The following is a 72,089-nucleotide window of genomic DNA, read 5'->3' as shown; positions in this document are numbered from 1 at the left end:
CACACTCTCGGGAAAAATACTGAACTTGCAATGTACCGGCGCTCGGGCGGTAAAATCTTACCGCTCGGGCGCCACCTGTTCTGCCTCTACGCACTACTTCGTCAAAGATTGCTCAGGAAACGTCTCTTCCGTTCATAATCTGGAAAAGTGGTAAACTATGAAGTTGTAGCTCTATGTCTTGGCGTGAATCTCCCACTGGTTTCAGGTCATTTGGAGGTCTGAGTAAAAAGTTATGCCCATTCGCCCAACATGTGTCATTGTAGAAGTGACGATACACAGAACTCACTTCGGGGCGCTTTTGGCTTGTCTTCCACAATGATTTGGACAAAACCCAAAACGTGAAAGTTGTAGAATTATATCTTAGCTTTCTAACGGTTAAGGCCTCACACAATTTGGATCAATATTCAAATCATTATGCTAAAACCCGTACGAACTACCATATTTACATCTCATTTCCCACAACTTCCATTACACTATCATCACCAACACATTTTACTCTAACTATTTAGGCATATATTCATTCTGAATACACCATGAACAATATAAAAGTCATGTTCAATCTCAATATTGATACCTCAATCATCACGTGAAATCTAATGAGCTAAATAACTACATAATAAACGACGTAAACGCATTATTATCATTTGTACGAGTAACGGGGCATTACATAAGTAGTACAAGTCTAGTAGGAAAACACTAGAAATCTTCAACGCCCGAGATCTCCACGCTATCATCAATCTCTCATCTAGCTCGAGACCCAGATCCTGCCCCACCTGTTGCCATGCACACATACAGACACGACAACAGCCGGATAACTCCGGTGAGAACAAATCCCAGTATAAAACATGTATGTATGCAATGTAATAATCATGTACAAAAGCATAGCATATATCAATTAACATGAATTAAAATCTAAACATGTAAAGGAATATAAATCTGTATTCAACATCTAATTCTTGACTCGATTCGTTTCTAATCTAGGGATCCCGGTGTGAATAAGACGTCACTGATCTGTCACCTACCCTCCCAATCGGGGTAACGGTACGTCTTATTCCTAGACTTCGGTCAAATCTGTATCGAGGGGCTACACGTGGAGATGGTCTACTCCTACGCGTCGATGCACCGAACGTCTAGTTTGACAAATCTGTCAATGATTCCTATCTCAAAGGCTTGAATATAAATCTATAAATAAAGCATAATCATAATCAAATATAAATAACAATCTAGTATGTGATTTAGGGAAACTCGTATCAAATCTGAATCGAGTTGTGCAATCCCGTGACCACATGAATTATACCTTTCTTGTCGAATAATCGGTCGTAGACGAATTCTCGAATTCAATGTAGCCAATACCAATCTGAAATGGCAATGTGTAGACACATTCTATCAATATACATCTCAATCAACTCAATGTCCAAATCTGTAATTGATCTCAATACAATTCGACGGCGTAACGGCGTGATTTCTCGATACCGACAACTCAATCTCAACAATAGCATACTCAATCATACTCAACCCATAATATCATCAACCATTAATATACATTCTGAAATCTGTATAATCTCATACTCATATAAGCTGAAATTTCAAAATAATAGCATACAGTGTCTGAAAAATGATCCGGTAATGAATATACCATGCTCAAGATATCAAGAACACATATTCTAACTCATATCTGAATTTCTCCAACATGTGTTTTTCGAAACATGCTGAAAATATATGAAAACTATACCCTTTTGTAGCCCTTGAGGAGAGGAACAAGAATCTCTACTTAGATTTAATTTTGGATATGTAAATCTTACCCAACCACAATTCTATGCTTGGAAAACTTGAAGAACACTTGCACATGCTCTCGGTTCTTAGCTCTGGAATGAAGAAAAAATGATTCAGCCCAAAATCTATATATATATATATGCCATGTGTCACAACAAGAAACAAAGGTGGCATTTTCGCATGCAGCACCGCGGGTGCACTGGGTTTTTCACCGCGGGTGCGGTGTCATTTCGGCCTGCATCACTAAATTCTTAATACTGCACCGCGGGTGCGGTATCTCCTAGCACCTCGGGTGCGGGGTGGCTTCGGCCTGTCTTTAAAAATTCTCATTTTCATGTTATGCATTCTCATCTTCAAATCTATCATCAATGACCACTGATAATTCTCGAGCCTTACAATATTACGATGGATTTCGTGACTGGTCTTCCCAGGACGCAGAAAGGTTTTAACTCTATTTGGGTTATTGTCGATCGATTGACCAAGTCAGCGCATTTTCTCCCAGTCAAGATGACGTATTCCATGAATCAATATGTCGAAGAGTACGTAGCAGAGATCGTTAGACTTTATGGTGTTCCTGTGTCGATCGTGTCTGATCGTGACCCTAGATTTACTTCAGAGTTTTGGAAGAGTTTGCACAGAGCTATGGGTTCACGGTTAGCATTCAGTACAGCTTATCATCCCCAGAGTGACGGTCAATCAGAGAGAGTTATTCAGATTCTAGAGGATATGCTCAGAGCTTGTACTATTGATTATCCTGGTAGTTGGGATTCCAAATTGCCTCTTGTTGAGTTCACGTACAACAACAGTTACCAAGCGACGATTGGCATGGCACCGTATGAAGCACTTTATGGCAGGAAGTGTAGATCTCCCTTGTATTGGGATGAGATTGGCGAGAGGAAGATGTTGGGTCCAGAGTTGGTCCAACAGACAGCTGATGTTGATGCAGTTATTCGAGAGAGGATGAAGACAACGCAGTCGATACAGAAGAGCTATGCAGATGTGCGTCGCAGACCATTGCAGTTTGAGGTTGACGATCATGTGTTCTTGAAGAAAGCACCTCTTAAGGGTGTGATGCGGTTTTGCAAGAAGGGAAAGTTGAGTTCGAGATTTATTGGCCCGTTTGAGATCTTGGATAGAGTCGGTGATCGAGCTTACAGGTTAGCCCTACCGCCAGATCTTGACAGAGTTCACAATTTTTTTCATGTTTCGATGCTCAGGAAGTATATTGCGAATCCTTCCCATGTTCTTCGCCACGAGCCATTGGATTTGACGCCGAATTTGACCTATCAAGAGATTCCGGTCCATATTCTGGATCGCAAAGTCAGAGTATTGAGGAACAAAGAGATCGGCATCGTTAAAGTCCTTTGGAGGAATCATTTTATTGAAGAAGCCACGTGGGAACCAGAGGATGAGATGAGAGAGAAGTATCCTGAGTTGTTCGTGCAGTGACGTCAATTTCGAGGACGAAATTCCCTTAAGGATGGGAGATTGTAATAGCCGAGCCTGGTGTACGGTACGGTTTAAGATTTCATTTGTTTATTGACTACTTGGTCAAGTTTAAGTTTAGTTTGGATCTTAAGAGTTTCGATTTAGGATTTATAGTATGGTTGGTTATGGATGATGTGTAGTGCTATTGTAGCGGCGTTACGATTAAATTCATGATAATTCGTATATTGAGCCAATTGGTATGAGGCCAATTGGAGTGATTAGATAAGACATAGAGGTGTAACTTTCTTATTTTGAGTTTTGTTCAAATCATTGTGGAAGGTAAGCCAAAAGAGCCCCGAAGTGTGTCGTGCGTTTCGTCGTTCCTCCAGTGACACATGTTGGGTGATTTAGCATAACGTTTTGCTCAGACCTCCAAATGATCTGAAAATTGGAGGGATTCAAGATAAGACATAGGGCTACAACTTTGAAGTTTTACAACGTTTTCTAATTCGGAAGGGAAGAGGCGTTTCGGAGGCGATCTTTGAAGACGCTGTGCGCAGAGTACGCGGTGGCATGACCGAAGCAGGAGCGCACCCGCGGTCCAATTTCGAGCGCACCCGCAGTCCTTGCCCTGGAATTTTGTTTGTGATGCCGTGAGCTTAGGGCACCCGCGGTAAGGATTGGAGCGCGCCCGCGGTCGTGCACAGAAAAAGCGTAATTTCGGATTTTAACTGATATAAGGCATGATTTGGTTCACTTTACTCATTTCTTTTCTCCCTCTTCTCGTTTCTTCTCTCAAAAGGTGACATAGGGTTCCATTTTCTTTCTTTCCTTTCTTTGATTCAAGCATATTGTTGGATTTTCGAGTTGAGATCAAGGTTCTTCTTGGTTCTAGGAAGCTAAGGTAAGCTTTTGGTGTTGTTATTCTTGGTTTTGGGGTGAGAGATGATTTGAGTTTGCTGATTTTGTTGGTTTTATGGGTTAATTGACATGGGTTTTTGGTTATTGAGTTGTTAATGGTGCAATATATGGTTTATTGTTGTAGGATTTCAACCAAGAGTATAGAATCAATGTTTCAAGTGGTTGTAAGTGGAATTTCATCCTTTGTGCTCACATGATAGCATTTGTATTGTGTTTCAATGATTTTAAAGTGCTATTCCCTTCATTCGATTCATGTTTATGTATTGATACATTTGTTATGTATATTGGAGGCATTTTATGTCTCAATTATTGGAAAGAGAATACAAGAGAAAAGAGTTTGCAAAGTGTTTGTTTAAATGCCAAAGAGAGAATTCAAATTGATTTATGGATTGATAGATACATAGTCAGAGATTGCATGCAATTAGTTGATCAACGACCATAGGCTTATATCCCTCAGAGTTGTCGATTTATATCGATGGGATATAGGTACAGAGACAGAGATACTATATAGATATCAATCCAATACAGAGAAAAGAGAAATACCATCTTATTGTTATGCTATGCTTTATTATCCACATTTCAGAGTTGATGGTATTTACGTTTTTAAAGCTATGATTTTCAGAGTATGCTATGTCTATTGCTATGTAAGAGTTCCACTTGCTGAGTTTTATACTCATTTCAGTTTATTCATGTGATGCAGATCAGAGTGACGGGCCAGGACGTTGATTGTGGGCCGGAGTCATATGCGTATAGAGAAGGAGGAAGACGTTATTTTGTTGGTATTTTTGGACATGATCATAGGAATGATATTTTGTATTTTTGTTGTATCATTTGAATGATCATGTGATTACTTTTGATGGAAAATGTTTTATGGTATTGTAATTGAATCCTTCCTCCCTTCAAGTAAAAATTTTAAATTCCGTTTTATTTTAATTAAATTGGGTTGAGATGTCACAGCTCTGTGGCATGTCGACCTCTACAAGTACTGCAATACACACTTGTCACATCTGTACTCTGGCCAGGACCTCGCGGTCGTGACCCACTGGAGCTCGACGAACTGCTCCCTGCTCTCTTGAACTGCTTACCCTTAACTTTCAACGGATCTTTCCGCCCGCTGCTACTACCGCCGCTATCGAATCTAGGAGGAGGTTGTACTGGAGGTAATGGCGGTCTCGGACTCCGGGCAACATACGGAACACTCTGTTGTCTAAGCAATCCTGCTTCTGCTCCTTTGGCACGGTTCAATGCATCGGCGAAGTTGTTGGGTCTCCCAGTATTTACCAATGTAAAGATATCGGGATTTAAGCCGTTTATAAACTGATCTGCCACGGCCTCATCATTACCTGAAACATGTGGTGCAAATCGATTCAAGGAAGAAAACTTAGCGACGTATTCTTCAATGTTCAATTGCCCTTGCCTCAGGTTTGCAAACTCAGCGCCTCTATCTTTACGGTAGGATACAGGAAAGAATCGCTGATAAAACTCTGTCTTGAACACTTTCCAGGTAATCTCTGTGCCACGCTGTTCTAATGCTCTTTTGATATTCAACCACCAATTCTTAGCCACATCTTGTAGTTGATGGCCAATGAGTTTCACTCGTTTCTCATCACTGTATTCCAGAGACTCGAATAACATCTCAATATCCTCCAACCAGCTTTCACATTCGATTTCGTTTTCTGTACCCTTTAAGGTAGGTGGTCTGAAAGATTGGAATCGTTTTAACAGAGTCTCCATAGGTGTAGCAGTAACATCCATCGGATCCCCGGATGTGCTACCCTGTTCTGGTGCTGTTGGTCGCAAAGGCACGACTGCTCTTCTAGGAGGCATGTATCTGATATTCAACAAATTAGTATATCATCTATAAAAACTGTCTCAGCCCTCCTCTGATCATTTACCTCTGATCCAGAATCGGTTCTGATTCAGTCAATTACATGCTGTAATCACATCAGATAACACACAACATGTAATAAGGAAAACAATAAATCATACTAGCACATCATAAAGCAAGGAAGAAGACTCAATCTACCGCGCTCATTCTATCTTATCTCAATCTAGAGGATCTATCGCTCTGATACCACCTGTTGTGGGGACCCGGGCTCTAACTCATTTCTTTGGGATTAAATGGATCTTTATTATAAAAATTGGGTCAAATTTTTTGCTTTTAACATTATATCAAATGTTAATAAAACTAAACACAACATATACTTCTACTTTATTTCATCAAATGTAAATACAAGTCTTGTTATTATACATTCATACAAACTAGTGTTTAAAACAAACTACTATCTACAAGTAGTACAAAGCTAGTAAAAACCACTAGTCCTCTGCTGCGCCCGAATTCACCACGCTATCACGATCTCTTCTCTGTCTCGACCCTGATCTTGCCCTACCTGTTGTTATGCACACATACAGACATAACAACATCCGAAAACTCCGGTGAGAACAAATCCCAGTATAAACATGTATACATGCATATAACAATCTAAATCATGAAACATGCCATTATGAATGTCATCAATATAAGCATGCAATGCAAATCCAATCATGTCTAGACTCGACTCAACTATAACTCTAGGGATCCCGGTGTGAATAAGACGTCAATGGCTGTCACCTACCCTCCCAATCGGGGTGACTGTACGTCTTATTCCTAGACTTTGGCCTGATCTGTATCAACATCTACAATAGGACAATGATCTTCCCCTAAGCTGCGATATCACCGAACGTCTAGAAGTCTGACTGTTCTGTCAAGACTCTCCTATCTCAAATGCAATGAATAACAATCTGTAAACAAAGCATAATCATCTCAAAAGATTTGAATACAAGTCTATAAACAAATCACAATCATATTACAAGATAAACAATAAATCTAGTATGTGATTTTGGTTGGGAAACTCAAATTGGATCTAATTTGAGTCATGTCTCCCCAAACAAAACATGCATTATACCTTTCTTGTTGTCGTAGTCGAAGTGTCGAAGGTGAATCTGTCAATATCGAATCTGAAATGGAAATGTTGATACACATCCTATTAATCTTTACTCACAATCAACACATATCTAATTCAATGCTTGACCTTGGTATAATTTGACGGCATAACGACGTACTTTCTCAATACCGGTCAATTCAACTCTCACATATATCAATACATCATAATTCTCAATTCACAATTAACATAATCTACTCATTAGTATCTCCAAAACTATAGAACTTCGTACACACATATGCTGGAAATTCGAGACAATCTCATACGGTATCCGAAAATCAATCCGATTGCAATTCTACCATGCTCAACATATAAAGAACACATAATAATCATCATATCCGATTTTCCCCAGTACTTAAACTTTAAATCATGCTGAAATGAGAAGAAACTCACATCCCCTTGTAGCTCTTGATACAAGGAACACAAATCTATGCTTATATTGAAGTTTGGCTGAATATCTCTTGCACAATTTCAAGTCTAGCACAAGAAAACTTGAAGGAATTCCACCCTTGTTCTCGGTTCCCAGCTGCTGAAAATGGGAGAAAATGAATCAGCAATACATCTATATATATACCCTGCCATGTGTCAACTCAAGGAGCAAAGGTGTATTTCTCGCATGCAGCACCGCGGGTGAGGTCATTCCTACAGCACAGGTGCGCCATGCTCTCGGCACCATTTTCATTTTTCAAAAAATAGCGACCGCGGGTGCGGTCACTGTTAGAGTAGGTGCCCGTCGAGCCAAGTGTTGGCCGAGTGTTCACAATGAAACTCTATGTATAAGCAATCTTTATTTTAACAATATTTTAAATTATTGTTTTGGAAAATCATCTGTATACCCATGCTAGTTGCATAGATAAAGCCCTTGAATATACAAATAGTAGAAAGAATATGAGATGCTCATATGATGAGTATCATGAAACTCATATTTGGAATACTGTATATTCTAAACGGTTCCTAGTCGGTTCAGCCGCCACTAAGAAGGATATAGGCCGCTCGAGTTCGAGACTAGTATCTGCGATGTGAGTACCATGTTTCATTGGTAGGGGACATTGTGATGTCCGAACATGCAGATAGGTGCTCCTTGTAGAGTGCACTGAACAACCCTCCATAAAAGGACTTTCCAAGTGGTTCTCACTTATCGAGTGGAAAAGTCATGGTTTATGGTTGTACACCATTAGTCCTTATGACCCGGGACAACATTGAGACTCTATGTGCTAGAATTACACTTTGACTTGTTTACCGACTCTGATGGGGTCATCAGGTGGCAAGGTTGGGTGTTCTGTCGAAACACATGGGAGTCGATGCATTGTAGTCGGGGATTCACCGCTTTCCTACGGGTATGGATATCCTATGTGTTTTCATGTATATGTAGTTTGAAATCTCTGATCAGATTATGGTGGTAATTATGAAAGGGGTTTCATAGATTACACCATCGATGCAACTACAACATGACACATAGTATCGATTCATTGACAACTCTCGATAAACCAATTGTTGTCAAATCGATCGGGATATATGAGTTAAAGGGACCATACTGTACGCTAACCATAATTGAATGGTTCTTGCGGGCACTATCATTTGATACCTAGAGAATCATGTAAGCGATGCTGCTAGGCGTTTAACATGATTGGTTGGGTACTATCAGACTTGAGTTCTGACGTTCTTATTATCAAGGAGTTGATAAATAAGAATGGAGCAATTGGGGTATGCTCATATAAGGACATGTTTAGTCCGAATCACATGGAGATGTGAACCCACGGCTAGTTGTATCAATGAACCATTGAGGGCCACACAAGTACTAGCTTTCTAAATCCCGTTGAGAAGTAAAATAGTTCAATGTGTTGAACGGCTTATAAAGGAGTTTATAAGCGTAAGGAAAATTAGAAGTATGACTTCTATAAAGGAGAAAATAGTTCAATGTGTTGAACGGCTTATAAATGAGTTTATATGCGTAAGAAAAAAAATAAAAGTATGACTTCTATGAGAGAAATGTAATTTTAATTTATGAATGTGTTCCTAAATTAAAAATAGGCCAAGTAAATAATGTATTTGAAAATTGTGATTTTCATAAACATTATTATGGACTAAATTAAATTAATTCAAGTGTTGAATTAATTAAACACTAGTGGGCCTAGTAGAGTCCAAATAATTAAATTAATTCAAGTGTTGAATTAATTAAATAACATTGGGCCTTGTAGAGCCCAATTGGAAATAATTATATAACTAGTGAGCTTGAGTAAAATCAAGTAAAGTCTAATTGGGCTCAAATATGTTTGAGACAATTTAAATAGTCCATGGGCCTTGTAATAGTTACAAGCCCAAGTCACATTGCATGCTTGGGAGGTGAAGAGTTGGGGAATACTTTTGATTAAAATAATGCATGGCATGCTAGCTTTTTAGATCAACTTTTTGCAGTACCAAGACAACTCTTCCCTCCCTCATTCTAACCCTTGTTGGCCGAAATTTCTCAAGTTTTCTCTCCAATTTTGTGTTCATCAATTGTTGAAGAATACACACACTTCTCCATGAAAAATACCCTAATTTTTCTTGTGCAAAATTAGGGTGGTTCTAGCTAGTTGGTGGTGGGCTTGATTTGAAGTAAGGAGTCCAAAAGCTAGGAGGAGCTTGTAGATTGTCAACCATTGAAGAGCTTTGTTGTTTAACAACAAAGTTGGAGCCAACATCAACCTCAAGAGGTTGATAGGTAAAAATTTTCTTACACCCTATGTATGACATTAAGGTGAAAAATGTATTTGTTACACAAACTCGTAAAATTCGATTTTTGAACTTCCGTTGCGCTTCCGGTCACTGTAACCGATCCCCTTTCAGTCACACCACCGCGGGTGCGGTCCTTCTCGCACCGCGGGTGCGGTCTTGCTTCGAATAAAATTTCCTACCCTACTGAACATCGACCGCAGGTGCGGTGTGGCTTCGGCCTGCCTTCCCAAATTCCCATTTTTAAATCATGCACTCTCACATCTTTGAGTATCATATTAATGAAGACTACCAAATCTCAAGTCCTTTATCATGCATACTCATATTTACCGAGTATTTCGTCAATGAAGACTAATAAATCTCGAGCCTTACACATGCTTTCTTTGGTGCTTGATCCACAAAGTTTGCATCAGGAGGGATTCTATTTTTGTTGTTGTGGATAGAATCTCTAAGATGGCACATTTTATAGCTTTTAATAAAATCGATGATGCTTCAAACATTGCGGATTTGTTCTTTAGAGAAGTTGCTAGGTTGCATGGCATGCCTAGGACTATTGTTTCTGGTCGCGATGTTAAATTCTTGAGTTACTATTTGAAGACTTCATGGGCTAAACTTGGCACAAAATTGTTTTTTTCTACTACTTGTCATCCTCAAATGGATGGACAAACTGAAGTTGTCAATAGAACTTTGGGAACACTTTTGCGTGCCATTCTTAAAAAGAACTTGAATTGACATTTCTATTGACTTTATTTTGGGGTTGCCTCGGACTAAGAAGGGGAGGGATTCTATTTTTGTTGTTGTGGATAGATTCTCTAAGATGACACATTTTATAGCTTGTCATAAAACCGATGATGCTTCAAACATTATGGATTTGATCTTTAGAGAAGTCGTTAGGTTGCATGGCATGACTAGGACTATTGCTTCTGGTCGCGATGTTAAATTTTTGAGTTACTTTTGGAATACTTTATGGGCTAAACTTGGCACAAAATTGTTGTTTTCTACTACTTGTCATCCTCAAACAGATGGACAAAATGAAGTTGTCAATAGAACTTTTGGAACACTTTTGCGTGCTATTATTAAAAAAAACTTGGATTGACATTTCTAGGGACTTTATTTTGGGATTGCGTAGGACTAAGAAGGGGAGGGATTCTATTTTTGTTGTTGTGGATAGATTCTCTAAGATGGCACATTTTATAGCTTGTCATAAAACCGATGATGCTTCAAACATTGCGGATTTGTTCTTTAGAGAAGTCGCTAGGTTGCATGGCATGCCTAGGACTATTGTTTCTGGTCCCGATGTTAAATTCTTGAGTTACTATTGGAAGACTTTATGGGCTAAACTTGGCACAAAATTATTGTTTTCTACTACTTCTCATCCTCAAACGGATGGACAAACTGAAGTTGTCAATAGAACTTTAGGAACACTTTTGCGTGCTATTCTTAAAAAAAACTTGGATTGACATTTCTATTGTAATGCCCAAGATTTTATATCATGTTAATCTGAGATTATCGATTAGTAGTGGACACGATTATAACCCGGACCATTTTGAGATTAATTTGAGAAGACTAAATTGTTGGGCGAAGATGGCGCGCCCGGGCGGAAGTTTTTAACCGCCCGAGCGCGAGTTCCTAGTGGAAGAGGGCCGAGAGTTACTCGCCTGGGCGGAAGTTTGTGCTCGCCCGAGCGAGACTGCTTGAATTTTCGAGGGCCGAGAGTTACTCGCCCGGGCGGAAACTTATGTCCGCCCGAGCGAGAGACGTGTTCGGTGAAAGAATAGGCCACGTCGTGTAATGCATGCAAGGTATATATATATATGTATATCTTTGCTTCAGAAACGAGAAAATGAAAGGAAACCGAGAAATCAAAGCCAACCTCGTATTTTGATCTTAAATTGAGATTTTGCGAAAATCCGTCCGTCCAAATTTAAATCCGACTTCGGTACCGAGTTCCTATCGACGTAGGCTACAACTGGACGAAAGTTTTACTACGTTTTGACATGTTTTGAAATTATGATGTTGTTAGAATTGAATACACGTCATATATGTTATTCTTGACATGTTAGACAGCGTAGAATCGAAGTCAGATTAAGAAACAGACTGAATATGGAATTGTTATGGATTTCAGAAGGAAATTGACTAGAATTGATATCAGATTTATCTGGTGGTTGATTTTAAACATTTGGAATTGATATAGACTGATATAGTATTATCAGTATCGCAAGATTGTACTGTTGTACTCTCAGAATTTAATAAAACAGAGATGTCGTGATTTGATTTGAATATTGATACAGAATATTGATATTGTCATTGCCAGATTGAGTATTGACAGACTTTGAATCGAGCCTTCGATTGTATCAGATTTACAGCAAGAAAGGTATAAATAAATGTTGATTCGGGATTGCACAACTCGAGTTAGGTTTGACTTGAGTTTCCCTAAATCACATACTTTATTTTATTGCATAGATATTTGCAGATTATCAGATTGATATGTTAATGAATTGACTTAGAATAGAGTCAGAGTCCGAGTCTAGGGCAGACAGCCTAGCTAAGGCAGAACCGCCGAGTCTTTCTCAGACCCGATAAGACTCTAGACTTACGGTGTATCGACGAGCTTCAGATGTAGATCGACGTCTATCTCAGACACACTCGATACAGCATACCAAAGTCTAAATTAGATTGGGATCCCTAGATTTGAGATAAGATAAGATTAGATCACGAGTCATTAATTCATGTAGTCAGATTAGATACATGTTTTGATGTTTTTTTATGCTTTTATATATGTTTTATATGATTGCATTTAATACATTGTTTATACTGGGATATTTATATCTCACCGGAGTTATCCGGCTGTTGTCTTGTTTGTATGTGTGCATGACAACAGGTGGGACAGGTACGGGGTCACAGAGATGAAGACAGATTGAGATTAGAGTGGTGATTCCGGACTTGGACTAGAGATAGGGTTTAAACACTTGATAGTTAGGTGTTAAACCTGAGTTGTAAATTATTGTAATATGTTTGAGATTTGTACTTTTATGCTGATATGTATAGGAGTTTGATTCCATTACCTTCCGCAGTTAAAAAAAAAATTTAGACCCTGATTATTATAATTGATTTAGTCCCAATGACGATTTAAAAGATGATTAGCGTCCGGGTCCCCACATCTATGGACTTTGTTTTGGGGTTGCCTAGGACTAAGAAGGGGAGGGACTCTATTTTTGTTGTTGTGGATAGATTCTCTAAGATGGCACATTTTATAGCTTGTCATAAAACCGATGATGCTTCAAACATTGCGGATTTGTTCTTTAGAGAAGTCGTTAGGTTGCATGGCATGACTAGAACTATTGCTTCTGATCGCGATATTAAATTCTAGAGTCACTTTTGGAACACTTTATGGGCTAAACTAGGCACGAAATTGTTGTTTTCTACTACTTGCCATCCTCAAAGGGATGGACAAACTGAAGTTTTCAATAGAAGTTTGGGAACACTTTTGCGTGCTATTCTTAAAAAGAACTTGGATTGACATTTTTATGGACTTTATTTTGGGGTTGCCTAGGACTAAGAAGGGGAGGGATTCTATTTTTGTTGTTGTGGATAGATTCTCTAAGATGGCACATTTTATAGCTTGTCATAAAACCGATGATGCTTCAAACATTGCGGATTTGTTCTTTAGAGAAGTCGTTAGGTTGCATGGCAGGCCTAGGACTATTGTTTCTGATCGCGATGTTATATTCTTGAGTTACTTTTGGAATACTTTACGGGCTAAACTTGGCACAAAATTGTTGTTTTCTACTACTTGTCATCCTCAAACGGATGGACAAACTGAAGTTGTCAATAGAACTTTGGGAACACTTTTGCGTGCTATTCTTAAAAAGAACTTGGATTGACATTTCTATGGACTTTATTTTTGGGTTGCCTAGGACTAAGAAAGGGAGGGATTCTATTTTCGTTGTTGTGGATAGATTCTCTAAGATGGCACATTTTATAGTTTGTCATAAAACCGATGATGCTTAAAACATTGCGGATTTGTTCTTTATAGAAGTCGTTAGGTTGCATTTCATGACTAGGACTATTGCTTCTGATCGCGATGTTAAATTCTTGAGTTACTTTTGGAATACTTTATGGGCTAAACTTGGCACAAATTGTTGTTTTCTACTATGTAATAGCCAAGCCTGGTGTACGGTACGATTTAAGTTTTCATAAGTTTATTGACTGCTTGGTCAAGTTTAAGTATAGTTTGGATGTTAAGAGTTTCGATTTAGGATTTATAGTATGGTTGGTTATAGATGATGTGTAGTGCTTTTGTAGCGGCGTTACGATTAAATTCATGATAATTCATATGTTGAACCAATTGGTATGAGGCCAATTGGAATGATTAGATAAGACATAGAGGTGTAACTTTCTTATTTTGAGTTTGGTTCAAATCATTGTGGAAGATAAGCCAAAAGAGCCCCGAAGTGTGTCGTGCGTTTCGTCGTTCCTCCAGTGACACTTGTTGGGAGAATGGGCATAACTTTTTACTCAGACCTCCAAATGATCTGAAATTTTTAGGGATTCAAGATAAGACATAGGGCTACAACGTTGTAGTTTAAAACTTTTTCTAATTCGGAGAGGAAGAGGCGTTTCTGAGGCGATCTTTACCGTGGCAGTGCGCAGAGTAGCACCCGAGCGGTAATATATGGCCGCCCGAGCGCCACTGCTTCTGGAAATTTGGGTTTTGGGCAAAACCATTGGCGCCCGAGCGGTAATTTTCGACCGCCCGAGCGCCGGGCACAGTATAAGCGTGTTTTGGCGATTTTTAGTGCTTAAATAGAAGAATTGGTCTTATTTCTCTCATTTCTTTCTCCCCATTTTCGAAATTCTCTCCTTGGAGCTAGGGTTTCCTCATTTCCTTTCAATTTCTTTCTTTGATTCAAGCCTCTTAGTGGATTATTGTTGAGGGAACTAAGTTATTTTGGGATCAAGGAAGCCAAGGTAAGCTTTTGGTTTGGTTATTTCTTGGTTTGGTGTTGGGAGAGTTCTTGGGTTTGTGGATTGTGTTGGTATATTGGATTTATTGATTTTGTTGTTAGATTATTGGGTTATTGATGGTGTTATTTATGGATTATTGTTGTAGGATTGCTAGCAAAGAGATTAGAATCAAGAGGTTGCAAGTGTAGTAAGTGGAATCTCATTCTTGTGCTCACATGATAGTATATGTATTGTGTTTCAATGGTTTTAACATGTTATTCCCTTCCATTTGATTCATATTATGTATTGATATACTTGTTGGTATATTATAGGCAATTGAATGTCTCAATTGTGTAAAAAGGGAATACAAGAGAATAAAGTCTTCAAAGTGTTTAATGAAAGAGTTCCACTATGTACATTGCTATGTAAGAGTTCCACTTGCTGAGTTTTATACTCATTTCAGTTATTTCATGTGATGCAGATAAGAGCGACGGGCCGGGACGTTGATTGTGGGCCGGAGTCATATGCATACCAAAGATGGAAGGAAGAAGTTATTTTGCTAGCATTTTGACATGATCACAAGAATGATATTTTTTTTTTGTTGTATCATTTTATTGATCATTTGTATACTTTTGAATATATAAGAAATGTATTTTGAATCCTTCCTCCATTTTAAAGGAAAATTTTAAATTCCGCTGTTATTTTATAAAATGGGTCAGAGGTGTCACATTATTGGTATCAGAGCACCGTTCTTCGGACCAATGCCTATGACTTCGTCTACTTTCAATGGTCCGGGTATGTCTTCTTCTACATCTATTCATTGTTATCTATTGATATGTATTGTGTTAGCACATTGTAGGATTAGATGCCTCCTAAGAGAAAAGCCGTAGAGGGTGAGGATAGTTCTTCCTCTAGAGTTGTCGATGAGTTCGACAAGTTGTTGAAAGAGCAAGCCAAGGTCCATAGTGAGCAGATCCAGCAGTTGCTCCGTATGCAAGGTACAGGCCAAGGTAGAGGTCAGGGTAGAGGCCAAGTAGCTCAAGCAGTTGGTACCGATGGGATCTTTACTGCTTTCAAGAGGATGGATCCGCCTGAATTTGCAGGTAGCACTGATCCTTTGGTAGCTGTAGAGTGGATCAAAGCTCTTGAAGCGATTTTTGATCATCTCAACTACGAAGACAAAGACAGAATCAGTTGTGCAGTGTTCATGTTGGTCAAGGCTGAACGCATTTGGTGGAATGCTACCAAGGTGGGTGTTGATGTTCCGACATTGAAGTGGTCAGAGTTCACCGATCTTTTCTATGACAAGTACTTCCCAGATGCACTTCAAGTGTGGGGACCCGGACGCTGATTTTTTCTTAATCATCTTTGGGATTTAATTATCTGTTAAGATAAAACAGAGTCTAAAAATTTTTCTTTTTAAATTGGAAATGCGGAAGGTAATGGAATCTAAATAATGTACATCTCTGTATAACAACTACAGTTCAGTAGAAAAGTACAATACTGTACAATCTCAGTCTAAGGTTTAGTTACTAAGTTCAAGTAATAAAACAAGACTACAGTAAGTCTGGAATCACCACGCTAACTCGTCTTCTCTTATCGTCTTCTTAACCCTGATCCAGCCCCACCTGTTGTCATGCACACATACAAAACAAGACAACAGCCGGATACTCCGGTGAGAATAAATCACAGTATAAAACATGGTAGGCATGTATAGAAACGATCTAAATCATAGAACATGCTATCATGAATATATTCAAAAGTAATAGATTTCATAACCTATGAAATCAATTCAAAATAAGCATGCAACTCAATTCCGATAACATGCAATTTAAATCAAATCATATAAACATGCTATCATAACTGAAAGCAATAAAAATAGGTTTCATAGTCTATGAAACCACATTCATAAACGCATGAAGTTCTAGTCAAATCATGTCTAGACTCGACTCATCTATAACTCTAGGGATCCCGTTGTGAATAAGACGATCTATCACCTACTCTCCAATCGGGGTGACGGTACGTCTTATTCCTAGACTTCGGTCTGATCTATATCCACATCTACAATAGGAGAGTGAATCTTCCCCTAAGCTGTGATACCACCGAACGTCTAGAAGTTTGACTGTTTCTGTCAGACTTTCCTATCTTAAATGCAATGCATATAATCTATAAACATAGCAGGAGCATATCAGCATATAAACCAAACATATTCATATCAGAATATAACAGTAAACTAGTATGTGATTTTGTTGGGAAACTCAAATAGGATCTTATTTGAGTTGTATCTTCCCGAATATCACATGAATTATACCTTTGTCGTCCCGATTTGACGAAGACGTTGACCTGTATTCAAATCTGTCCATATCCAATCTGAAAAGACAATATCGAATACATAGTATCAATGAATAACACAATTCACAATCTATTCTGATCAATACTCAACTCAGTACATAATCTGATCAATATCTGAACAAAATACAATCTGATTTATATCAACGATATTGTAATACAATCAAAATCAAATCCGAATCGGAACAATCTAATTTAACTGATGTTTCAACGGCATAACGATACTGTCTCGATAATCCCGTCAGTCTAAACATCACAGATATAATATCAGACTTCGTAATCAATAAAAATACCAGTCATAATCTCAATACCAATACAATTCTGATATGAAATCTCAGTCAAATCGACTCCAAAAATCATAACAAATACATAAACAATCTGTTCTTCAGTTTGACTTCAATTACACGATATCTACGGTAGTAGAAACACCATATCTGAATCCTATTCAATTCTGACAATATCATAAATTCAAAACATGTCTAAACATAACAAAACTTACGTCCAGTTGTAGCTGTCGTCGCTAGAAACACGATACCGAAGTCGGATTCAAAATCAGACGGATGGATTGTGCGTAACGTTCAAATTCCCGCACGTAAGGACTTAAAGCTTTTCCCCTCCGTTTTTTTCTTTTTCTGAAGGATTTCGCATGTTGATATATATATAAATATATATATATATATATTTATATATATATATATATATATACATACATTGCATGATACAAGGGCAAGTGGCGTTGTGCATGTTCTGCACGTTTCGCGCATATGCGCGCACAAAGTCGCGCATATGCGCTAGTTATAAAAAAACTAGCATTGTCTTCTCGCGCATATGCGGCATTTTAGTCGTGCATATGCGCCAACCATTCTGTCCAGTCCGCGCATGTGCGCCAATTATGTCGCGCATATGCGCCGATCCTTCTGGACTGGTCGCGCATATGCGCGCCTTATCTCGCGCATGTGCGCCGATGCTTCTGTAATTTTCGCGCATGTGCGCCGATACATGTCGCGCATGTGCGCCAATCCTATACTTCACACATAATGTGATTTCTTCTTTCGGCTCTCCCGATCAGATCCGTTTCGTTTATAATCACATCAATTATCATCTATGATTATAATAATCATTTCCAAATCTTTTCAGATTAACCGGATTAATTTCTCGGGCCTTACATTTCTCCCCCTCTTAGATCTGAGTTCGTCCTCGAACTCGCAAGTAATCAACTCCGATATACTAGAAGAAATGTATCATAGAGTTTAAATCAAACTCTCATCTCAATGAATCCATTCGGAAATCCCTTTCTTGTATCAACCTTTGATTTCAATTCTAGAATAAGACTTCATGGAGTATACTATCATAATATGTGACACCCCTGACCCGTAACAATAAAAAAAATACGCAGGGGAAATAAATTTTTGTAATGCCCGAGAATTTAATTAACGTAATCTGAGATGATTTGTTGATTATGACTTGATGTAATTATAGCCGGGCCAGTTCGAGATCAAATTGGAAAAAAATTATGAGGGACACAAGATTTGGGCCGAATGTCATTCGCCCGGGCGGGAGTTTATGACCGCCCGAGCGAGAGGGTTTAATGGTAGAAAGCCGAGAGTCCTTCGCCCGGGCGGCACTTTTTGTCCGCCCGAGCGAGATGTTTAATTTGTGAGGGCCGAGAGTTCTTCGCCCTAGCGAGCAATTTTGACAGCCCGAGCGACTGGAGACGTTCAGCCGAGGATCTCGACCGAAACCAACTCGCCCTAGCGAGCACCTTTCGTCCGCCCTAGCGAGCGGCATGCATTTTGTCAAATCGCCACTTGTCTCTTGGGAATGCAACGTGTATATATATATATGCGATTCCTTCTTCAGAAAGAAGAAAGGAAATCGAGGAAGGAGGAAGCTAAGAAATTCTCACGCCTTTTTACTTTAAGCCACCCGTCTGATTTTGAATCTGAGTATAGTACCGAGTTCCTGGCAACGATAGCTACAATTGGACGTAAGTTTTGTTACGTTTAGACAAGATTTGATTTTATGATGTTGTTAGAATTGCATATGATTCAGATATAGCGTTTCTACTACCGTAGATATTGTAGAATCGAAGTCAGATTTAGAAACAGGGAGAAATGTTATGAATTTTAGAGTTGATTTGATTGAGATTGCTATCAGAATTATGCTGTTATTCATTTTCAAGTGTACAGATACTGAAGTTATAGATTGTACTGAGATTTATTAGGAATTCTGGTAGTGTAATTGTGATGTTAAGACTGACGGGGTTACAAGACTGTAGTGTTATGCCGTCTAAACATCAGTTGGTACAGATTGATCAGATTCAGTATTGGTTTCTGTTATCTCGTGATATTGTTGATGTGATCAGATTTTGTACTGAATTGGGTATTGATCAGAACAGATTGGGTTTTGAGCTACACATTGATACAGTGTATTTATTCTTGTCATTTCAGAGTGAAGATGGACAGATTGGACTTCGAGACTTCGTCTTCCTCAGACAGGGAAGATAAAGGTATAATTCATGTGATACTCGGGACGCATAACTCAAATTAGATTAATTTGAGTTTCCCAATAAAATCACATACTAGATTATTGTTTATATTGTTATCTGATTATGCTTTGATTATAGAATCTGTATTCAAGCAGGTAAGATAATTGTGATATTCAGTTATGAATATGATTATGCTTTGTTTACAGATTGTTATTCATTGCAGTTAAGATAGGAAAGTCTTTGACAGGCATTGTCAAATATCTAGACGTTTCGGTGTATCTCAGCATAGGAGTAGGTATTACTCTTATTGCCGCCGTTGATACAGCTCAGACCGAAGTCTAGGAATGAGACGTTCATTACCCCGATTGGAGGGTAGGTAGTGACGTCTTATTCACACCGGGATCCCTAGAGTTCTAGTCGAGTCAAGTCTAGACGTGATTTGATTAGGACTGCATGCTTATATGGATGTGGTTCCTAGATCATAGGACCCATCATTATTGCTTCCAATTGTGCTAGCATGTTTTTATGATTTAGATTGGTTATATGCATGGTTGGTTGATTTGAAGTGCATGCTTGTTGTGTGATTAGATTTCATAGCTTATGAAATCTAATGTTTCGATTTTATTCGTAACAACATGTTTCATGAATTATTTTATGTATATACATGTTTACCATGTTTTATACTGGGATTTATTCTCACCGGAGTTATCCGGCTGTTGTCTTGTTTTGTATGTGTGCATGACAACAGGTGGGGCTGGATCAGGGTCGAGATGACGATGAGAGAAGACGAGTTAGCGTGGTGATTCCGGACTTACAGTAGATTGGGTTTTATTACTTGAATTTAGTAGTTGAACCTTAGATTAGATTATTGTATGTTAATACTGAAATGTATTTTATACAGATATGTATATTATTTAGATTCCATTACCTTCCGCTATTGTATATTAAAAAGAAAAATTTTTAGACCCTGTTTTATCTTAATTGATAATTAAATCCCAACGATGATTAGCGTCCGGGTCCCCACAACAGGTGGTATCAGAGCGAGGATCCTTTAGAGATAGATCTTTAGATTGAGATAGTTAGAACTGATAGATCTTTTAGATTGACTTAGATTGAGATAGAAGAGAATGAGCGGGGTAGATGAATTTTCTTTCCTTGCATGTCTGTGCTAGCATGAGATTGATTTTCATGTTGATTGACATTGTGTGCTAGCATGAGACTATGTGTTATTGCTTTAAGATACATGCTTACCTGATTATATGATTTGAATTGGGATTATGTATTCTTAAATATGAATCAGATCGGATTCATGACCAGCAGTAAGATGGTCAGGAAAAGATTTGAAACAGATTGGTGGTATGGATTACTGATGTTTTTGGTAATCAGATATAGCTCCCCGCAGAGTTCCAGAAAAAGGCAGTACGTCATATGATCAGACAGATAGAACAGAATCTCAGATAGATGTGGCAGAAATTCAGATGGAAACACAGTTACAGAGGTTTCAGTCGTTTCAACCGCCAATTCTGAAAGGAACTGAGACGTCAGTAGATTGTGAGAAATGGCTAGAGGAGACAGAAATGTTATTTGAATTCCTGAATTTCACAGATGAGTGTAGAATTAGGCTTATTGAGAACCAGCTGCAAGAGACTGCTAGGAGATGGTGGTTACTCACCAAAGGAGCCTTAGAGCAGAGTCGTTCAGGGATCACGTGGAAGACCTTTAGATTTGAATTTTATCAAAGATTCTTCCCTACCTCATATAGACAGGATAGAAATGCAGAATTTGCAAACCTGAGACAGGGTCCTTTGAGTGTTGATGAATACCTGGCACAGTTCTTCACACTTCTACGTTTTGCTCCTCTTGTGGCTAGAAATGATGATGCTATGGCTAGCCAGTTCATTCAAGGATTGAATCCAGAAATACGTACGTTGGTGAATGTGAAGCAATCAAGTAATTTTGCGGATACCTTGAATAGAGCTAAAAGAGCAGAAACGGTTCTGATAGGACAACAGGGAGCATCATATGTTTTTCCAAAACAGACCGCACAGCAACTGCCTTCCAGAGTAGAGATTGGCAGTCATAGTGGTAAGGAAAAAGAACCATTGAGAATTCGAAAGAAACAGTTCAAGAAGTTAGGAAGTGATTCCTCTAGTTCTAGCAGTCCTGGTCCGAACTATACCGGAGTGTATTGTAGGATTTGCGGAGGGAGACATTCCCCAGAGCAATGCAAAAGAGTGCTTGGTAGGTGCAATATCTGTAAGCAGACGGGACACTTTGCTAAAGTTTGTCCTCAGAAACATTTTCGAAGATCTTAAAGAGCAGAGTCATTAGTGGTAATGACTGAGAAACAAACCCAGAAACTACAACAGGTACTATTCTTTATGATTATATTGCAGATGTATTGATATATATTAATGCATTCTTCATGAGTATACGTGATTGAGTAGCATGGTGATATGCTATATTTATGGGGTCTGGTTGTGCTGTAGTATTGATTTCCTTACGGTTTGGAGGAATATGTTGATATCAGAGATTTCTGTGTCATGTTATATACTACAGTAGAATGAAACCGGGATTGGGCTAGATTATGATGTACTGGTGTTATATGATTTCGATCTCAGTATGGATATGTACTGCTAAACAAGTACAGAAATATTGTAGCATGTGTTCTGGAAATAGTTGATAAATGAGGATTCTAGATCTAGAATTCCTTAGATCATTGTACTGTTCTTGACTCGATTAGTACAGAAAGGAATAGATAGTATCCTTATGTATTCAGTAGATCCACTGAAATCGAGTCTAGCAGTAACACATGGGCTAGTAATCTAATAGTTGACTGGTGTTGGCCTAGATAGGATGTCAGATGTGTTTTATATCAGAATGAACAGGAAGAAGTGACAGATTAAAGTATGGGCTAAGGAATCCAGTTGATTGTGTATTTCTCTGGAAGACAGTTTAGTTGGTTTCTAAATTGACAGATTATGTGTTCAGGGTATTTTGAAGAATTATGCTTGTTATATCTATGATTCCGGGATATATCCATAGCATCTGATTGTTTATATTGAATATTTGAAGACTGGGTTAAATATTCCGAGAACGGTGATTATTGTATACAGCAATGGGTCAGGTATGAATCCGGTATGCAGTTACTGATACAGGTTTTCATTCAGACTATGCGGTATCAGAAATGTCAGCATTAGCAGGATGTCAGATATGTCAGAACCAGATTATCTTCTTCTGATTTTCTTTTTCTTGTATTGCTTTATGTCTGCTGAGTATTGGTATGATTCTAAATCAGTATTTGAGACATCTTATATTGGTTGGGAGTATATTCTATTTGCAGATGAGATATAGCAGTTGATCTGGGCAGTATGAAGATTTGTCAGCCAGCCAGAATCTATTATGTTATGAGTTTTCTTAAACTCACTAGATCTGTATAGGTTCTTTCTATTCAGAATTTGATGTTATTGTAAGTATTATTCAGTGTGTGATACTATGCAGTTCCAATTGTATCAGAGTTGTTGTGAAAAAGACTGTAGTTCCGAACGGTGATCAGAATTTTCAGACCTGTATTTTGTTGATCAGATCAATATAACATCTGTATGAATTTGCGTTTTCTATGGGTTTGGTTATTTTGTGATATCAGAATGTTTCAGAATTGTTTTCAGCTTTTGATATGGATAGTCAGAGCCGAATGCAAGGTAGGTATTTTTCATTATTTTATATTAGTAACTATTTGTTTATACCGGATAGTTCGAATCTGAAGTCTCAAGTAGTGTCAGAAATGCACCATAGGGGATTCAGTTTTCATTCAGATGGTTCAGAATGTATGATATTCGAACAGATAATGTTGGTATAGACAGATGAGATCAGTTGGAACAGCAATTTATGTTGTAAGGTTGGTAGAAATGGTACTGATATGTCTGAATTGCTAACAACAGAAGCCAGAAAGCTAGGAATCAGAAGATTATTACCGACTTAGTATAATCCTGAATAGAAATGGAAGTACATTTCTAGGACTGATGTAACGATATTACCGCCATTTTCTTCAGATTGGGATATGGTATGATCATGATTGATAGATTGTTCAATCTACATCTAGTAGTTTGTACCAGATTACGTACAAACAGAACCAGATGACATAGATCAATGTCAAAGGAATTGTCAGATTTACTAGAATGCTGCATTAGATGATATCAGATTGTGATTTGGATGGAGCGGTACTTGTGACGGAAATATCATGAGTTCTCCCTCACAGAGTTGTTACAGATTGACAGGTAGTCAGCGTGTAGTAACCAGATATTGGCGGATATGGGTAGAACTTTAGTACTAGATGTTAGTACTAGCTGTTATGAATGGTTGTCAGGGTATGACTTACGGTATGACCATAACTATCCAGCTAGATTAGAATGAATAGATGTAAGAAACCAATGTCGGATGATGACGATTGGTATTGGGAGCCGAAGATGGAATAGCAACTACAGGTGGTATTGCTTTGTTATAAATTGCAATTGGCGTATACAGGTGTTATATAGTCAGTAATATGGGATTGATTCGGCTAGTGAAATGAGTTTGGATGTTAAACTCTGTCATATATTTCTTCTGACAAATTTGGTTTGATGATTGGTGAGTTCGAGGACGAACTCAGATCTAAGAGGGGGAGAAATGTAATGCCCGAGAATTTAATTAACGTAATCTGAGATGATTTGTTGATTATGACTTGATGTAATTATAGTCGGGCCAGTTCGAGATCAAATTGGAAAAAAATTATGAGGGACACAAGATTTGGGCCGAATGTCATTCGCCCGGGCGGGAGTTTATGACCGCCCGAGCGAGAGGGTTTAATGGTAGAAAGCCGAGAGTCCTTCGCCCGGGCGGCACTTTTTGTCCGCCCGAGCGAGATGTTTAATTTGTGAGGGCCGAGAGTTCTTCGCCCTAGCGAGCAATTTTGACCGCCCGAGCGACTGGAGATGTTCAGCCGAGGATCTCGACCGAAACCAACTCGCCCTAGCGAGCACCTTTCGTCCGCCCTAGCGAGCGGCATGCATTTTGTCAAATCGCCACTTGTCTCTTGGGAATGCAACGTGTATATATATATATATATGCGATTCCTTCTTCAGAAAGAAGAAAGGAAATCGAGGAAGGAGGAAGCTAAGAAATTCTCACGCCTTTTTACTTTAAGCCACCCGTCTGATTTTGAATCTGAGTATAGTACCGAGTTCCTGGCAACGCTAGCTACAATTGGACGTAAGTTTTGTTACGTTTAGACAAGATTTGATTTTATGATGTTGTTAGAATTGCATATGATTCAGATATAGCGTTTCTACTACCGTAGATATTGTAGAATCGAAGTCAGATTTAGAAACAGGGAGAAATGTTATGAATTTTAGAGTTGATTTGAATGAGATTGCTATCAGAATTATGCTGTTATTCATTTTCAAGTGTACAGATACTGAAGTTATAGATTGTACTGAGATTTATTAGGAATTCTGGTAGTGTAATTGTGATGTTAAGACTGACGGGGTTACAATACTGTAGTGTTATGCCGTCTAAACATCAGTTGGTACAGATTGATCAGATTCAGTATTGGTTTCTGTTATCTCGTGATATTGTTGATGTGATCAGATTTTGTACTGAATTGGGTATTGATCAGAACAGATTGGGTTTTGAGCTACACATTGATACAGTGTATTTATTCTTGTCATTTCAGAGTGAAGATGGACAGATTGGACTTCGAGACTTCGTCTTCCTCAGACAGGGAAGATAAAGGTATAATTCATGTGATACTCGGGACGCATAACTCAAATTAGATTAATTTGAGTTTCCCAATAAAATCACATACTAGATTATTGTTTATATTGTTATCTGATTATGCTTTGATTATAGAATCTGTATTCAAGCAGGTAAGATAATTGTGATATTCAGTTATGAATATGATTATGCTTTGTTTACAGATTGTTATTCATTGCAGTTAAGATAGGAAAGTCTTTGACAGGCATTGTCAAATATCTAGACGTTTCGGTGTATATCAGCATAGGAGTAGGTATTACTCTTATTGCCGCCGTTGATACAGCTCAGACCGAAGTCTAGGAATGAGACGTTCATTACCCCGATTGGAGGGTAGGTAGTGACGTCTTATTCACACCGGGATCCCTAGAGTTCTAGTCGAGTCAAGTCTAGACGTGATTTGATTAGGACTGCATGCTTATATGGATGTGGTTCCTAGATCATAGGACCCATCATTATTGCTTCCAATTGTGCTAGCATGTTTTTATGATTTAGATTGGTTATATGCATGGTTGGTTGATTTGAAGTGCATGCTTGTTGTGTGATTAGATTTCATAGCTTATGAAATCTAATGTTTCGATTTTATTCGTAACAGCATGTTTCATGAATTATTTTATGTATATACATGTTTACCATGTTTTATACTGGGATTTATTCTCACCGGAGTTATCCGGCTGTTGTCTTGTTTTGTATGTGTGCATGACAACAGGTGGGGCTGGATCAGGGTCGAGATGACGATGAGAGAAGACGAGTTAGCGTGGTGATTCCGGACTTACAGTAGATTGGGTTTTATTACTTGAATTTAGTAGTTGAACCTTAGATTAGATTATTGTATGTTAATACTGAAATGTATTTTATACAGATATGTATATTATTTAGATTCCATTACCTTCCGCTATTGTATATTAAAAAGAAAAATTTTTAGACCCTGTTTTATCTTAATTGATAATTAAATCCCAACGATGATTAGCGTCCGGGTCCCCACAATTTTTCTTTAAAATATGGAAGGAGTTTCAAAATACATTTCTTTAAACGTCTTTACAAAATAGTAATACATGATCATTTAAAATGACATAACAAAATACAAAACATCATTCCTATGATCATGCCAAAATCTTCCTTCCAACGGTGTATGCATATGACCCCCAGTCCACAGTCAACGTCCCGGGCCACCACTCTGATCTGCATCACATGAAATAACTGGAATGAGAATAAATCTCAGCAAGTGGAACTCTTACATAGCAATGATACATAGTATACTCTGTAAAACATGACTTTGAAATCATAAATACATCAACTCTGAAACATGAATACTGTAGCAATAACTGTAGCAATAACATAGCAATAGATAGCAATACGATGGTATTCTCTTTTCTCTGGTTGGATTGATATCAATAGTATCTCTGCTCTGGTGCTAATATCCCTATCGATATAAACCGATAACTCTGAGGGATAAAAGCCTATGGTCGTTGATCAACTAATTGCATGCAATTCTCTGGCTATATATTTATCAATCCAATAGAAACATTTGAACTATGAATAGCATTTAAAGCCGTCGTTTCACAATCTCATATTTTCTTTTGTATTCCCTTTTAACAATAGTTAGACATGAATGTCTCCAATAGATAATCAATGGGATCAATACATAACAATGAATCAATTAAAGGGAATATCACTTTAAAATCTTTAAAACACAATACATATAACAAAATGTGAGCACAAGAGATGAAATTCCACTTACAACCCAATAGAACACCTCAAACTTAGCTCTTGGTTCACCACCTACAACAATAATCCATAAACAACACCAAAATCAACTCTATATCCAAAAATACAAGTTAAATAATCCATTAAACCAACAAAACATCAAACCTAAGTCAACTCTTAACTCATAACCTTAATAGAATCGCACCAAAAACTTACCTAAGCTTCCTAGCACCAAGGAGAACGTCGATCTCAACTCGAAAATCGAACTAGATCCAAGAATCAAAGGTAGGAAATGGATGAAATGGAAGAAAACCCTTGCTTCTTAGAGAGAAAAACGAGATTGAAGGGGAAAGAAGAAGAGAAATGAAGTCAAATCATCCAAAAAGTTACTTTAAATCTCGACCATACCTCCAAAAAGCAAGACCGCGGGTGCGGCACTCCAAGGACCGCGGGTGCGCCATGCCTTCGACCAAACCAACATTTCCTAGACTACTAAGACCGCGGGTGCGGTGCTACAATTACCGCGGGTGCGGTCTCACCGCGGGTGCGGTGCTTACACTGCCGCGGGTGCGGTGATGTCACGGTCTTCCAAATCCAAAATGATGAATAGTACACCGCGGGGGCACTCCTCTAAGAGCGCGGGTGCACTCAAGCCACGGCAATGAACAGTACTAAATCAACTAAAATCGATCCGAAACACTGAAACGAACGATCAACACCAGCTAACACCTCAATAAAACAATAACCAATAATACTATGGTCCAAAACACAACTCTAAACATCTAATCACAAAACCCAAATAACATACGAAACTTAAATCGTACCGTACACCGGGCTCGGCTTTTACAATCTCCCCTCCTTAGAGGAATTTCGTCCGCGAAATTGACGTCACTACACGAACAACTCAGGATACCTCTCTCTCATCTCAACCTCTGGTTCCCACGTAGCCTCTTCTATCAAATGGTTCCTCCAAAGGACTTTAACAATGCCGATTTCTTTGTTGCTCAAAACTCTAACTCTGCGATTCAAAATCCCAGCTACCTGGATAATCGATAGTACAAGCTCTGAGCATATCCTCTAGAATCTGAATGACTCTCTCTGATTGACCGTCGCTCTGAGGGTGACAAGCTGTACTAAATGCTAACCGCGAACCCATAGCTCTATGCAAACTCTTCCAAAACTCTGAAGGATCACAAATACAACCTCTAAGGGTCACCAAACCATCACCATACACTCTAAACTCTAAGGTAACTCTCTCCTCTTCTCTAGCTCTCATCTCTATCAACTGAACCACGACAGTCTGCTCTCTACGGATCCTGTCCGTCAATGTAGCCCTAATAACCAACGCTGATAAACGAGCAATGATTCCAGGGACCATCAAAGCAATCACAAACTCCCTATCTCTTTCCGGAGGCAAACCTGGCACATCAAGCTCAAACACATCAACAAACTCTATCACCACATCAATATCACCAATATTCAACTTAACCATACTATCCACATCAACAAAAAAAAACCAAAAACCCAACACAACCTCTACACAACAATCTCTCATCCTCAAAACAAGAAGTAAAAGGAAGGACCAGCGAAGTACCTGCACTGGCGAGCATACCTCCCCTATCGCCATCATCTTCCTTGGTCAACGAAAAGATACGACCCTGCACTCTCTCTTGACTAGCTCCCTGAGGACAATCTCTGGCAACGTGGCCTGCCGTGCCACAACGATAACAAGTATGAGTGCCATATCTGCACTCTCCCCAATGGTGTCTGCCGCACTTGGGACACAATGGCTTCTCGGGATCAGATGGGACTGTCGGTGGTCTAGGACTCAGATCCATCTTGTCTTTCCCTTTGAATCGATCTCCACCTTGCTGACTCGAACTCTGGCTCCTCTGAGCACTAGCCTGATATCTCGCTTGCCTCTCCCGGGCAATGTCCTTCTCGTCCTGCTCGGCCAACAAAGCCTTGGACACGATTTCCTTGAAAGTCACAGCCTTGGACATGTTGATATCTCTACGAATCTCTGCTCTAAGGCCTCGAATGAAATGAGCGCCTTTATCTTTGTCATTGGATGCAATGTAAGGAGCAAATAGGCAACCCTCCTCAAACTTCAGGATATACTCACCAACATCCATGCTCCCCTGTCGAAGCTCCAAGAACTCCGTAACCTTCCTCGCTCGAAGTGCGTCGGGGAAATACTTGTCGTAGAACAGGTCAATGAACTCTGACCACTTCAGTGTCGAAACATCAACTCCAACTTTGGTCGCATTCCACCAAATGCGAGCAGCTTTAACCAACATGAAAATAGCACAACTGATACGGTCTCTGTCCTCGTAGTGGAGATGATCGAAGATCGCCTCTAGAGCCTTGACCCACTCAACTGCAACTAAAGGATCAGTGCTCCCTGAAAACTCTGGCGGATCCATCCTCTTAAAAGCAGAAAATATAGCATCGGTGCCAACATCCTGAGCAACCTGCCCTCTACCTTGACCTCTGCCCTGACCTGCTCCTTGCAATCGGAGCAACTGCTGGATCTGCTCACTATGAACCTTGGCCTGCTCTCTCAGTAACTTGCCGAACTCGTCGACAACTCTCGAGGAAGAACTATCCTCACCCTCTACTGCTTTCCTCTTAGGTGGCATCCTCTACTCTACAATGTGCTCACAAAAGACATATCAATATATAACAATGGATAGATGCAAGAAAACATACCCGGACAGTTGAAAGTAGACGAAGTCATATGCATTGGTCCGAAGAACACCGCTCTGATACCACTAAATGTGACACCCCTGACCCGTAACAATAAAAAAAAATACGCAGCGGAAATAAATTTTTCTTTAAAATATGGAAGGAGTTTCAAAATACATTTCTTTAAACGTCTTTACAAAATAGTAATACATGATCATTTAAAATGACACAACAAAATACAAAACATCATTCCTATGATCATGCCAAAATCTTCCTTCCAACGGTGTATGCATATGACCCCCAGTCCACAGTCAACGTCCCGGGCCACCACTCTGATCTGCATCACATGAAATAACTGAAATGAGAATAAATCTCAGCAAGTGGAACTCTTACATAGCAATGATACATAGTATACTCTGTAAAACATGACTTTGAAATCATAAATACCATCAACTCTGAAACATGAATACTGTAGAAATAACTGTAGAAATAACATAGCAATAGATAGCAATACGATGGTATTCTCTTTTCTCTGGTTGGATTGATATCAATAGTATCTCTGCTCTGGTGCTAATATCCCTATCGATATAAACCGATAACTCTGAGGGATAAAAGCCTATGGTCGTTGATCAACTAATTGCATGCAATTCTCTGGCTATATATTTATCAATCCAATAGAAACATTTGAACTATGAATAGCATTTAAAGCCGTCGTTTCACAATCTCATATTTTCTTTTGTATTCCCTTTTAACAATAGTTAGACATGAATGTCTCCAATAGATAATCAATGGGATCAATACATAACAATGAATCAATTGAAGGGAATATCACTTTAAAATCTTTAAAACACAATACATATAACATCATGTGAGCACAAGGGATGAAATTCCACTTACAACCCAATAGAACACCTCACACTTAGCTCTTGGTTCACAACCTACAACAATAATCCATAAACAACACCAAAATCAACTCTATATCCAAAAATACAAGTTAAATAATCCATTAAACCAACAAAACATCAAACCTAAGTCAACTCTTAACTCATAACCTTAATAGAATCGCACCAAAAACTTACCTAAGCTTCCTAGCACCAAGGAGAACGTCGATCTCAACTCGAAAATCGAACTAGATCCAAGAATCAAAGGTAGGAAATGGATGAAATGGAAGAAAACCCTTGCTCCTTAGAGAGAAAAACGAGATTGAAGGGGAAAGAAGAAGAGAAATGAAGTCAAATCATCCAAAGAGTTACTTTAAATCTCGACCATACCTCCAAAAAGCAAGACCGCGGGTGCGGCACTCCAAGGACCGCGGGTGCGCCATGCCTTCGACCAAACCAACATTTCCTGGACCACTAAGACCGCAGGTGCGGTCTCACCGCGGGTGCGGTGCTTACACTGCCGCGGGTGCGGTGATGCCACGGTCTTCCAAATCCAAAATGATGAATAGTACACCACGGGGGCACTCCTCTAAGAGCGCGGGTGCACTCAAGCCACGGCAATGAACAATACTAAATCAACTAAAATCGATCCGAAACACTGAAACGAACGATCAACACCAGCTAACACCTCAATAAAACAATAACCAATAATACTATGGTCCAAAACACAACTCTAAACATCTAATCACAAAACCCAAATAACATACGAAACTTAAATCGTACCGTACACCGGGCTCGGCTATTACATAATACTTCTTAAACTATCTCTGACAGAATCAATCTTGCCATGTTGGTTATACAACATCTGTATAAACCAATCATAGTTCATAACAAAACAATACCAGTAGTTGTTATCAAATCTGTTTACCCCAATCAAGGACATATACAGTATTCAGCTTCAAATACCAATCGTCATCATCCGATGTTGGTTTCTTAAATCTGTTTATTCTGAACTATCTTCATCTTCCTTCGAATTTTCTTCAAAAGAAATCTGCAGTATTCACTGTATACCGTCCTGTCTATAACTATCTCATTACCCATCTGATAAGCTGATAGCTATTATCACGCAGTGATAATAAGTCATATCAATTAGTGCTAACATCCAGCACTCTATAACTCTACCAAAATCTTCCAATATCTGGATAAAATATTCTAACAGTCTGTCAATCTGTGAAACAATCTAAAAGAGAGTTCATGATATATTCAGTCACGAATACAAACTCAAGCAAAATCACAATCTGACATAATCTACGATAGCATTCTGATCTTTCTGCCCACGTCTCTGACACTGATCTGTGTCATTTGGTCATGTTTGTACGTTATCTGGTACAAACTGATAGATATAGATTGAACAATCTGTCAATCTTAATCATATCCTATCACCATCTGGAAAGTATTGCAATAATTTTATTACGAAATTCATCGAAATATACTCCCCATGTCTAATCAGAAATATACCAATTCTGTAATAAATCTTCTGATTTCTATCTTTCTATCTTTTCTGATAGCAATTCAAACATATCAGTACAATTTCTGCCAACATTTCAATACAAATTCTGTCATAACTGATCTAATCTGTCTATATCACAACTATCTGTTCGAATATCATACATTCTCAATCATCAAACTGAAAACTGAATCCACCATGGTACATTTCTGACCCTATCCGTGATTTCAGACTTGGACTATTCGGTATAGTAAATCAGTTAATAACATAAATGAAAGAAAATATACCTACCTGGTATTCGGCTCTGACTATCGATATCAATTCTGTTATACAATTCTGAAACATTCTGATACCACAAGATAATCAGTTTCATATCTGTTACTCGACTCTGATTACTGAAATCTAGTTCTGAACATTCTGATCACATTCCTGAATTACTGTAACTCTCGAATTCAACTCTGATTCGGTTGGAGCTGTATATACTCTCCGTGATTCACAACAATCTGTAGCATATACGGATTCAAAACACAATAATATCAAATTAGAAACGAACAATCAATATCCTATACAGATCTAGTGAGTTCAGTGAACTCATAAAACAAGGATTTCTGATAAATATCTTCATGTCATTCTAATCAACTGTTATATCCCATCTGCAAATAAAATATGCTTCCCAAAACAATATAAGATGTCTCAAATACTGATTTAGAACACTAATAAATTCAGCAGATATAAAGCAACAGTCGAATAAATTAATCTGCCCCATTCAGACAAAATACATTTCTGTCATTTCTGAACTTTCTGGTCTTTCTGATATCGGTCTTATCAGTCACTGATCACAATCTCAACTGTAACAAAATCAATCTGTATACTAACTTCAGATATCACACACTCTGCATAAAATCTATTTCAAGCAAGATTCTAATCTGAATAATTTCGGTATACAATCATCACAGTTCTCAGAATATTCAATACAATCTTCAAATATTCTATTCCATCAATCAGATGCTGCAATTCTATCAAACTTTTATAGATACAATGAGCATAAAATCATCAGAACATCTCTGAATATATTGAAACATGCCGAAGAGAAACACTAAATCAAATGTAACTCCTGGTCGGTACTCTTCTACTAATCTTTCAATTCATTCTGTATCATTTTGTACATTCCATATCATTCTGTACTGAATTCTAACACAACAATCAGTATTTGATCTGATCTGAATTAAATTCTGAAATCTGTCTTTCTGATATAAAGCAATTCTAAAATCTTATCTAGGCAAGCATCAACCAATTCGTACATCATTAGCAAATCTGCCAATGCTAGGCTCGATTTCAGTAGGTCTACTGAATACATAGGGATGCAATCTGCTCCTTTTTGTATTAATCGAGTCATATACAACACAGATATCAAAGGAATTCGAAATCTAGAATCCTTACTGTGAAATCTCTACTCATCAGCCATATCTGGTCTGAATCTTATACTTTTCTGGCTGGAATCTATAATAGTTCTGTACTTGTTTAGCATATTAACATCAATAATGCGGTCGAATCAGAATACACAAGTACATTATAATCTAACTCAATCTTATTCTCATCTTACTGTAGTATACCATATTCTACAAAAATTTCTGATATCACTCTTTCTTTCCCAACAAATAGGAATCAATACCACAGTACAAACAAACCCCACATATACATCATATATCAATGCAATTCAGTTTAAGATAATCGTAGGGAATGCATTAGTATATATCAATACATATGCAATCTAATCATAAAGAATAGTACCTATTGTGGATTCTGGGTCTTTTTCTCAATTAAACGCTGTTCCCTAAGATCTTCGGGACCATCCCTGGGGACAAACTTTAGCAAAATGCCCCAGCTGTTTACAGATATTGCATCTACCAAGCACTCCTTGGCATTGTTCTGAAGAATGTCTCCCTCCGCAAGTCCTACAATAGACATCAATATGGCTTGGGCTGGAACCACTTGAACTAGAGGAACCACTTCCCAACTTCTTGAATGGCTTCTTACGAGTTTTCAACAGATCTTGCTTCCCACTCGTACTACCGCGCTCATATCGAAGAGGGGATTGCTGTGTCTGGGGTTGCTTCACACACAGCCGTGTCAATTGTCTAATCAGACTTGCCTCAGCTCTCTTCGCTCTACTCAAGATATCCGCAAAATGGTAAGGTCGCTGCAGATTCATAAATGCAACTACCTCCGAATTCAACCCTCTGATGAACTGAGTCACTACAGCTTCATCATTTCCAGCTAAATGAGGAGCAAAACGCATTAGAGTAGAGAATCTAGCAATATATTCATCAATATTCAACTGCCCTTGACTCAAATTCTCAAATTCTGTTCTTTTGTCCTCTCGGTATGAAACTGAGAAAAATCTTTTATAGAATTCAGTCTTGAAAACTTCCCAAGTGATCACAGTACCACGTTGTGCTATTACTCCTTTGATTGTAATCCACCAATTTCTGGCAGCCTCTCGTAGCTGATGAAATACCAATTTAACTCTCTGTTCATCTGTACAATCCAGTAGGTCATATAGTATTTCTATGTCATCAACCCAGTTCTGACAATCTTCAGATGTCTCGGTGCCACTCAGAATCGGCGGCTGTAATAACTGAAGTTCTGCCAACTTTACTTCCATCCGAGTTTCTGATGCATCTACCTGTTCAGCTGAAGTACTGCCCTTATCTGAAATTCTTCGAGGCGGTATATTTGAATATCAAACAAATCAATATACAATCTATATAAACTGTCTTAGCCCTCCTCTGATCATATACCTCTGATCCAGACTCGGCTCTGATTCAGTCTAGGTAATTGCGAGACATCTGAAGATTTTCAGAACTGGTTTGATGATATAGAAATCTTGTTCGAATTACTTGACTGTACAGATGAACAGAGGGTTCAAATGGTGCCTTATCAGTTACGAGAAGCCGCCAGGAGTTGGTGGATTACCAGTAGAAGAATGTGGGCACAGAGAGGTACAGTGATGTCGTGGGAAATATTCAGAACTGAATTCTATCGAAGATTTTTCTCAGCTTCGTACCGAGAGGACAAGAAATTAGAGTTTGAGAATTTGAGCCAAGGGCAGCTGAATATTGACCAATATATTGCTAAATTCTCTACTCTACTGCATTTTGCTCCTCATTTAGCTGGAAATGATGAAGCTGTAGTGAATCAGTTCATCAGAGGGCTGAATTCGGAGGTAGTTGCATTTATGAATTTGCAACGACCTTACCATTTTGCTGACATCCTGAGTAGAGCAAAGAGAGCTGAGGCGAGTCTGATTAGACAATTGACAAGGTTGTGTGTGAAGCCACTTCAGGCACAACAATCCCCTCTTCGTTATACAAGATTTGTTTTATTATACTAGTTTGTATAATAGATTGATTCCATTACCTTCCGCATTTTAAAAGAAAAATTTTTATACCCTGTTTATCTTAACTGATAATTACGCCCCAAAGATGATTCAGAAGATGATTAGCGTCCGGGTCCCCACAGTTTCTGATCGCGATGTTATATTCTTGAGTTACTTTTGGAAGACATTATGGGCTAAGCTTGGCACAAAATTGTTGTTTTCTACTACTTGTCATTCTCAAACGGATGGACAAACTGAAGTTGTCAATAGAACTTTGGGAACACTTTTGCGTGCCATTCTTAAAAAGAACTTGGATTGACATTTCTATTGAATTTATTTTGGGGTTGCCTAGGACTAAGAAGGGGAGGGATTCTATTTTTGTTGTTGTGGATAGATTCTCTAAGATGGAACATTTTATAGCTTGTCATAAAACCGATGATGGTTCAAACATTGCGGATTTGTTCTTTAGAAAAGTCGCTAGGTTGCATGACATGCCTAGGACTATTGTTTCTGGTCGCGATGTTAAATTCTTGAGTTACAATTGGAAGACTTTATGGGCTAAACTTGGCACAAAATTGTTGTTTTCTACTACTTCTCATCCTCAAAAGGATGGACAAACTGAAGTTGTCAATAGAACTTTGGGAACACTTTTGCGTGCTATTCTTAAAAAGAACTTGGATTGACATTTCTATGGACTTTATTTTGGGGTTGCCTAGGACTAAAAAGGGGAGGGATTCTATTTTTGTTGTTGTGGATAGATTCTATAAGATGGCACATTTTATAGCTTGTCATTAAACCAATGATGCTTCAAACATTGCGGATTTGTTCTTTAGAGAAGTCGTTAGGTTGCGTGGCATGCCTAGGACTATTGTTTCTGATCGCGATGTAATATTCTTGAGTTACTTTTGGAAGACTTTATGGGCTAAACTTGACACAAAATTGTTGTTTTCCACTACTTCTCATCCTCAAACGGATGTACAAACTGAAGTTGTCAATAGAACTTTGGGAACACTTTTGCGTGCTATTCTTAAAAATAACTTGGATTTATATTTCTATGGACTTTATTTTGGGGTTGCCTTGGACTAAGAAGGGGAGGGATTCTATTTTTGTTGTTGTTGATAGATTCTCTAAGATGACACATTTTATAGCTAGTCATAAAACCGATGATGCTTCAAACATTGCGGATTTGTTCTTTAGAGAAGTCGTTAGGTTGCGTGGCATGCCTAGAACTATTGTTTCTGGTCGCAATGTTAAATTCTTGAGTTACATTTGGAAGACTTTATGGCTATACTTGGCACAAAATTTTTGTTTTCTACTACTTGTCATCCTCAAAAGGATGGACAAACTGAAGTTGTCAATAGAACTTTGGGAACACTTTTGCGTGCCATTCTTAAAAAGAATTTGGATTGACATTTCTATTGACTTTATTTTGGGGTTGCCTAGTACTAAGAAGGGGAGGGATTCAATTTTTGTTGTTGTGGATAGATTCTCTAAGATGGCACATTTTATAGCTTGTCATAAAACCGATGATGCTTCAAACATTGCGGATTTGTTCTTTAGAGAAGTCGTTACGTTGCATTTCATGCCTAGGACTATTGTTTCTGGTCGCGATGTTAAATTCTTGAGTTACTTTTGGAAAACTTTATAGGCTAAACTTGGCACAAAATTGTCGTTTTCTACTACTTGTCATCCTCAAACGGATGGAAAAACTGTAGTTGTCAATAGAACTTTGGGAACACTTTTGCGTGCTATTCTTAAAAAGAACTTGGATTGACATTTCTATTGACTTTCTTTTGGGGTTGCCTAGTACTAAGAAGGGGAGGGATTCTATTTTTGTTGTTGTGGATAGATTCTTTAAGATGGCACCTTTTATAGCTTGTCATAAAACCGATGATGATTCAAACATTGCCGATTTGTTCTTTAGAGAAGTCGTTAGGTTGCGTGGCATGTCTAGGACTATTGTTTCTGGTCGCGATGTTAAATTCTTGAGTTACTTTTGGAAGACTTTATGGGCTAAACTTGGCACAAACTTGTTGTTTTCTACTACTTGTCATCCTCAAACGGATGGACAAACTGAAGTTGTCAATAGAACTTTGGGAACACTTTTGCGTGCCATTCTTAAAAAGAACTTGGATTGACATTTCTATTGACTTTATTTTGGGGTTGCCTAGTACTAAGAAAGTGAGGGATTCTATTTTTGTTGTTGTGGATAGATTCTCTAAGATGGCGCATTTTATAGCTTGTCATAAAACCGATGATGCTTCAAACATTGCGGATTTGTTCTTTAGAGAAGTCGTTACGTTGCATGGCATGCCTAGGACTATTGTTTCTGGTCGCGATGTTAAATTCTTGAATTACTTTTGGAAGAATTTATGGGCTAAACTTGGAACAAAATTGTCGTTTTCTACTACTTGTCATCCTCAAACGGATGGACAAACTGAAGTTGTCATGTAAGGCTCGAAGATTTAGTTATCATAATCAGACAAATTTGTTAAGAATTAAGATGATTATAGATGTATTTTATTGGATTTAAAAAGAAGGCAAAATGTACAAAAGAGATGAGAAAGGTCGAAGCTCCAGCGCACATGCGCGAAGATATGCGCGCACATGCGCGTAAATTCCAGTAGCTTCGGCGCACGTGCGCGAGATAATGCGCGCATATGCGCGATCCTTCCAGCAGCTATGGCACACATGCGCGAGTTTAGCCGCGCATATGCGCGGTCGGTCCAGAAACATTGGCGCATATGCGCGAGAGTAGTGGCGCACATGCGCGGCGCATTCAGAAGCAGTGGCGCATATGCGCGAGTTGAGTGGCGCATATGCGCGAGGTGTTGAATTGCCGAGACAGTAGGTCTCGCGCACATGCGCGAGTAATTCCGCGCATATGCGCGAGACGTGTGCTTCAAAGGGTGAGCCATGTGTATCAAATCATGCAAAGTATATATAGCATTGTCTCGATTCTTTCTTCATTTTTTCAGTAGGATTCGATATTTTCAGAGAGAAAGGCTTCCAAAGTTTCTCCTTCACTTATAATGGTGATTTTGCAAGATTTAGCAATCCAAACTTTGATCCGACTTCAGTTTTGAACTCCTCTCTTCATTATCTACAAAGTGATGTAAGTTGTATTCGATTCCAGCATGTTTTGAAATATATATGTTGGGAGAATTACGGTTTAAGCTTTAGAATGTGTTCTTGTAGTTATTGATACCGTAGAAATACAATCGGAGCGAAGAACGGATATCGTATGTTATTATTATGATTTTTCAGCATGTATAGAATGAAGTATATGCAGATTTTGAGATCTTGACTTGGATATTGAGATGATTATGAATTGAGGATATAGTTTTGGGTTGATTATGTTGTATGGATTGACCGGTATCGAGAAATACGCCGTTATGTCGTCGATGGTGTTGAAATGCACTAGTGAATTGATAGTATAGGTGTTGATTTGGATTAGTAATTGATAAATTGTGTATCAACATTCCATTTCAGATTCATCTTACCTCATTTCGACATCGAGACCTCGACATCGTTAAAGGTTTAGCAAAGAAAGGTATAAGTCATGTTTTGTTTGGGGAGATGTAACTCAAATAAGATATTATTTGAGTTTCCCAACCAAAATCACATACGAGTATTATTAGATATATTGTAACATGTTTATGAATTGTGTATAGCATTATATTCAATCTTTTAACATGTTTATGCTTTGATTTCAGAATTGTATTCAAGCATGTATGATCAGTATGATATTCAGATATGAATATGATTATGCTTTGTTTACATATTGATATTCATTGCATCTAAGATAGGAGAGTCCTTGACAGGCATTGTCAAACAGCTAGACGTTTCGGTGTATCTCAGCGTAGGAGTAGGTATTACTCTTATTGCCGCCGTTGATACAGCTCAGACCGAAGTCTAGGAATGAGATGTTCATTACCCCGATTGGAGGGTAGGTAGTGACGTCTTATTCACACCGGGATCCCTAGAGTTCTAGTCGAGTCGAGTCCAGACATGGTTTGATTCGCATTGCATTGCATGTGCATATGATGTCATTCATGACAGCATGTTTCATGTTTAATTGATTATATGCATGTATACATGTTTATACTGGGATTTGTTCTCACCGGTTTTCCGGCTGTTGTTATGTCTGTATATGTGCATAACAACAGGTGGGGCAGGATCTGGGTCACGCAGAGGATGAGAGATGGACATAGCGTGGTGATCTCGGGCATAGCAGAAGAACTAGTAGTTGTACTTTTGGCATGTACTGTATTTAATTACTAGTTGTCGAATATGGTTTGGAACCAGACATATTTGTATTTTATGCTTGTATATTATGTTGTTGAATAACATAGAGATTTCTTATGTTAGCTTTCATTTGAGTTAATGTTAAAAGCAAAAAATTTGACCCACTTTTATAGTAATGATCCATTTAATCCCAAGAATAAGAATTAGAGCCCGGGTCCCCACAACAGGTGGTATCAGAGCCATAGGTTCCTTTAAAGTAAGATAAGATAGAATGAGCGGGGTAGATCGAGTCTTCTTCCTTGCTCTATGATGTGCTAGCATGTTTATTGCTTTCTTTATTACATGTTATTTGTTATCTGATTGATTATAACATGTGATTAACTGAATCAGAACCGATTTTAGATCAGAGGTAACTGACTAGAGGAGGATTGAGACAGTTGTATATCTTGTATACTAATCCTTGGGATTATTAGTTATGCCTCCTAGAAGAGCAGCCGTACCTCTACGACCAGCAGCACCAGAACAGGGGAGCACATCCGGAGATCCTATGGATGTTACGGCGACCCCTATGGAGACGTTGCTGAAACGATTCCAGTCATTCCGACCCCCCACTTTAAAGGGTAGAGAAAATGCAATTGAATGTGAAAGCTGGTTGGAGGATATCGAGATGTTATTCGAGTCTCTGGAATATAGTGACGAGAAACGAGTGAAACTCATTGGCCATCAACTGCAAGATGTGGCTAAGTATTGGTGGGTGAATATAAGAAGAGCACTAGAACAGCGTGACACCGAGGTTACATGGAAAGCATTCAAGACGGAGTTCTATCAGCGATTCTTCCCTGTATCCTATCACAAAGATAAAGGCGCTGAATTTGCAAACCTGAGGCAAGGGCAATTGAACATTGAAGAGTACGTTGCTAAATTTTCTTCTTTGCTTCGCTTTGCACCTCACGTTTCAGGCAATGATGAGACCATGGCAGATCAGTTTATAAACGGCTTAAATCCTGACGTCTTTACATTGGTCAATACTGGGAGACCCAATAATTTCGCTGAAGCATTGAATCGTGCCAAAGGAGCTGAAGCAGGATTGCTTAGGCAACGGAGTGTTCCGTATGTGGCTCCGAGTCCAAGACCGCCATTACCTCCAGTACAACCTCCTCCTCGATTCGAAAGTGGTGGTAGCAGCAGCGGACGCAAAGATCAGTTGAAAGCAAAGGGTAAACAGTTTAAGAGGGCAGGGAGCAGTTCTTCGAGCTCCAGCGGGTCAAGACAGAGAGGTTTTGGCCAAAGTCTAGAGGTGGCAAGTGGATATTGCAGTACTTGTGGAGGTAAGCATGCCACAGAACAATGTCAAGGTGTAGTGGGCAGGTGTAACGTATGCAAACAACAGGGGCATTATGCCAAGGTCTGTCCTAAGAGGAGTGGTGCATCGAGATTTCAGGCTGCAGGATCGTCTGCCTCCGTGACTCAACCTGAGAGGCAAGCTTCATCTGTTCACTCATTTCAGCCGCCACCAGCACAGACCCAGCCTCGAGCCAGAGGTGGCCAGCCAGGGAGTCAGCCTCAGAGACAACAGGCTCAGGTGTTTGCCTTGACTGAAGAGCAAGCACAGGATGCCCCAGATGATGTCATTGCAGGTAACTGTTCTCTTTGCGGTTATCCTGCTTATATATTGATAGATACGAGTGCATCGCATACATTCATATCAGAACGATTTGCATTATTGCATTATCTGCCTGTTGAATCGTTACTAGATGTCGTGTCTATTACTTCTTCGTTAGGAAGTGGTTTGATATCGGTAACTACGGTTAAACATTGCATTCTACAGTTTGAGGGGCATGAGATTAACCTAGATTGTATAGTATTGGGTCTAGCTGATTTTGATTGTATAGTCGGTATCGACATGCTAACAAAGTACAGAGCCACTGTAGATTGTTTCCATAAGATTGTCAGATTCAGACCCGAGATGACAGACGAGTGGAAATTCTACGGGAAGGGTTCCAGATCTCGGATTCCCTTGATTTCGGCTTTTACTATGAACAGATTGTTACAGAAAGGAGCGGATGGTTTCTTTATTTATGCTGTAGACATGCAGAAGACGAGCCCGACATTGGCAGATATACCAGTAGTGCGGGAATTTCCAGATATTTTTCCAGATGAGATCCCAGGATTACCTCCGGTTCGTGAGGTAGACTTCAGTATTGATCTTACACCAGGTACCGTCCCTATTTCGAGAGCTCCGTATAGGATGGCACCCATCGAACTAAAAGAATTGAAAGCACAATTGGAAGATCTTCTAGCCAAGGGATATATCAGACCTAGTGTATCTCCTTGGGGCGCTCCGGTGCTATTTGTGCGAAAGAAAGATGGATCGATGCGGTTGTGTATCGATTACCGGCAGTTGAATAAGGCAACGATCAAGAATAAATATCCTTTGCCTAGGATTGATGATTTATTTGATCAGTTGCAGGGATCCTCTGTGTATTCAAAAATTGATTTACGTTCCGGGTATCATCAGCTCAGATTTCGAGATGTAGATATACCGAAGACAGCATTTCGAACCAGGTATGGACATTACGAATTTATTGTCATGCCTTTTGGTTTAACCAATGCTCCTGCGGTATTTATGGGCTTGATGAACCAAGTGTTTCAGAAATATTTGGATGAATTTGTTATTGTCTTCATCGATGATATTTTGGTGTATTCGAAGAACAGAAATGAGCATGCAGAACATCTCAGGATTGTGTTGCAGACACTGAGAAATGAGAGATTTTATGCTAAATCGTCAAAGTGTGAGTTTTGGTTGAATCGAGTTGTCTTTTTGGGACACATTATATCTGGAGATGGTATTTCTGTGGATCCGAATAAAGTGGAAGCGGTGATCAGTTGGTCGAGACCGACTTCTGTACCAGAAATACGCAGTTTCATGGGCTTAGCCGGATACTACAGAAGATTTATCAAAGATTTCTCCAGTATTGCAAAGCCAATAACTCAATTGACGCAAAAGAATGCACCGTTTGTTTGGTCAGAGGAGTGCGAGTCTAGCTTTCTAGAGTTGAAGAAAAGGCTGACCAGTGCTCCAGTATTGACGATACCCTCAGGTACGGGTGATTTCGTTGTATATTGTGATGCTTCTCATAGAGGTTTGGGATGTGTTCTTATGCAGCGAGGCCATGTGATCGCATACGCCTCGAGACAATTGAAGCCACACGAGATCCGATACCCCATTCATGATCTGGAATTGGCGGCTATCGTATTTGCATTAAAGATTTGGCGTCATTATCTTTACGGCGAGAAATTTGAAATCTTTTCCGATCACAAGAGCTTAAAGTACCTATTTTCTCAATCAGAATTGAATATGAGGCAGCGTAGATGGCTAGATCTTCTGAAAGACTTTGATTGCGAAATCAAATATTATCCAGGGAAGTCAAACGCAGCAGCAGATGCCTTGAGTCGAAAGGTATGTGCCTTGTCCTTATCGACGATAGGTGTTACAAAGTTAGTTGAAAGTTGCTGTCTCTCTGGATTAGCATTTGATACAGATAAGAGGCCACTACGGCTTGCTGCTATTCAAGTTGAGCCGGACTTGATCATGAGGATCAAAGAAGCACAAAGAACCGATCAGAATGTACAAAGATCAATCCAAATGGTCCGATCAGGGCATGTATCAGAATATCAGGTACGTGATCATGTACTATACATGAATAACCGTCTAGTGGTGCCAGATGTTGCAGCTTTGAAACAGCAGATTCTGACAGAGGCACATTGTAGTCGGTTCAGCATTCATCCGGGTGGCAGGAAGATGTACAATGACTTGAAGACACAGTTCTGGTGGAAACAAATGAAGTCAGACATTGCCGAATTTGTGTCTAAGTGTTTGAACTGCCAACAGGTGAAAGCTGAGAGGAAGAAGCCTGGTGGATTACTTCAAAGTTTAGCCATTCCAGAATGGAAATGGGATCACATTTCCATGGATTTTGTGACGAAGTTACCACGATCATCCAAAGGCTGTGATGCGATTTGGGTCATTATTGACAGATTGACCAAATCTGCATGTTTCATCCCATACAGAATGGCGTATAGACAGGATCAGATGGCGGAGATTTATGGAGTTTCGAGAGGTAGTCAGATTACATGGAGTTCCGAAGTCTATCGTATCAGATCGTGATCCACGATTCACTTCACACTTCTGGCACAGTGTACAGCAGGCCTTAGGTACGACATTACACCTGAGTACTGCTTACCATCCTCAGACAGACGGACAGTCAGAACGGACTATCCAAACATTAGAGGATATGTTGAGAGCCGTCGTGCTAGATTTTGGCATTGGTTGGCAAGAGTCCCTACCTCTTTGCGAATTCTCTTACAATAATAGCTATCAGACGAGTATCGAGATGGCACCGTTTGAAGCTTTGTATGGCAAGAAGTGCAGATCTCCGCTATACTGGGATGACGTTTCAGAGGTACCAGAACTTGGGCCAGATATGATTCGTGACACGACAGAGAAGGTGAAACTCATTCAGAAGAGGATGAAGACAGCACAAGATCGACAAGCAAAGTATGCCAATATCAGACGTAGACCGTTAGTATTTGAGGCGGGAGATAGAGTATTCTTAAAGATTTCGCCATTCAGAGGCGTTGTTCGATTTGACAAACGCGGGAAATTATCTCCTCGATACATTGGTCCTTACGAGATTCTTGAGAAGATTGGCGATCGAGCTTATCGACTTGCACTTCCTCCTTCTCTATCGGGGATACATGATGTCTTTCATGTATCAATGTTGCGAAGATATATGCCAGATATTTCTCATGTCATTCAGCCTGACGAAGCTGAGCTTGATCAGACCTTGAGCTATGTCGAGCAACCTATCCAAATTCTTGATCGGAAAGAAAAGAAGCTCAGAACGAAGAATATTCCACTCGTGAAAGTTCAGTGGAGTCGTCATGGCATTGAGGAAGCGACATGGGAGACAGAAGCCGACATGCAACAAAAACACCCCGAGTTATTTCAATAATGTAAGTATTGATCTAACTTTGATGTTATTACTTTTGATGCTTACATTGATAAATGATGTGCGATTTCGAGGACGAAATCATTTCTTAGAAGGGGAGAAATGTAAGGCTCGAAGATTTAGTTATCATAATCAGACAAATTTGTTAAGAATTAAGATGATTATAGATGTATTTTATTGGATTTAAAAAGAAGGCAAAATGTACAAAAGAGATGAGAAAGGTCGAAGCTCCAGCACACATGCGCGAAGATATGCGCGCACATGCGCGTAAATTCCAGTAGCTTCGGCGCACGTGCGCGAGATAATGCGCGCATATGCGCGATCCTTCCAGCAGCTATGTCGCACATGCGCGAGTTTAGCTGCGCATATGCGCGGTCGGTCCAGAAACATTGGCGCATATGCGCGAGAGTAGTGGCGCACATGCGCGGCGCATTCAGAAGCAGTGGCGCATATGCGCGAGTTGAGTGGCGCATATGCGCGAGGTGTTGAATTGCCGAGACAGTAGGTCTCGCGCACATGCGCGAGTAATGCCGCGCATATGCGCGAGACGTGTGCTTCAAAGGGTGAGCCATGTGTATCAAATCATGCAAAGTATATATAGCATTGTCTCGATTCTTTCTTCATTTTTTCAGTAGGATTCGATATTTTCAGAGAGAAAGGCTTCCAAAGTTTCTCCTTCACTTATAATGGTGATTTTGCAAGATTTAGCAATCCAAACTTTGATCCGACTTCGGTTTTGAACTCCTCTCTTCATTATCTACAAAGTGATGTAAGTTGTATTTGATTCCAACATGTTTTGAAATATATATGTTGGGAGAATTACGGTTTAAGCTTTAGAATGTGTTCTTGTAGTTATTGATACCGTAGAAATACAATCGGAGCGAAGAACGGATATCGTATGTTATTATTATGATTTTTCAGCATGTATAGAATGAAGTATATGCAGATTTTGAGATCTTGACTTGGATATTGTGATGATTATGAATTGAGGATATAGTTTTGGGTTGATTATGTTGTATGGATTGACCGGTATCGAGAAATACGCCGTTATGTCGTCGATGGTGTTGAAATGCACTAGTGAATTGATAGTATAGGTGTTGATTTGGATTAGTAATTGATAAATTGTGTATCAACATTCCATTTCAGATTCATCTTACCTCATTTCGACATCGAGACCTCGACATCGTTAAAGGTTTAGCAAAGAAAGGTATAAGTCATGTTTTGTTTGGGGAGATGTAACTCAAATAAGATATTATTTGAGTTTCCCAACCAAAATCACATACGAGTATTATTAGATATATTGTAACATGTTTATGAATTGTGTATAGCATTATATTCAATCTTTTAACATGTTTATGCTTTGATTTCAGAATTGTATTCAAGCATGTATGATCAGTATGATATTCAGATATGAATATGATTATGCTTTGTTTACATATTGATATTCATTGCATCTAAGATAGGAGAGTCCTTGACAGGCATTGTCAAACAGCTAGACGTTTCGGTGTATCTCAGCGTAGGAGTAGGTATTACTCTTATTGCCGCCGTTGATACAGCTCAGACCGAAGTCTAGGAATGAGACGTTCATTACCCCGATTGGAGGGTAGGTAGTGACGTCTTATTCACATCGGGATCCCTAGAGTTCTAGTCGAGTCGAGTCCAGACATGGTTTGATTCGCATTGCATTGCATGTGCATATGATGTCATTCATGACAACATGTTTCATGTTTAATTGACTATATGCATGTATACATGTTTATACTGGGATTTGTTCTCACCGGTTTTCCGGCTGTTGTTATGTCTGTATGTGTGCATAACAACAGGTGGGGCAGGATCTGGGTCACGCAGAGGATGAGAGATGGACATAGCATGGTGATCTCGGGCATAGCAGAAGAACTAGTAGTTGTACTTTTGGCATGTACTGTATTTAATTACTAGTTGTCGAATATGGTTTGGAACCAGACATATTTGTATTTTATGTTTGTATATTATGTTGTTGAATAACATAGAGATTTCTTATGTTAGCTTTCATTTGAGTTAATGTTAAAAGCAAAAAATTTGACCCACTTTTATAGTAATGATCCATTTAATCCCAAGAATAAGAATTAGAGCCCGGGTCCCCACATGTCAATAGAACTTTGGGAACACTTTTGCGTGCTATTCTTTAAAAGAACTTGGATTGTCATTTCTAGGGACTTTATTTTGGGGTTGCCTAGGACTAAGAAGGGGAGGGATTCTATTTTTGTTGTTGTGGATAGATTCTTTAAGATGGCACATTTTATAGCTTGTCATAAAACCGATGATGCTTCAAACATTGCCGATTTTTTCTTTAGAGAAGTCGTTAGGTTGCGTGGCATGCCTAGGACTATTGTTTCTGGTCGCGATGTTAAATTCTTGAGTTACTTTTGGATGACTTTATGGGCTAAACTTGGCACAAAATTGTTGTTTTCTACTACTTGTCATCCTCAAACGGATGGACAAACTGAAGTTGTCAATAGAACTTTAGGAACACTTTTGCGTGCCATTCTTAAAAAGAACTTGGATTGACATTTCTATTGACTTTATTTTGGGGTTGCCTAGTACTAAGAAAGGGAGGGATTCTATTTTTGTTGTTGTGGATAGATTCTCTAAGATGGCACATTTTATAGCTTGTCATAAAACCGATGATGCTTCAAACATTGCGGATTTGTTCTTTAGAGAAGTCGCTAGGTTGCGTGGCATGCCTAGAACTATTGTTTCTGGTCGCGATGTTAAATTCTTGAGTTACTATTGGAAGACTTTATGGGCAAAACTTGGCACAAAATTGTTGTTTTCCACTACTTCTCATCCTCCTACGGATGGACAAACTGAAGTTGTCAATAGAACTTTGGGAGCTTTTTTGCGTGCTATTCTTAAAAAGAACTTGGATTGACATTTCTATGGACTTTATTTTGAGGTTGCCTAGGACTAAGAAGGGGAGGGATTCTATTTTTGTTGTTGTGGATAGATTCTCTAAGATGACACATTTTATAGCTTGTCATAAAACCGATGATGCTTCAAACATTGCGGATTTGTTTTTAAGAGAAGTCGCTAGGTTGCATGGCATGCCTAAGACTATTGTTTCTGGTCGCGATGTTAAATTCTTGAGTTACTATTGGAAGACTTTATGGGCTAAACATGGCACAAAATTGTTGTTTTCCACTACTTCTCATCCTCAAACGGATGGACAAACTGAAGTTGTCAATAGAACTTCGGGAACATTTTTGCGTGCTATTTTTAAAAAGAACTTGGATTGACATTTCTATGGACTTTATTTTGGGGTTGCCTAGGACTAAGAAGGGGAGGGATTCTATTTTTGTTGTTGTGGATAGATTCTCTAAGATTGCACATTTTATAGCTTGTCATAAAACCGATGATGCTTCAAACATTGCGGATTTGTTCTTTAGAGAAGTCGTTACGTTGCATGGCATGCCTAGCACTATTGTTTCTGGTAGCGATGTTAAATTCTTGAGTTACTTTTGGAAGAATTTATGGGCTAAACTTGGCACAAAATTGTCGTTTTCTACTACTTGTCATCCTCAAATGGATGGACAAACTGAAGTTGTCAATAGAACTTTGGGAACACTTTTGCGTGATATTCTTCAAAAGAGCTTGGATTGACATTTCTATGGACTTTATTTTGGGGTTGCCTAGGACTAAGAAGGGGAGGGATTCTATTTTTGTTTTTGTGGATAGATTCTTTAAGATGGCACATTTTATAGCTTGTCATAAAACCGATGATGATTCAAACATTGCCGATTTGTTCTTTAGAGAAGTCGTTAGGTTGCGTGGCATGCCTAGGACTATTGTTTCTGGTCGCGATGTTAAATTCTTGAGTTACTTTTGGAAGACTTTATGGGCTAAAATTGGCACAAACTTGTTGTTTTCTACTACTTGTCATCCTCAAACGGATGGACAAACTGAAGTTGTCAATAGAACTTTGGGAACACTTTTGCGTGCCATTCTTAAAAAGAACTTGGATTGACATTTCTATTGACTTTATTTTGGGGTTGCCTAGTACTAAGAAAGGGAGGGATTCTATTTTTGTTGTTGTGGATAGATTCTCTAAGATGGCGCATTTATAGCTTGTCATAAAACCGATGATGCTTCAAACATTGCGGATTTGTTCTTTAGAGAAGTCGCTAGGTTGCATGGCATGCCTAGGACTATTGTTTCTGGTCGCGATGTTAAATTCTTGACTTACTATTGGAAGACTTTATGGGCTAAACTTGGCACAAAATTGTTGTTTTCCACTACTTCTCATCCTCATACGGATGGACAAACTGAAGTTGTCAATAGAACTTCGGGAACTTTTTTGCGTGCTATTCTTAAAAAGAACTTGGATTGACATTTCTATGGACTTTATTTTGAGGTTGCCTAGGACTAAGAAGGGAGGGATTCTATTTTTGTTGTTGTGGATAGATTCTCTAAAATGACAGATTTTATAGCTTGTCATAAAACCGATGATGCTTCAAACATTGCGGATTTGTTCTTTAGAGAAGTCGTTAGGTTGCGTGGCATGCCTAGGACTATTGTTTCTGGTCGCGATGTTAAATTCTTAAGTTACTTTTGGAAGACTTTATGGGCTATACTTGGCACAAAATTGTTGTTTTCTACTACTTTTCATCCTCAAACGGATGGACAAACTGAAGTTGTCAATAGAACTTTGGGAACACTTTTGCGTGCCATTCTTAAAAAGAACTTGGATTGACATTTCTATTGACTTTATTTTGGGGTTGCCTATTACTAAGAAGGGGAGGGATTATATTTTTGTTGTTGTGGATAGATTCTCTAAACTTGGCACAAAATTGTTGTTTTCTACTACTTGTCATCCTCAACCGGATGGAAAAACTGAAGTTGTCAATAGAACTTTGGGAACACTTTTGCGTGTTATACTTAAAAAGTATTTGGATTGACATTTCTATTGACTTTATTTTGGGGTTGCCTAGTACTAAGAAGGGGAGGAATTCTATTTTTGTTGTTTTGGATAGATTTTCTAAGATGGCACATTTTATAGCTTGCCATAAAACCGATGATGCTTCAAACATTGCGGATTTGTTCTTTAGAGATGTCGTTAGGTTGCGTGGCATGCCTAGGACTATTGTTTCTGATCGCGATGTTATATTCTTGAGTTACTTTTGGAAGACTTTATGGGCTATATACTTGGCACAAAATTGTTGTTTTCTACTACTTGTCATCCTCAAACGGATGGACAAACTGAAGTTGTCAATAGAACTTTGGGAACACTTTTGCGTGCTATTCTTAAAAAGAACTTGGATTGACATTTGTATGGACTTTATTTTGGAGTTGCCTAGGACTAAGAAGGGGAGGGATTCTATTTTTGTTGTTGTGGATAGATTCTCTAAGATGGCACATTTTATAGCTTGTCATTAAACCGATGATGCTTCAAACATTGCGGATTTGTTCTTTAGAGAAGTCGTTACGTTGCATGGAATGCCTAGGACTATTGTTTCTGGTCGCGATGTTAAATCCTTGAGTAACTTTTGGAAGACTTTATGGGCTAAACTTGGCACAAAATTGTTGTTTTCCACTACTTCTCATCCTCAAACGGATGGACAAACTGAAGTTGTCAATAGAACTTTGGGAACATTTTTGCGTGCTATTTTTAAAAAGAACTTGGATTGACATTTCTATGGACTTTATTTTGGGGTTGCCTAGGACTAAGAAGGGGAGGGATTCTATTTTTGTTGTTGTGGATAGATTCTCTAAGATTGCACATTTTATAGCTTGTCATAAAACCGATGATGCTTCAAACATTGCGGATTTGTTCTTTAGAGAAGTCGTTACGTTGCATGGCATGCCTAGCACTATTGTCTCTGGTCGCGATGTTAAATTCTTGAGTTACTTTTGGAAGAATTTATGGGCTAAACTTGGCACAAAATTGTCGTTTTCTACTACTTGTCATCCTCAAACGGATGGACAAACTGAAGTTGTCAATAGAACTTTGGGAACACTTTTGCGTGCTATTCTTCAAAAGAGCTTGGATTGACATTTCTATGGACTTTATTTTGGGGTTGCCTAGGACTAAGAAGGGGAGGGATTCTATTTTTGTTTTTGTGGATAGATTCTTTAAGATGGCACATTTTATAGCTTGTCATAAAACCGATGATGATTCAAACATTGCCGATTTGTTCTTTAGAGAAGTCGTTAGGTTGCGTGGCATGCCTAGGACTATTGTTTCTGGTCGCGATGTTAAATTCTTGAGTTACTTTTGGAAGACTTTATGGGCTAAACTTGGCACAAACTTGTTGTTTTCTACTACTTGTCATCCTCAAACGGATGGACAAACTGAAGTTGTCAATAGAACTTTGGGAACACTTTTGCGTGCCATTCTTAAAAAGAACTTGGATTGACATTTCTATTGACTTTATTTTGGGGTTGCCTAGTACTAAGAAGGGAGGGATTCTATTTTTGTTGTTGTGGATAGATTCTCTAAGATGGCACATTTTATAGCTTGTCATAAAACCGATGATGCTTCAAACATTGCGGATTTGTTCTTTAGAGAAGTCGCTAGGTTGCATGGCATGCCTAGGACTATTGTTTCTGGTCGCGATGTTAAATTCTTGAGTTACTATTGGAAGACTTTATGAGCTAAACTTGGCACAAAATTGTTGTTTTCCACTACTTCTCATCCTCATACGGATGGACAAACTGAAGTTGTCAATAGAACTTTGGGAACTTTTTTGCGTGCTATTCTTAAAAAGAACTTGGATTGACATTTCTATGGACTTTATTTTGAGGTTGCCTAGGACTAAGAAGGGAGGGATTCTATTTTTGTTGTTGTGGATAGATTCTCTAAAATGACAGATTTTATAGCTTGTCATAAAACCGATGATGCTTCAAACATTGCGGATTTGTTCTTTAGAGAAGTCGTTAGGTTGCGTGGCATGCCTAGGACTATTGTTTCTGGTCGCGATGTTAAATTCTTAAGTTACTTTTGGAAGACTTTATGGGCTATACTTGGCACAAAATTGTTGTTTTCTACTACTTGTCATCCTCAAACGGATGGACAAACTGAAGTTTTCAATAGAACTTTGGGAACAATTTTGCGTGCCATTCTTAAAAAGAACTTGGATTGACATTTCTATTGACTTTATTTTGGGGTTGCCTAGTACTAAGAAGGGGAGGGATTCTATTTTTGTTGTTGTGGATAGATTCTCTAAACTTGGCACAAAATTGTTGTTTTCTACTACTTGTCATCCTCAACCGGATGGAAAAACTGAAGTTGTCAATAGAACTTTGGGAACACTTTTGCGTGTTATACTTAAAAAGTATTTGGATTGACATTTCTATTGACTTTATTTTGGGGTTGCCTAGTACTAAGAAGGGGAGGAATTCTATTTTTGTTGTTTTGGATAGATTTTCTAAGATGGCACATTTTATAGCTTGCCATAAAACCGATGATGCTTCAAACATTGCGGATTTGTTCTTTAGAGATGTCGTTCGGTTGCGTGGCATGCCTAGGACTATTGTTTCTGATCGCGATGTTATATTCTTGAGTTACTTTTGGAAGACTTTATGGGCTATATACTTGGCACAAAATTGTTGTTTTCTACTACTTGTCATCCTCAAACGGATGGACAAACTGAAGTTGTCAATAGAACTTTGGGAACACTTTTGCGTGCTATTCTTAAAAAGAACTTGGATTGACATTTGTATGGACTTTATTTTGGAGTTGCCTAGGACTAAGAAGGGGAGGGATTCTATTTTTGTTGTTGTGGATAGATTCTCTAAGATGGCACATTTTATAGCTTGTCATTAAACCGATGATGCTTCAAACATTGCGGATTTGTTCTTTAGAGAAGTCGTTACGTTGCATGGAATGCCTAGGACTATTGTTTCTGGTCGCGATGTTAAATCCTTGAGTAACTTTTGGAAGACTTTATGGGCTAAACTTGGCACAAAATTGTTGTTTTCCACTACTTCTCATCCTCAAACGGATGGACAAACTGAAGTTGTCAATAGAACTTTGGGAACATTTTTGCGTGCTATTTTTAAAAAGAACTTGGATTGACATTTCTATGGACTTTATTTTGGGGTTGCCTAGGACTAAGAAGGGGAGGGATTCTATTTTTGTTGTTGTGGATAGATTCTCTAAGATTGCACATTTTATAGCTTGTCATAAAACCGATGATGCTTCAAACATTGCGGATTTGTTCTTTAGAGAAGTCGTTACGTTGCATGGCATGCCTAGCACTATTGTTTCTGGTCGCGATGTTAAATTCTTGAGTTACTTTTGGAAGAATTTATGGGCTAAACTTGGCACAAAATTGTCGTTTTCTACTACTTGTCATCCTCAAACGGATGGACAAACTGAAGTTGTCAATAGAACTTTGGGAACACTTTTGCGTGCTATTCTTCAAAAGAGCTTGGATTGACATTTCTATGGACTTTATTTTGGGGTTGCCTAGGACTAAGAAGGGGAGGGATTCTATTTTTGTTGTTGTGGATAGATTCTTTAAGATGGCACATTTTATAGCTTGTCATAAAACCGATGATGATTCAAACATTGCCGATTTGTTCTTTAGAGAAGTCGTTAGGTTGCGTGGCATGCCTAGGACAATTGTTTCTGGTCGCGATGTTAAATTCTTGAGTTACTTTTGGAAGACTTTATGGGCTAAACTTGGCACAAACTTGTTGTTTTCTACTACTTGTCATCCTCAAACGGATGGACAAACTGAAGTTGTCAATAGAACTTTGGGAACACTTTTGCGTGTCATTCTTAAAAAGAACTTGGATTGACATTTCTATTGACTTTATTTTGGGGTTGCCTAGTACTAAGAAAGGGAGGGATTCTATTTTTGTTGTTGTGGATAGATTCTCTAAGATGGCGCATTTTATAGCTTGTCATAAAACCGATGATGCTTCAAACATTGCGGATTTGTTCTTTAGAGAAGTCGCTAGGTTGCATGGCATGCCTAGGACTATTGTTTCTGGTCGCGATGTTAAATTCTTGAGTTACTATTGGAAGACTTTATGGGCTAAACTTGGCACAAAATTGTTGTTTTCCACTACTTCTCATCCTCATACGGATGGACAAACTGAAGTTGTCAATAGAACTTTGGGAACTCTTTTGCGTGCTATTCTTAAAAAGAACTTGGATTGACATTTCTATGGACTTTATTTTGAGGTTGCCTAGGACTAAGAAGGGAGGGATTCTATTTTTGTTGTTGTGGATAGATTCTCTAAAATGACAGATTTTATAGCTTGTCATTAAACCGATGATGCTTCAAACATTGCGGATTTGTTCTTTAGAGAAGTCGTTAGGTTGCGTGGCATGCCTAGGACTATTGTTTCTGGTCGCGATGTTAAATTCTTAAGTTACTTTTGGAAGACTTTATGGGCTATACTTGGCACAAAATTGTTGTTTTCTACTACTTGTCATCCTCAAACGGATGGACAAACTGAAGTTGTCAATAGAACTTTGGGAACACTTTTGCGTGCCATTCTTAAAAAGAACTTGGATTGACATTTCTATTGACTTTATTTTGGGGTTGCCTAGTACTAAGAAGGGGAGGGATTCTATTTTTGTTGTTGTGGATAGATTCTCTAAGATTGCACATTTTATAGCTTGTCATAAAACCGATGATGCTTCAAACATTGCGGATTTGTTCTTTAGAGAAGTCGTTACGTTGCATGGCATGCCTAGGACTATTGTTTCTGGTCGCGATGTTAAATTCTTGAGTTACTTTTTGGAAAACATTATGGGCTAAACTTGGCACAAAATTGTTGTTTTCTACTACTTGTCATCCTCAACCGGATGGAAAAATTGAAGTTGTCAATAGAACTTTGGGAACACTTTTGCGTGTTATACTTAAAAAGTATTTGGATTGACATTTCTATTGACTTTATTTTGGGGTTGCCTAGTACTAAGAAGGGGAGGAATTCTATTTTTGTTGTTTTGGATAGATTTTCTAAGATGGCACATTTTATAGCTTGCCATAAAACCGATGATGCTTCAAACATTGCGGATTTGTTCTTTAGAGATGTCGTTAGGCTGCGTGGCATGCCTAGGACTATTGTTTCTGATCGCGATGTTATATTCTTGAGTTACTTTTGGAAGACTTTATGGGCTATATACTTGGCACAAAATTGTTGTTTTCTACTACTTGTCATCCTCAAACGGATGGACAAACTGAAGTTGTCAATAGAACTTTGGGAACACTTTTGCGTGCCATTCTTAAAAAGAACTTGGATTGACATTTCTGTGGACTTTATTTTGGGGTTGCCTTGGACTAAGAAGGGGAGGGATTCTATTTTTGTTGTTGTGGATAGATTCTCTAAGATTGCACATTTTATAGCTTGTCATAAAACCGATGATGCTTCAAACATTGCGGATTTGTTCTTTAGAGAAGTCGTTACGTTGCATGGAATGCCTAGGACTATTGTTTCTGGTCGCGATGGAAAATTCTTGAGTTACTTTTGGAAGACTTTATGGGCTAAACTTGGCACAAAATTGTTGTTTTCTACTACTTGTCATCCTCAAACGGATGGACAAACTGAAGTTGTCAATAGAACTTTGGGAACACTTTTGCGTGTCATTCTTAAAAAGAACTTGGATTGACATTTCTATGGACTTTATTTTGGGGTTGCCTAGGACTAAAAAGGGGAGGGATTCTATTTTTGTTGTTGTGGATAGATTCTTTAAGATGGCACATTTTATAGCTTGTCATAAAACCAATGATGCTTCAAACATTGCCGATTTGTTCTTTAGAGAAGTCGTTAGGTTGCGTGGCATGCCTAGGACTATTGTTTCTGGTCGCGATGTTAAATTCTTGAGTTACTTTTTGGAAAACATTATGGGCTAAACTTGGCACAAAATTGTTGTTTTCTACTACTTCTCATCCTCAAACGGATGGACAAACTGAAGTTGTCAATAGAACTTTGGGAACACTTTTGCGTGCCATTCTTAAAAAGAACTTGGATTGACATTTCTATTGACTTTATTTTTGTTAGAGTAGGTGCCCGTCGAGCCAAGTGTTGGCCGAGTGTTCACAATGAAACTCTATGAATAAGCAATCTTTATTTTAATAATATTTGAAATTATTATTTTGGCAAATCTTTATCTGTATACCCATGCTAGCTGCATAGATAAAGCCCTTGAATATACAAATAGTAGAAAGAATATGAGATGCTCATATGATGAGTATCATGAAACTCATATTTGTAATACTGTATATTCTAAACGGTTCCTAGTCGATTCAGCCGCCACTAAGAAGGATATAGGCCGCTCGAGTTAGAGACTAGTATCTGCGATGTGAGTACCATGTTTCATTGGTAGGGGACATTGTGATGTCCGAACATGCAGATAGGTGCTCCTTGTAGAGTGCACTGAACAACCCTCCATAAAAGGACTTTCCAAGTGGTTCTCACTTATCGAGTGGAAAAGTCCTGGTTTATGGTTGTACAGAATTAGTCCTTATGACCCGGGACAACATTGAGACTCTATGTGCTAGAATTACACTTTGACTTGTTTACCGACTCTCATGGGGTCATCAGGTGGCAAGGTTGGGTGTTCTGTCGAAACACATAGGAGTCGATGCATTGTAGTCGGGGATTCACCGCTTACCTTTGGGTATGGATATCCTATGTGTTATCATGTGTATGTAGATCGAAATCTCTGGCCAGAGTATGGTTGTAATTATGAAAGGGGTTTCATAGATTACACCATCGATGCAACTACGACATGACACATAGTATCGATTCATTGACAACTCTCGATAAACCAATGGTTGTCGAATCGATCGGGATATATGAGTTGAAGGGACCGTACTGTACGCTAACCATAATTGAATGGTTCTTGCAGGCACTATCATTTGATACCTAGGGAATCATGTAAGCGATGCTGCTAGGCGTTTAACATGGTTGGTTGGGTACTATCAGACTTGAGTTCTGACGTTCTTGTTATCAAGGAGTTGATAAGTAAGAATGGAGCAATTGGGGTATGCTCATATAAGGACATGTTTAGTCCGAATCACATGGAGATGTGAACCCACGGCTAGTTGTATCAGTGAACCATTGAGGGCCACACAAGTACTAGCTTTCTAGATCCCGTTGAGAAGTAAAAATAGTTCAATGTGTTGAACGGCTTATAAAGGAGTTTATAAGCGTGAGGAAAATTAGAAGTATGACTTCTATAATGGAGAAATTAGTTCAATGTGTTGAACGACTTATAAATGAGTTTATAAGTGTAAAGAAAAATAGAAGTATGACTTCTATGAGAGAAATGTAAATTTTAATTTATGGAAGTGTTCCTAAATTAAAATTTGGCCAAGTAAATAATGTATTTGAAAATTGTGATTTTCATAAACATTATTGTGGACTAAATAAATTAATTCAAGTGTTGAATTAATTAAACACTAGTGGACCTAGTAGAGTCCAAATAATTAAATTAATTCAAGTGTTGAATTAATTAAATTATATTGAGTCTTGTAGAGCTCAATTAAAATAATTATTTAACTAGTGGGACTTGGGTAAATTCAAGTAATGTTTAATTAGTCTCAAATATGTTTGAGATAATTAAAATTTAGTCCAAGGTTTTTAATTTGATTAAAAACCATATTATATGCATGCATGGGAGGTGAAGGGTTGGGAGACTACTTTTTGAGTTTTCAAGGCATGGCATGCAACTTTATGCCTCAACTTTTTCACAAACCAACACAAGTCTCCCTTCCCCTCATTCACTACACACATGGCCGAATTCTCCCTTCTCTCTCCATGCTCTTGGCCGAAATTCCTCTCAAGTTTTCTCTCCATTTTTCTTCAATTTTTGGTTGAGGAAATCTCACACTTCTCTTTGAAAAATCCTCATATTTTTCTAGTGCAAAATATGAGGGGATCTACCTAGTTGGTGGTGGGCTTAATAGTTGAGCAAGGAGTGCTCATTGGAAAGCTTGAAGATAGTTTCTACCTTTCAAGAGCTTTGTTGTTTGACAACAAAGTTGGAGCCATAATCAATCTCTTGAGATTGATAGGTATATTTCTTTAAAACACCCTATGAATGTCATTTTGTGTTTTTATTGTATTTGTTGCACAATGTATGGGGTGGCCGAAATTTTGAGCTAAAAATTTTAGATTTTAAACTTCCGTTGCGCTTCCGGCCACCGTAACCGGTCCGCTTTCAATTTTGGGGTTGCCTAGTACTAAGAAGGGGAGGGATTCTATTTTTGTTGTTGTGGATAGATTCTCTAAGATGACACATTTTATAGCTTGTCATAAAACCGATGATGCTTCAAACATTGTGGATTTGTTCTTTAGAGAAGTCGTTACGTTGCATGGCATGCCTAGGACTATTGTTTCTGGTCGCGATGTTAAATTATTGAGTTACTTTTGGAAGACTTTATGGGCTAAACTTGGCACAAAATTGTTGTTTTCTACTACTTGTCATCCTCAAACGGATGGAAAAACTGAAGTTGTCAATAGAACTTTGGGAACACTTTTGCGTGCTATTCTTAAAAAGAACTTGGATTGACATTTCTATGGACTTTATTTTCGGATTGCCTAGAACTAAGAAGAGGAGGGATTCTATTTTTGTTGTTGTGGATAGATTCTTTAAGATGGCACATTTTATAGCTTGCCATAAAACCGATGATGCTTCAAACATTGCGGATTTGTTCTTTAGAGATGTCGTTAGGTTGTGTGGCATGCCTAGGACTATTGTTTCTGATCGCGATGTTATATTCTTGAGTTACTTTTGGAAGACTTTATGGGCTATATACTTGGCACAAAATTGTTGTTTTCTACTACTTGTCATCCTCAAACGGATGGACAAATTGAAGTAGTCAATAGAACTTTGGGAACACTTTTGCGTGCTATTCTTAAAAAGAACTTGGATTGACATTTCTATGGACTTTATTTTGGAGTTGCCTAGGACTAAGAAGGGGAGGGATTCTATTTTTGTTGTTGTGGATAGATTCTCTAAGATGGCACATTTTATAGCTTGTCATTAAACTGATGATGCTTCAAACATTGCGTATTTGTTCTTTAGAGAAGTCGTTACGTTGAATGGAATGCCTAGGACTATTGTTTCTGGTCGCGATGGAAAATTCTTGAGTTACTTTTGGAAGACTTTATGGGCTAAACTTGGCACAAAATTGTTGTTTTCTACTACTTGTCATCCTCAAACGGATGGACAAACTGAAGTTGTCAATAGAACTTTGGGAACACTTTTGCGTGCCATTCTTAAAAAGAACTTGGAGTGACATTTCTGTGGACTTTATTTTGGGGTTGCCTTGGACTAAGAAGGGGAGGGATTCTATTTTTGTTGGTGTGGATAGATTCTCTAAGATGACACATTTTATAGCTTGTCATTAAACCGATGATGATTCAAACATTGCGGATTTGTTCTTTAGAGAAGTCGTTACGTTGCATAGAATGCCTAGGACTATTGTTTCTGGTCGCGATGTTAAATTCTTGAGTTACTATTGGAAGACTTTATGGGCTAAACTTGGCACTAAATTTTTGTTTTCTACTACTTGTCATCCTCAAACGGATGGACAAACTGAAGTTGTCAATAGAACTTTGTGAACACTTTTGCGTGCTATTCTTCAAAAGAACTTGGATTGACATTTCTAGGGACTTTATTTTGTAGTTGCCTAGGACTAAGAAGGGGAGAGATTCTATTTTTGTTGTTGTGGTTAGATTCTCTAAGATGACACATTTTATAGCTTGTCATAAAACCGATGATGCTTCAAACATTGCGGATTTGTTCTTTAGAGAAGTCGTTATGTTGCATGGCATTCCTAGGATTATTGTTTCTGGTCGCGATGTAAAATTCTTGAGTTACTTTTGGAAGACTTTATGGGCTAAACTTGGCACAAAATTGTTGTTTTCTACTACTTGTCATCCTCAAACGGATGGAAAAACTGTAGTTGTCAATAGAACTTTGGGAACACTTTGGCGTGCTATTCTTAAAAAGAACTTGGATTGACATTTCTATTGACTTTATTTTGGGGTTGGCTAATACTAAGAAGGGGAGGGATTCTATTTTTGTTGTTGTGGATAGATTTTCTAAGATGACACATTTTATAGCTTGCCATAAAACCGATGATGCTTCAAACATTGTGGATTTGTTCTTTAAAGAAGTCGTTAGGTTGCGTGGCATGCCTAGTACTATTGTCTGATCGCGATGTTATATTCTTGAGTTACATTTTGAAGACTTTATGGGCTAAACTTGGCACAAAATTGTTGTTTTCTACTACTTGTCATCATTAAACGGATGGACAAACAGAAGTTGTCAATAGAACTTTGGGAACACTTTTGCGTGCCATTCTTAAAAAGAACTTGGATTGACATTTCTATTGAATTTATTTTGGGGTTGCCTAGGACTTGGAAAGGGAGGGATTCTATTTTTGTTGTTGTGGATAGATTCTCTAAGATGGAATATTTTATAGCTTGTCATAAAACCGATGATGCTTCAAACATTGCGGATTTGTTCTTTAGAGAAGTCGTTACGTTGCATGGCATGCCTAGGACTATTGTTTCTGGTCGCGATGTTAAATTCTTGAGTTACTTTTGGAAGAATTTATGGGCTAAACTTGGCACAAAATTTTCGTTTTCTACTACTTGTCATCCTCAAACGGATGGACAAACTGAAGTTGTCAATAGAACTTTGGGAACACTTTTGCGTGCTATTCTTCAAAAGAACTTGGATTGACATTTCTATGGACTTTATTTTGGGGTTGCCTAGTACTAAGGGGAGGGATTCTATTTTTGTTGTTGTGGGTATATTCTCTAAGATGGCACATTTTATAGCTTGTCATAAAACCGATGATGCTTCAAACATTGCCGATTTGTTCTTTAGAGAAGTCGCTAGGTTGCGTGGCATGCATAGCACTATTGTTTCTGGTCGCGATGTTAAATTCTTTTGTTACTTTTGGAAGACTTTATGGGCTAAACTTGGCACAAAATTGTTGTTTTCTACTACTTGTCATCCTCAAACGGATGGACAAACTGAAGTTGTCAATAGAACTTTGGGAACACTTTTGCGTGCCATTCTTAAAAAGAACTTGGAGTGACATTTCTGTGGACTTTATTTTGGGGTTGCCTTGGACTAAGAAGGGGAGGGATTCTATTTTTGTTGGTGTGGATAGATTCTCTAAGATGACACATTTTATAGCTTGTCATTAAACCGATGATGATTCAAACATTGCGGATTTGTTCTTTAGAGAAGTCGTTACGTTGCATGGCATGCCTAGGACTATTGTTTTGTTAGAGTAGGTGCACGTCGAGCCAAGTGTTGGCCGACTGTTCACGATGAAACTCTTTGTATTAAACGATCTTTATTTTAATAATATTTGAATTTATTAATTTGGCGCATCTTTATCTTTATACCCATGCGAGTTGCATAGATAAAGTCCTTGAATATACAAATATTAGAAAGAATATGAGATGCTCATATGATGAGTATCATGAAACTCATATTTGTAATACTGTATATTCTAAACGGTTCCTAGTCGATTCAGCCGCCACTAAGAAGGATATAGGCCGCTCGAGTTAGAGACTAGTATCTGCGATGTGAGTACCATGTTTCATTGGTAGGGGACATTGTGATGTCCGAGCATGCAGATAGGTGCTCCTTGTAGAGTGCACTGAACAACCCTCTATAAAGGACTTTCCAAGTGGTTCTCACTTATCGAGTGGAAAAGTCCTAGTTTATGGTTGTACACCATTAGTCCTTATGACCCGAGACAACATTGAGACTCTATGTGCTAGCGTTTCACTTTGACTTGTTTACCGACTCTTATGGGGTCATCAGGTGGCAAGGTTGGGTGTTACGACGAAACACATAGGAGTCGATGCATTGTAGCCGGGGATTCACCGCTTACCTACGGGTATGGATATCCTATGTGTTTTTCATGTATGTGTGGGTTGAAATCTCTGATCAGAGTATGGTGGTAATTATGAAAGGGGGTTTAATAGATTACACCATCGATGCAACCACAACATGACACATAGTATCGATTCATTGACAACTCTCGATAAACCAATAGTTGTCGAATCGGTCGGGATATATGAGTTGAAGGGACCGTACTGTACGCTAACCATAATTGAATGGTTCTTGCAGGCACTATCATGTGATACCTAGGGAATCACGTAAGCGATGCTGCTAGGCGTTTAACGTGATTGGTTGGGTACTATCAGACTTGAGTTCTGACGTTCTTACTATCAAGGTGTTGATAAGTAAGAATGGAGCAATTGGGGTATGCTCGAATAAGGACATGTTTAGTCCGAATCACATGGAGATGTGAACCCACGGCTAGTTGTATCAATGAACCATTGAGGGCCACACAAGTACTAGCTTTGTAAATCCCGATGAGAAGTAAAATAGTTCAATGTGTTGAACGGCTTATAAATGTGTTTATAAGCGTAAAGAAAAATAGAAGTATGACTTCTATGAGAGAAATATAAATTTTGATTTATGGAAGTGTTCCTAAGATTAAAATTTGGCCAAGTAAATAATGTAGTTGAAAATTGTGATTTTCATAAACATTATTGAGGAATAAATTAAATTAATTCAAGTGTTGAATTAATTAAACACTAGTGGACCTAGTAGAATCTAAATAATTAAATTAATTCAAGTGTTGAATTAATTAAATAATATTGAGCCTTGTAGAGCTCAATTAAAATAATTATTTAACTAGTGGGACTTGAATAAATTCAAGTAGTATTTAATTAATCTCAAATGTGTTTGAGATAATTAAAATTTAGTCCATGATTTTTAATGTGTTAAAAATCATATTATATATGCATGACATGCTAGGGTTTGCATGCTTGGGAGGTGAAGAGGTGTGGAATACTTTTTATTAAAAAAATTCAAAAGGCATGCAACTTTTGAGAGACAACTTTTCACAATACCTAGGCTAGTCTCCCACTCTCCCTAACACCTCACTTGGCCGAACACACACACACACATTTTCTCTCCATTTTCTTCTTGTTTTGTTCTTCAAGTGTTGAAAAATAAAAATCAATCTCATTGAAAAATCTTCTAGTTTTTCTAGTGCAAAACTAGAAGGGATTTACATAGCTAAGTGGTGGGCCTAATTCTTGAAGAGGAAGAAGGTGTGCTTGTAGATTTTCATCCATACAAGAGCTAAAGTGTTTCACTTTAGTTGGTGCCATTCATCAACTCTAAGGGGTTGATAGGTAAATCTTTCTTAAACATCCTATGCATGTTTTTGTGATTTTGTAAATATTACACAAAATATATATGGTGGCCGAATTTTTGTGCTAAAATTAAAAATTTTTGACTTCCGTTGCGCTTCCGGCCACCGTAACCGGTCCGCTTTCATGTTTCTGGTCGCGATGTTAAATTCTTGAGTTACTTTTGGAAGACTTTATGGGCTAAACTTTGCACAAAATTGTTGTTTTCTACTACTTGTCATCCTCAAACGGATGGAAAAACTGAAGTTGTCAATAGAACTTTGGGAACACTTTTGCGTGCTATTCTTAAAAAGAACTTGGATTGACATTTCTATGGACTTTATTTTCGGATTGCCTAGAACTAAGAAGAGGAGGGATTCTATTTTTGTTGTTGTAGATAGATTCTCTAAGATGGCACATTTTATAGCTTGCCATAAAACCGATGATGCTTCAAACATTGCGGATTTGTTCTTTATAGATGTCGTTAGGTTGCGTGGCATGCCTAGGACTATTGTTTCTGATCGCGATGTTATATTCTTGAGTTACTTTTGGAAGACTTTATGGGCTATATACTTGGCACAAAAATTGTTGTTTTCTACTACTTGTCATCCTCAAACGGATGGACAAACTGAAGTTGTCAGTAGAACTTTGGGAACATTTTTGCGTGCTATTCTTAAAAAGAACTTGGATTGACATTTCTATGGACTTTATTTTGGAGTTGCCTAGGACTAAGAAGGGGAGGGATTCTATTTTTGTTGTTGTGGATAGATTCTCTAAGATGGCACATTTTATAGCTTGTCATTAAACCGATGATGCTTCAAACATTGCGGATTTGTTCTTTAGAGAAGTCGTTACGTTGCTTGGAATGCCTAGGACTATTGTTTCTGGTCGCGATGGAAAATTCTTGAGTTACTTTTGGAAGACTTTATGGGCTAAACTTGGCACAAAATTGTTGTTTTCTACTACTTGTCATCCTCAAACGGATGGACAAACTGAAGTTGTCAATAGAACTTTGGGAACACTTTTGCGTGCCATTCTTAAAAAGAACTTGGATTGACATTTCTATTGACTTTATTTTGGGGTTGCCTTGGACTAAGAAGGGGAGGGATTCTATTTTTGTTGGTGTGGATAGATTCTCTAAGATGACACATTTTATAGCTTGTCATTAAACCGATGATGATTCAAACATTGCGGATTTGTTCTTTAGAGAAGTCGTTACGTTGCATAGAATGCCTAGGACTATTGTTTCTGGTCGCGATGTTAAATTCTTGAGTTACTATTGGAAGACTGTATGGGCTAAACTTGGCACTAAATTTTTGTTTTCTACTACTTGTCATCCTCAAACGGATGGACAAACTGAAGTTGTCAATAGAACTTTGTGAACACTTTTGCGTGCTATTCTTCAAAAGAACTTGAATTGACATTTCTAGGGACTTTATTTTGTAGTTGCCTAGGACTAAGAAGGGGAGAGATTTTATTTTTGTTGTTGTGGATAGATTCTCTAAGATGACACATTTTATAGCTTGTCATAAAACCGATGATGCTTCAAACATTGCGGATTTGTTCTTTAGAGAAGTCGTTATGTTGCATGGCATGCCTAGGACTATTGTTTCTGGTCGCGTTGTAAAATTCTTGAGTTACTTTTGGAAGACTTTATGGGCTAAACTTGGCACAAAATTGTTGTTTTCTACTACTTGTCATCCTCAAACGGATGGAAAAACTGTAGTTGTCAATAGAACTTTAGGAACACTTTTGCGTGCTATTCTTAAAAAGAACTTGGATTGACATTTCTATTGACTTTATTTTGGGGTTGCCTAGTACTAAGAAGGGGAGGGATTCTATTTTTGTTGTTGTGGATAGATTTTCTAAGATGGCACATTTTATAGCTTGCCATAAAACCGATGATGCTTCAAACATTGTGGATTTGTTCTTTAGAGAAGTCGTTAGGTTGCGTGGCATGCCTAGGACTATTGTCTGATCGCGATGTTATATTCTTGAGTTACATTTTGAAGACTTTATGGGCTAAACTTGGCACAAAATTGTTGTTTTCTACTACTTGTCATCCTCAAACGGATGGACAAACTGAAGTTGTCAATAGAACTTTGGGTACACTTTTGCGTGCCATTCTTAAAAAGAACTTGGATTGACATTTCTATTGAATTTATTTTGGGGTTGCCTAGGACTAGGAAAGGGAGAGATTCTCTTTTTGTTGTTGTGGATAGATTCTCTAAGATGGAATATTTTATAGCTTGTCATAAAACCGATGATGCTTCAAACATTGCGGATTTGTTCTTTAGAGAAGTCGTTACGTTGCATGGCATGCCTAGGACTATTGTTTCTGGTCGCGATGTTAAATTCTTGAGTTACTTTTGGAAGAATTTATGGGCTAAACTTGGCACAAAATTTTCGTTTTCTACTTCTTGTCATCCTCAAACGGATGGACAAACTGAAGTTGTCAATAGAACTTTGGGAACACTTTTGCGTGCTATTCTTCAAAAGAACTTGGATTGACATTTCTATGGACTTTATTTTGGGGTTGCCTAGTACTAAGAAGGGGAGGGATTCTATTTTTGTTGTTGTGGGTATATTCTCTAAGATGGCACATTTTATAGCTTGTCATAAAACCGATGATGCTTCAAACATTGCAAATTTGTTCTTTAGAGAAGTCGCTAGGTTGCGTGGCATGCCTAGCACTATTGTTTCTGGTCGCGATGTTAAATTCTTTTGTTACTTTTGGAAGACTTTATGGGCTAAACTTGGCACAAAATTGTTGTTTTCTACTACTTGTCATCCTCAAACGGATGGACAAACTGAAGTTGTCAATAGAACTTTGGGAACACTGTTGCGTGCCATTCTTAAAAAGAACTTGGATTGACATTTCTATTGACTTTATTTTAGGGTTGCCTAGTACTAAGAAGGGGAGGGATTCTATTTTTGTTGTTGTGGATAGATTTTCTAAGATGGCACATTTTATAGCTTGCCATAAAACAGATGATGCTTCAAACATTGTGGATTTGTTCTTTAGAGAAGTCTTTAGGTTGCGTGGCATGCCAAGGACTATTGTCTGATCGCGATGTTATATTCTTGAGTTACATTTTGAAGACTTTATGGGCTAAACTTGGCACAAAATTGTTGTTTTCTACTACTTGTCATCCTCAAACGGATGGACAAACTGAAGTTGTCAATAGAACTTTGGGAACACTTTTGCGTGCCATTCTTAAAAAGAACTTGGATTGACATTTCTATTGAATTTATTTTGGGGTTGCCTAGGACTAGGAAAGGGAGGGATTCTATTTTTGTTGTTGTGGATAGATTCTCTAAGATGGAATATTTTATATCTTGTCATAAAACCGATGATGCTTCAAACATTGCGGATTTGTTCTTTAGAGAAGTCGTTACGTTGCATGGCATGCCTAGGACTATTGTTTCTGGTCGCGATGTTAAATTCTTGAGTTACTTTTGGAAGAATTTATGGGCTAAACTTGGCACAAAATTTTCGTTTTCTACTACTTGTCATCCTCAAACGGATGGACAAACTGAAGTTGTCAATAGAACTTTGGGAACACTTTTGCGTGCTATTCTTCGAAAGAACTTGGATTGACATTTCTATGGACTTTATTTTGGGGTTGCCTAGTACTAAGAAGGGGAGGGATTCTATTTTTGTTGTTGTGGGTATATTCTCTAAGATGGCACATTTTATAGCTTGTCATAAAACCGATGATGCTTCAAACATTGCCGATTTGTTCTTTAGAGAAGACGCTAGGTTGCGTGGCATGCCTAGCACTATTGTTTCTGGTCGTGATGTTAAATTCTTTTGTTACTTTTGGAAGACTTTATGGGCTAAACTTGGCACAAAATTGTTGTTTTCTACTACTTGTCATCCTCAAACGGATGGAAAAACTGAAGTTGTCAATAGAACTTTGGGAACACTTTTGCATGCTATTCTTAAAAAGAACTTGGATTGACATTTCTATGGACTTTATTTTCGGATTGCCTAGAACTAAGAAGAGGAGGGATTCTATTTTTGTTGTTGTGGATAGATTCTCTAAGATGGCACATTTTATAGCTTGCCATAAAACCGATGATGCTTCAAACATTGCGGATTTGTTCTTTAGAGATGTCGTTAGGTTGCGTGGCATGCCTAGGACTATTGTTTCTGATCGCGATGTTATATTCTTGAGTTACTTTTGGAAGACTTTATGGGCTATATACTTGGCACAAAATTGTTGTTTTTTTCTACTACTTGTCATCCTCAAACGGATGGACAAACTGAAGTTGTCAATAGAACTTTGGGAACACTTTTGCGTGCCATTCTTAAAAAGAACTTGGATTGACATTTCTATTGAATTTATTTTGGGGTTGCCTAGGACTAGGAAAGGGAGGGATTCTATTTTTGTTGTTGTGGATAGATTCTCTAAGATGGAATATTTTATATCTTGTCATAAAACCGATGATGCTTCAAACATTGCGGATTTGTTCTTTAGAGAAGTCGTTACGTTGCATGGCATGCCTAGGACTATTGTTTCTGGTCGCGATGTTAAATTCTTGAGTTACTTTTGCAATAATTTATGGGCTAAACTTGGCACAAAATTTTCGTTTTCTACTACTTGTCATCCTCAAACGGGTGGACAAACTGAAGTTGTCAATAGAACTTTGGGAACACTTTTGCGTGCTATTCTTCAAAAGAACTTGGATTGACATTTCTATGGACTTTATTTTTGGGTTGCCTAGTACTAAGAAGGGGAGGGATTCTATTTTTGTTGTTGTGGGTATATTCTCTAAGATGGCACATTTTATAGCTTGTCATAAAACCGATGATGCTTCAAACATTGTCGATTTGTTCTTTAGAGAAGTCGCTAGGTTGCGTGGCATGCCTAGCACTATTGTTTCTGGTCGCGATGTTAAATTCTTGAGTTACTTTTGGAAGACTTTATGGGCTAAACTTGGCACAAAATTGTTGTTTTCTACTACTTGTCATCCTAAAACGGATGGACAAACTGAAGTTGTCAATAGAACTTTGGGAACACTTTTGCGTGCCATTCTTAAAAAGAACTTGGATTGACATTTCTATTGACTTTATTTTGGGGTTGCCTAGTACTAAGCAAGGGAGGGATTCTATTTTTGTTGTTGTGGATAGATTCTCTAAGATGGCACATTTTATAGCTTGTCATTAAACCGATGATGCTTCAAAAATTGCGGATTTGTTCTTTAGAGAAGTCGCTAGGTTGCATGGCATGCCTAGGACTATTGTTTCTCGTCGCAATGTTAAATTCTTTAGTTACTATTGGAAGACTTTAAGGGCTAAACTTGGCACAAAATTGTTGTTTTCCACTACTTCTCCTCCTCAAACAGATGGACAAACTGAAGTTGTCAATAGAACTTTGGGAACATTTTTGCGTGCTATTCTTAAAAAGAACTTGGATTGACATTTCTATGGACTTTATTTTGAGGTTGCCTAGGACTAAGAAGGGGAGGGATTCTATTTTTGTTGTTGTGGATAGATTCTTTAAGATGACACATTTTATAGCTTGTCATAAAACCGATGATGCTTCAAACATTGCGGATTTGTTCTTTAGAGAAGTCGTTAGGTTGCGTGGCATGCCTAGGACTATTGTTTCTGGTCGCGATGTTAAATTCTTGAGTTACTTTTGGAAGACTTTATGGGCTAAACTTGGCACAAAATTGTTGTTTTCTACTACTTGTCATCCTCAAACGGATGGACAAACTGAAGTTGTCAATAGAACTTTGGGAACACTTTTGCGTGCCGTTCTTAAAAAGAACTTGGATTGTCATTTCTATTGAATTTATTTTGGGGTTGCCTAGGACTAGGAAAGGGAGAGATTCTGTTTTTGTTGTTGTGGATAGATTCTCTAAGATGGAATATTTTATAGCTTGTCATAAAACCGATGATGCTTCAAACATTGCGGATTTGTTCTTTAGAGAAGTCGTTACGTTGCATGGCATGCCTAGGACTATTGTTTCTGGTCGCGATGTTAAATTCTTGAGTTACTTTTGGAAGAATTTATGGGCTAAACTTGGCACAAAATTTTCGTTTTCTACTACTTGTCATCCTCAAACAGATGGACAAACTGAAGTTGTCAATAGAACTTTGGGAACACTTTTGCGTGCTATTCTTCAAAAGAACTTGGATTGACATTTCTATGGACTTTATTTTGGGGTTGCCTAGTACTAAGAAGGGGAGGGATTCTATTTTTGTTGTTGTGGGTATATTCTCTAAGATGGCACATTTTATAGCTTGTCATAAAACTGATGATGCTTCAAACATTGCCGAATTGTTCTTTAGAGAAGTCGCTAGGTTGCGTGGCATGCCTAGCACTATTGTTTCTGGTCGCGATGTTAAATTCTTTTGTTACTTTTGGAAGACTTTATGGGCTAAACTTGGCACAAAATTGTTGTTTTCTACTACTTGTCATCCTCAAACGGATGGACAAACTGAAGTTGTCAATAGAACTTTGGGAACACTTTTGCATGCCATTCTTAAAAAGAACTTGGATTGACATTTCTATTGACTTTATTTTGGGGTTGCCTAGTACTAAGAAGGGGAGGGATTATATTTTTGTTGTTGTGGATAGATTCTCTAAGATTGCACATTTTATAGCTTGTCATAAAACCGATGATGCATCAAACATTGCGGATTTGTTCTTTAGAGAAGTCGTTACGTTGCATGGCATGCCTAGGACTATTGTTTCTGGCCGCGATGTTAAATTCTTGAGTTACTTTTTGGAAAACATTATGGGCTAAACTTGGCACAAAATTGTTGTTTTCTACTACTTCTCATCCTCAAACGGATGGACAAACTGAAGTTGTCAATAGAACTTTGGGAACACTTTTGCGTGCCATTCTTAAAAAGAACTTGGATTGACATTTCTATTGACTTTATTTTGGGGTTGCCTAGTACTAAGAAGGGGAGGGATTCTATTTTTGTTGTTGTGGATAGATTCTCTAAGATGACACATTTTATAGCTTGTCATAAAACCGATGATGCTTCAAACATTGCGGATTTGTTCTTTAGATAAGTCGTTACGTTGCATGGCATGCCTAGGACTATTGTTTCTGGTCGCGATGTTAAATTCTTGAGTTAATTTTGGAAGAATTTATGGGCTAAACTTGGCACAAAATTTTCGTTTTCTACTACTTGTCATCCTCAAACGGATGGACAAACTGAAGTTGTCAATATAACTTTGGGAACACTTTTGCGTGCTATTCTTCAAAAGAACTTGGATTGACATTTCTATGGACTTTATTTTGGGGTTGCCTAGTACTAAGAAGGGGAGGGATTCTATTTTTGTTGTTGTGGGTATATTCTCTAAGATGGCACATTTTATAGCTTGTCATAAAACCGATGATATTCAAACATTGCCGATTTGTTCTTTAGAGAAGTCGCTAGGTTGCGTGGCATGCCTAGCACTATTGTTTCTGGTCGCGATGTTAAATTCTTTTGTTACTTTTGGAAGACTTTATGGGCTAAACTTGGCACAAAATTGTTGTTTTCTACTACTTGTCATCCTCAAACGGATGGACAAACTGAAGTTGTCAATAGAACTTTGGGAACACTTTTGCGTGCCATTCTTAAAAAGAACTTGGATTGACATTTCTATTGACTTTATTTTGGGTTGCCTAGTACTAAGAAGGGGAGGGATTCTATTTTTGTTGTTGTGGATAGATTCTCTAAGATGACACATTTTATAGCTTGTCATAAAACCGATGATGCTTCAAACATTGCGGATTTGTTCTTTAGATAAGTCGTTACGTTGCATGGCATGCCTAGGACTATTGTTTCTGGTCGCGATGTTAAATTCTTGAGTTACTTTTGGAAGAATTTATGGGCTAAACTTGGCACAAAATTTTCGTTTTCTACTACTTGTCATCCTCAAACGGATGGACAAACTGAAGTTGTCAATAGAACTTTGGGAACACTTTTGCGTGCTATTCTTCAAAAGAACTTGGATTGACATTTCTATGGACTTTATTTTGGGGTTGCCTAGTACTAAGAAGGGGAGGGATTCTATTTTTGTTGTTGTGGGTATATTGTCTAAGATGGCACATTTTATACCTTGTCATAAAACCGATGATGCTTCAAACATTTACGATTTGTTCTTTAGAGAAGTGGCTAGGTTGCGTGGCATGCCTAGCACTATTGTTTCTGGTCGCGATGTTAAATTCTTTTGTTACTTTTGGAAGACTTTATGGGCTAAACTTGGCCCAAAATTGTTGTTTTCTACTACTTGTCATCCTCAAACGGATGGAAAAACTGAAGTTGTCGATAGAACTTTGGGAACACTTTTGCGTGCTATTCTTAAAAAGAACTTGGATTGACATTTCTATGGACTTTATTTTCGGATTGCCTAGAACTAAGAAGAGGAGGGATTCTATTTTTGTTGTTGTGGATAGATTCTCTAAGATGGCACATTTTATAGCTTGCCATAAAACCGATGATGCTTCAAACATTGCGGATTTGTTCTTTAGAGATGTCGTTAGGTTGCGTGGCATGCCTAGGACTATTGTTTCTGATCGCGATGTTATATTCTTGAGTTACTTTTGGAAGACTTTATGGGCTATATACTTGGCACAAAATTGTTGTTTTCTACTACTTGTCATCCTCAAACGGATGGACAAACTGAAGTTGTCAATAGAACTTTGGGAACACTTTTGCGTGTCATTCTTAAAAAGAACTTGGATTGACATTTCTATTGAATTTATTTTGGGGTTGCCTAGGACTAGGAAAGGGAGGGATTCTATTTTTGTTGTTGTGGATAGATTTTCTAAGATGGAATATTTTATATCTTGTCATAAAACCGATGATGCTTCAAACATTGCGGATTTGTTCTTTAGAGAAGTCGTTACGTTGCATGGCATGCCTAGGACTATTGTTTCTGGTCGCGATGTTAAATTCTTGAGTTACTTTTGGAAGAATTTATGGGCTAAACTTGGCACAAAATTTTCGTTTTCTACTACTTGTCATCCTCAAACGGGTGGACAAACTGAAGTTGTCAATAGAACTTTGGGAACACTTTTGCGTGCTATTCTTCAAAAGAACTTGGATTGACATTTCTATGGACTTTATTTTTGGGTTGCCT

The sequence above is a fragment of the Primulina eburnea genome, chromosome 9 (genome assembly GCF_022965805.1).
Source record: "Primulina eburnea isolate SZY01 chromosome 9, ASM2296580v1, whole genome shotgun sequence".
NCBI lineage: Eukaryota > Viridiplantae > Streptophyta > Magnoliopsida > Lamiales > Gesneriaceae > Primulina > Primulina eburnea.
Note: the sequence above shows the minus strand (reverse complement) of the source record.